The following is a 71716-nucleotide window of genomic DNA, read 5'->3' on the forward strand; positions in this document are numbered from 1 at the left end:
TTTATGATTTTTCAATTAAAAAATATGTTTTAATTCATTTCAGTGAGTAAGCGAAATCTGTGATGAGAAACAATCATTCATTGGCGGCCTCCTGCATGCCTCCCACTAGGGACTAATCTGGCAGCCAGGCAATGTGCCCTTACTGAGGAATGGAACTGTGATCTCCTTATTCATATGTCAAAGCTCAACCACTGAGCCATGCTGGTAGGGCAATTTAGTAATCTTTTGTTTATTCATTTTTATGATTGTTATTTTAAAGAATATTTTTAATGATTTCAGAGAGGGAGAGATAGGGAAAGAGAAAAACATCAATCATGAGAAAGAATCATTGATTGGCTGCCTTTGGCACGCCCCCTAATGGGGATAGAACCCACAACACAGGCTTGTGCCCCTGACTGAAATCAATCCCAGGACCCTTCAGTCTGCAGGCCAATGCCCTATCCACTGAGTCAAAACAGCTAGGACAATTTGGTAATCTTTCAAACAAGGATTCATCTTTCTTCCTCTGACAATAATGTTTTATATTTATTTTTTGTCTAATATATTAGGAAAGCTTTTGTTATACAACCATCTTGGTTTCATGTGTATCACAAAATTGTTTTTATGGAACAAGTGTACATGTTTAATGAAATTATAACTGTCACTAAAGGTCTTTCTATCTCCCATAATCACCAGAGTACACATAATGAAGATAGAAGTTATCAATGGATTGAACATTGGAAAAACATTAAGCTAGAGTCATATCTTAGTCATCGGACAAGTGAGCTGGCAGAGGAGCATCATAAAAGTGGAAAAGTCTTTGATCAAATGTCCAGTCTCAACATACATCAGGTTATTCCTATTGTGGAGAAGACACACAAAGGAAGTAAATGTGTCCAGTCTTTTCTGCAGGCTTCAAATGATGATGAACAAGAGAATATTCATACTAGGGAGCAAGCTCACAAATGGAATCCGTGTGGGAGAGTCTGCAGTCAATTATTCAATCTAAATAGATGCAAAAAAATCCATAGGGGAGAAGAACCTGATAAATGTAAAGATTTTGGTAAAACATCTTATTGGCCTTCAGGTTATACTCTAAATCAGAGAATTTATACTGGAGAGAAGCCTTACAAATGTAAAGCATGTGCCAAAGCCTTTAAATGTCATTCCTCTCTTATTGTACATAAGGGAATAATTCACACTAAAGCAAAATTTTACAAACTTAGGGAAAATGAAAAAGTCTTTAGTCAGTCCTCAATACATACTCAACATCATAGAAATCATAGGGAAGAAAAGTTTTGTAAATGTTCAGAATGTCACAAAATCTTTAGCCAGACCTCAACCCGTATTTTTCATCAGAGAATTCACACTGGAGAAAATCTTTATAAATGTAGAGAATGTGGCAAATCCTTTAAAAACCATGCAGTTCTTACTAATCATCAGAGTGTTCATACTGAAGATAGGCCTTATAAATGTAGAGAATGTGGTCAAGCATTCCTCCACGCCTCAAACATGATTCGACATAAGAAAGTTCATACTGGAGAGAAACCTCACAAATGTAGAGAATGTGGCAAAGCCTTTACCCGGTCCTCACACCTTACTTGTCATCAGAGAGTTCATTCTGGAGAGAAGCCTTATAAATGTAGAGAATGTGGCAAAGCCTTTAGCCAGTCCTCAGTCCTTACTTACCATCAGAGAGTTCATACTGGAGAGAAGCCTTATAAATGTAGAGAATGTGGCAAAGCCTTTAGATCTTCCTCCTCCCTTAAGGTACATCAGAGAGTTCATACTGGAGATAAGGTTTATAAATGTAGAACATGTGGCAAAGCCTTTGGCCGGTCCTCACACTTTACTTATCATCAGAGAGTTCACTGTGGAGAAAAGCCTTATAAATGTAAAGTGTGTGGCAAAACCTTTAGCTACTCCTCAGATTTTAATCGTCATCAGCTTATTCATACTGGAGAGAAGCCTTATAAATGTAGAGAATGTGGCAAAGCCTTTAGCCGGTTCTCATCCCTTACTAATCATCAGAGCATTCATACTGGAGAGAAGCCTTATAAATGTAGAGAATGTGGCAAAGCCTTTAGCAGGACCTCAAATCTTATTGCACATCAGAAAGTTCACACTGGAGAGAAACCATATAAATGTAGAGAATGTGGGAAAGCCTTTAGCAGGTCTTCAAATCTTATTGCACATCAGAGAATTCATTCAGGAGAGAAGCCTTATACATGTAGAGAATGTGGCAAAGCCTTTGTCAGCTCCTCAGATCTTACTAAGCACCAGAGAGTTCACACTGGAGAGAAGCCTTATAAATGTAGAGAATGTGGCAAATCGTTTGGCAGGTCTGCATCCCTTACTAAGCATCAGAGAGTTCACACTTGAGAGAAGCCTTATAAATGTAGAGGATATAACGGCCTTTCATCACTGTTTCTGCCTTATTGTACAGCAGAGTTCATACTTGAGAGAAGACTTACAGATGTGAGGAGTGTTGTAAGTCCTTTACCAGCTGTGAGAACTTAAAGAACATCACAGAATTGATACTGGCAAGAAGCCTTACGAATGTGAAAAATGTAGAAAAGGTTTTATAAGGCATTTATATCTTACTGTACCTGAGAGACTTTATACTAAAAAGAGAACATACAGATGTAGACAATGGGCTGGAGCCTTTACTCACAGCTCAAAATTCACTGCACATCGGAGATTTTACAGTGGAGGGAAACCTTACACTGTAGAAAATGTGAGAAAGCCTTTAACTTGTGGTCTAACCTGCTCAACATTTTAGGAATCATTCTAAAGCGAAACAGCAATAATATAAAGTTTTTATCTAAGGATTTAAGCTTCAAAGGTTGAAGCTACTTTGAGAGTGATAAATAAGGTCTTATAAATTATCAGGCATATGTTAAAGTGTATATCCTCATATCTCATACAACATTGTATGATTATTACTGGATCGAATTCCCGCAGATATAAAGAATGTGACGAAGCTTACCCATAATGTAAACTTTAACCGACATCAGAATTCATACTGGGGAGAAACAATACAAATGTAACCTCCTAAAGTCTTTAATCAGCATCCGAAGCTTAATTCTCACATTGGAATTCATTCTAGAGCAGTGGTTCTCAACCTGTGGGTCGCGACCCCCTTTGGGGCTCAAACAACCCTTTCACAGGGGTCACCTAAGACCATCAGAAAACACATATATAATTACATATTGTTTTTGTGATTAATAACTGCTTTAATTACGTTCAATTTGTAACAATGATACTGGGGGTCACCACAATATGAGGAACTGTATTAAAGGGTCGTGGCATTAGGAAGGTTGAGAACCACTGTTCTAGAGGGATACCTTAAATCTGAAGAATGTGGGAAATCATATACTTGGACCTACAGCCTCAGTCAGTATCAGGTATTTTAATTGGATACAAATTCTACATTCATGTAATCGGAGGAGGGACTTTTGTTCAAAATGTACAGTTTATAAAACTCCAAGGAATTTATGCCTCAAAGTGACTTTAAAGATGTAAAAACGTTATCTAAGTATATAATTGATTATGGATTTCAAAGTATGACTGAATTCACACTAGATAGACAGCCGAAGTGACTTTCAAGTATTGTTCAAAATTTGAATGTTTATTACACACTGTACTCTCCTGGGGTTCTTGCCTAGCATCAAGAAGGGTTCATGATGCCCTAACCGGTTTGACTCAGTGGATAGAGCGTCAGCCTGCGGACTGAAGGGTCCCGGCTTCTATTCCGGTCAAGGGCATGTACCTGGGTTGCGGGCACATCCCCAGTGGCAGCTGATCGATGTTTCTCTCTCATCGATGTTTCTAACTCTATATCTCCCTTCCTCTCTGTAAAAAATCAATAAAATATATATTTTTTAAAAAAAGTAGATCTTGATATGAACTTGACTGACTGATTGATCCTACAGCACAAGCTCTATAGGATTCAGCTTTAAATTTTGCAGCATCTTCTTTTAGTTCTCTAATTAGGGTTTCTCAATGCACCTGCCACATCTGTTACAGAGGCCTTCCAGGGGAAGAGGCGGTGTCTTGGAGGAAACCGGAGCTCATAGTGTCCCCTAGTGACCAGGTTTCAAATGCTGGGGTTCCAAAGGCAGCCTGACTGAAGCTGGCATGGATAAGCTGGTAGAAGGCATGGATACGCTGGTCTGCATTCCTGCAGTAAGTTGAACTGCATGGCCTTGAGGTAGCACTGTCCAAGTTTCCTCTTGGAGTAGTATTTCTCTTGCTGAGCAATAGTCTGTTCATCTGTTTCTCCAGAAGTTCGGTGCTAAGCTCTGCTAGCCTCTCCTTCATCCTGTGAAAATCAGTTAGCTTGTTTTCCAATAACTTTAGCAGGAAGGAGACTGTTAGTGGACCATGCAAGCGAAGGACCTGGGATTGAAGTCTGGAGGGACAGGAAATCATCTGTTTGTTTTGTTTTGGGAAATCATGTTTTGATCTTGTGAAAAAGTTGACAAATCTTTTGTCAATAGCACATGAAGCAGAACAACCACCTGGCCAACCCATAGACTCAGAAGAAATATTGGAAGTATTGTTGCATTAAGAGAATTTGTTTTTGACCTAGCCAGTTTGGCTCAGTGGATAGAGCGTTGGCCTGGGATCTGAAAAAGCACATGCCCAGGTTGTGAGCTTAATCCCCAGTGTGGGCTTGCAGGAGGAAGCCAATCAATGATTATCTCTCATCATTGATGTTTCTATCCCTCTTCCTTCCTCTCTGACATCAATAAAAATACGTTAAGAAAAAGAAAAAAAAGAATCCATTTTGGGATGGTTTTCTATAACAGATAATGCACTTGAGACTGTTGAGGACTGAAATGTGTCCCCTGAAAAATGGATATTTTGAAGCCCTAACCCCCAATATGTCTGTATTTGTAGATAGGGTGCTTAGGGAGGTCATTAAGATTATATGAGGTCACAAGAGGGGGTGTCCTCATCTGATAGAAGTGTGGTCCTTATGAAAGGAGATCAAATAACCTGTCTGTACATATTCTTGAATTTTTCTATAGATAATATTATCAGGAAAGGACAGTTCAATGTCTTTTTTAAAAAATATATTTTATTGATTTTTCACAGAGAGGAAGGGAGAAGGATAGAGAGTTAGAAACATCAATGAGAGAGAAACATCGATCAGCTGCCTCCTGCACGCCCCCCAGTGGGGATGTGCCTGCAACCAAGGTACATGCCCTTGACCAGAATCGAACCTGGGACCCTTGAGTCCGCAGGCCGACACTCTATCCACTGAGCCAAACTGGTTCGGCAATAAATAATCAATAAAATATAAAAAAATTATCTTTAAAAAAAATAAAAATGATTGCAAGAACACAAAGACTTCAAAGACCACAACTTAAAACCAGGAAATTTTTATCCCTTGAAAAATACATGAATTAAAATCTGTTTCCCACTATGTTGGATGGGACATTATGTCATCAGGTGCCCAACCATGAATGGATATCTGGGTCTGTCTCTGACACCCCCATCCACCTGCTTCCCTAAGTCAAGCTGCCTCTCCCTTCACATGGGGAGACAGGGAGGGTCTGAGAGAGCAGGCTGCCCTTCCCCTCCCCCCTCCTCACTGAGGGTTTAAGGATCCAGGCAAATCGCAGGCAGAAAGTTCTGGTTTCAAACCCAGTCTGCCCGCCTTTTGAGTTCCCTGTAACTTCACTGTGAGAATGTGCTCCGGCTTGTGAAGATCCTGGGAAAGACCCCTCCCTGGAACACCTGCAGCTGAAGGGCAGACCAGCCAGTAGCTCTAAGCACAGCCTCTGGGAGATGGGAAACTTCTGTGTGAATTCCAGGTTCCTCCTCCCTCTTCATGCTTTTGCCACAGCTGCCATTTACTCGCTAGCACCCTAATAAAGGAGCAGCCCCTCTATCTGGGGTGCCTTGTGCCATCAGAGGGCACCTGGCCCTTTCCTCCCTTTAAAGAAGTAAAATAAACGCCCTCCCTCTGCTCCTGTCTCTTCTCTCCCTTGTGAATGCTTTCGCAGCCGCGTCAACAGCCAAAACCCTGACAATGACGTGGGAAACTCCCCCAGGAAGGGCTGTCCCTGTGCGAGGTGGTGCGGGGACCCGGGGCTGCCCCCTCGCTCCTGCCCCGCCCTCCCTCCCTCTGTCCCTGCACAGGCCTGGCCGCCGGGCTCGGCCCCGCCCCCATCGCGGAGTCGCTCAGCTCAGGCTCTGGCCCCGCCCACCCCGCAGGGAGGCGCATGCGCAGTTCCTTGCACACGGAAGCGGCTGTGGAGGGGAAGGTGGCGGTTCCCCCTGAGGAGGGTGTTTGTCTTAAAAGCTGACGCTCCCCGTCCCCCTCCCCGCAGGGAAGGCTGAGGGCGCTGCCGGCGCTGAAGTCCTTGTTGGGGTCCCCGCCCCGGAGCCTCTCTCAGCGGTGAGTCCGCGTCCCGGGAGGCTGCGCGGTGCGGGCGCCACGTTCCTTTGGGAGGAAACGGAGGCCCCGGCCCGGGGTCTCTCCGCCTGTGGCTGTGGCCACCGCCTGCCGCGCGGTTTTCCCGCTGAAAACCGTTCCCGGGGCCGCCGGTGCTCCCCGCGGGGCTGAGAGTCTGGGTCAGGGGCTTCCCGCCCTTTGCGCATTTCCCCCCGCCCGGCGTTTTCCGCACAAAGAGCCCGGATGGCTCCCGGCCTGGGGGTCTGCACCCCCCTCCTAGGCCCACTCCCATTTAATAAGGGGTCTGCGTGCCCGGGGAGCACAGTGTCCATGGGGGGGATCCTCAGGGGGAAGGACGCGGTGTCCCCTGAAGAGGTGACCTGCCCGCAGGGAGGGGCTTTGTGGGCGCGGTGACTGCGGGGGGCGGGGGCCCAGGCCGGGGGGTCAGGAGAGGGAGAGAGAGACAGACACGTGGGCGGGAGAGAGGGCAGCGAGGGGTCCACAGAGAGGGGCCCATAGGGGTGTGGGGGGGGCTGGATGGCGACGGTAGGAGTGAGGGGGTCACTCAGGAAAGTGGCCTGAGGAGGAAGGAAGTGGAGACACAGGGAGGAGGGGAGCCCAGAGAGAGGAAGGGGGGCTGGGAGGGAGCGGGTCCTGGGGAGCAGAAGTGGGGTCCGCACAGGAGGAGGCACTTGAGACAGAGACACTGGTTCAGAGGAGAAGAGTTGGGGAGCGAGTGCAGGGACAGAAAGGGGGGCTCAGGGATGAGGGAGCAGAGGGAGCAGCCCTGAGTCCGCAGCTGTGGGAGCGGACAGACGGGAACAGGCAGCAGAGGGGCCACGGGCGTGGGGAGGGGAAGACTCAGACGTGTGTGGAGATGGAGCCTCAGAGACCAGGAGAAAGAGCCCCTGAAGGGAAGTAGGTTTCAGGAGTTTCATGGTCCAGGTGTAGGACAGACAGAGAGAAAAGAGGAGAGAGAGCAGGGCGGAGGAGGACACAGGAAAGGACCACAGTGGAGAGAAAGGGGGCAGGAGACAGACAGATCCACAGACAGAAATACATAGTAGTGGGAGGAGGGAACCCTGATCTGGGCAAGTGGTGAGCTGCTGGGATTTGGATGATTAAGTTGTGATATATCATCTTGTGGCACACACACATATAAATATTTGTAGATATAAATTTTAAAATATATTTTTGATATCAGTTTCACAGGGATAGGGAGATAGAGAAAATCATCAGTGAGAGACACAATCATTGATCAGCTGCCTCCTGCAGGCTCCTCACAAGGGATCAAACCTGAAACATTGGCATAAGCCCTGACTAGGAATCTAACCATAACCTCCTGGTTCATTAGTCCAATTGCAACCAGTGATCGTGCCGCCTAAGCATGGCTTTATATATTTAACGGCTGATTTTTTTTTTGTTATACAGATTGAATCAGACTTATAAATCTCCAGTTTATAAAGTTCTGGAATCCTATCTAATAAAAGAGAAACATGGTAATTGGCATACGACCACTACCCTTCCCATTGGCTAATCAGCGAGATATGCAAATTAACTGCCAGCCAAGATGGCAGCGGGCAGCCAGGCAGCTTGAAACTAACATGAGGCTTGCTTGCTTGCTTCAGTGATGGAGGACTCCAACCTTCCCCACAAGGTTCCCCGCCTGCCTTGCCGGCCTCTGAGCTTGCAGTTTAAGAAACATTGTCACAAATATAGAAGCTAAACAAAACCCCAGAAACCTGCTTTCAGCGAGCCCCGGATCTCAGAGCTGGAGTTATACATTGTTTCGATTATAGAACCGAAACAAACCAGATACCAGCTCAGAGCTAAAGCTGGCCCAGAATAAAAAAAGAAAAAAAGGAGCAGTTGGGAGCTTCAATCTGCCTGAAAACAGCCCTCAGCCCCTCACCCAGACTGGCCAGGCACCCCAGTGGGGACCCCCACCCTGATTCAGGACACCCCTCAGGGCAAACCAGCCAGCCCCACCCATGCACCAGGCCTCTATCCTATATAGTAAAAGGGTAATATGCCTCCCAGCACCGGGATCACCAGAGCCGAGAGGCCTCCCGGCAGCGGGATCAGCGTGACAGGGGGCAGGGCCCAAAGTCCCTGATTGCCCTGCAGCTCTGTGTGTGACAGGGGGCGGGGCCTCAACCTCCCTATCCACCCTGTTCTGTTCATGACAGGGGAAGGCACTCCAACCCCCTGATCAGCCCTGCTCTGTGCCTGATACGGGGGGAGCTCTCCAACCCCCTGATCGGCCCTGCTCTGTGGGTGATAGAGGGCGGCACCCCAACCCCCTGATCCATCCTGCCCTGAGTGTGACAGGGGGTGGTGCCCAACTCCCCTATCGGCCCTACTCTGTGGGGGAAGCTCCCCAACCCCCTGATAGACCCTGCTCTGTGCGTGACAGGGTACGGAGCCCCAACCCCCCGATGGGCCCTGCTCTGTGCGTGACACGGGGTGGTGCCACAACCTCCCCATTGACCCTGCCTTGAGTGTGACAGGGGGCGGTGCCGCAACCCGCCAATCGGCCCTACCCTGAGGGTGGCATCGCAACCTCCCAATCCGCCCTGCTCTGTTCATGACAGGGGAAGGCGCCCCAACTCCCCAATCGGCCCTGCTCTGAGCCCGACCAGGGGCTGCACCTAGGGATTGGGCCTGCCCTCTGCCACCCAGGAGCAGGCCTAAGCCAGCAGGTCGTTATCTCCTGAGGGGTCCCAGACTGCGAGAGGGCACAGGCCAGGCTGAGGGACCTCCCCTCCCCCCTGAGTGCACAAATTTTTGTGCACCGGGCCTCTAGTCTATACAAATAAAAGGGTAATATGCTAATTAGACCTGACATCTTCCGGAAGATCATCCGGACATCTTTTTTGACAAAGCCATGGTGGCAGGGCCTGAGGCAGAGGCGGTTACAGGGAACCAAGCTGGCAGGGGAGGGCAGTTACGGGCGACCAAACTGGTAGGGGAGAGCAGTTAGGGGGATCAGGCAGGCAGGTAAGGACTTAGGAGCCAGCGGTCCCAGATTGGGAGAAGATGTCCAACTGCTGGTTTATCTATACTATTAAAAGGATATGCTAAATTAGACAGGATATCTTCCGGACAACCATCCAGACGTCCTTCTGGACAAAGCCACAGTGGCGGGAGAATAGGCAAAGGTGGTTTGGGGCAACCAGATCGGCAGGGGAGGGCAGTTAGGGGCCACCCAGCTGGCAGGGGAGGGCAGTTAGGGGCAACCAGGCCGGTAGGGGAGGGCAGTTGGGATCAGACCTGCAAGGGAGAGCAGTTAGGGGCAACCAAGCTGGCAGGGGAGGGCAGTTCGAGGTGACTAGGCTGGCAGGGGAGGGCAGTTAGGGGTGAGCAGGCTGGTAGGGGAGGGCAGTTATAGGGATCAAGCCGATAGGGGTGGGCATTTAGGTGGATCAGGTCATCAGGGGAGGGCATTTAGGGGGACCAGGCTAGCAGAGGAGGGCAGTTAGGGGGATCAGTCTGGCAGGGAAGGGCAGTTACGGGGATCAGGCAGGCATCTTGTGTGTTTAGGACAGGCAGGCTTGTGAGCGGTTAGGAGCCAGAGTCTTAGATTGTGAGAGGGACGTCCGACTGCCGATTTATGTATATTAATAAAAGGGTAATATGCTGATTAGAACAGACATCTTCTAGACAACCACCTGGACATCATTCTGGACAAAGCCACAGTGGTGAGGGACGAGGCATGGGTGGTTAGGGGCAACCAGTCCAGTAGGGCAGGGCAGTTAAGGGTGACCAGTCCTGCAGGGGAGGGCATTTAAGAGGATCAGTGTGGCGGGGAGGGCAGTTAGGTGGATCAGGCAGATAGGCAGAGTGGTTAGGGCAGGCAGATGAACTATTAGGAGCCAGAGGTCCCAGATTGCGAGATGGATGTCCGACTGCCCGTTTATCTATTGTAATGAAAGTGTAATGTGGTAATTACACTGGACATCTTCCGGACAACCATTTGCATGTCCTTCCAGACAGTTACTGTGGCAAAGGCAGAGGTGTTTAGGGGTGACCAGGCCATCAGGGGAGGGTGGTTAGGGGGATCAGGCAGGTAGGGGACGGCAGTTAGGGTGATCAGACTGGCAGGCAAGGGCAGCTAGGGGGATCAGGCAGGCAGGCAGAGTGGTTAGGGCAGGCAGGCAGGTGAGGAGTTAGGAGCCAGAGGTCCCGGATTAGTGGTGGGATGTCCTACTGCCGGATTATCTCTACTAATAAAAGGGTAATGTGCTATTTAGACCGGCGATGAGGCCATCAGAGAGGGCATTTAGGGGTGACCAGGCCGTTAGGGAAGGACAGTTAGGGGTGACCAGGTCGGCAGGGGGGGACAGTTAGGATGGCAGTTAGGAGCAACAAGGCAGACAGGGGAGGACATTTAGGGGGATCAGGTTGGCTGGGGAGAGCAGTTAGAAGAATCAGGCCCCAGGAGAGGGTAGTTAGGGGCATCAGTCAGGTAAGGAAAGTGGTTAGGGCAGGCAGGGAGGTTTGCAGTTAGGAGACAGAGGTCACGGATTGCAGTAGGGATGTCCGACTGACAGTTTATCTATAGTAATAAAAGGTTAATATGCTAATTAGATTGGACATCTTTTGGACAACCATCTGGACGTCCTTCTGGACATATCCACTGTGGCAGGGACCTTGGCAGAAGCTGTTAGGGGCGACCAGTCTGCCAGGGGAGGGCATATCGGGGGATCAGGCAGGTCAGGGAGGGCAGTTAGAGGCAACCATGCTGGAAGGGGAGGGCAATTAGGTTGAACAGGCCAGCAGATGAGGGCATTTAGGGGGATCAGGCCATTAAGGGCGGGCAGTTAGGGGTGACGAGGGTGGCAGGAAATGGCAGGTAGGGACAACCAGGCCGTCAGGGGAGGGCAGTTAGGGGTGACCATGCCAGCAGGGGAGAGTAGTTACAGTCAATACGGCCCGGCAGGGGAGGGCAATTCTGGGGATCAGGCTGGCAGGCAAGGGCAGTTAAGGTGATCAGGCCAGCTGGGGAGGGCATTTAGGTGGATCAGGTCAGCAGGGAGGGCATTTAGGGAGATCAGGCCAACAGGGGAGGGCAGTTAGGGGGATCAGGCCAGCAGGGGAGGGCAGCTAGGGGGATCAGGCCATAAGGGGAGGGAAGTTACTGGTGAACAGGCCACCAGGGGAGGACATTTAGGGGTTGACTGGACCGGCAGGGGAGGACATTTAGGAGGATCAAGCTGGTCAGGGAGGGCTGTTATGGGGATCAGGCCAGCAGGGGAGGGCAGTTAGGGGCATCAGGCAGGTAAGGACAGTGGTTAGGGCAGGCATGCAGGTGTACAGTTAGGAGCCAGAGGTCCCGGCTTGCGAGAGGTATGTCCGACTACCCTTTTTAGGCCCGAATCCTATTGGACCAGCAGTCAGATATCCCCCAAGGGGTCCCGGATTGGAGAGGGTACAGGTCAGGCTTAGGGACCCCCTCCCCCACCCCCCGCACAAAATTTCATGCACCAGGCCTCTACTTTTATAATAATTTGCTTCCAATTGCAACTCTTATTCACTCAGAGGGGAGAGACTTGTCGGTTGCTCATGTGTCATTCCTCGGATGGCAACGAGGAGATGACCTGGGTTTGTCACCACTTGATGCCTTTTCACGGAATATTAGAAGGCTTAACTTTGTTGCTGTGGTGTTTTGTGTCTCTTTCTCTCTGTGTGTGCTGCTTCCATGGATTTACTTTTTCTATGTCTGACACCTAATTTATTATTTAAAAGCATCCTGAGATAAATCCTCTGAGTCTTCTCAGATCCCCTGAGGAACTTTTAGAAATGCTTTCAGGTGGGCTTTCCCCCATGGAGTTGGACAGCTGCTCTGGGTGGGGCATCATTGGTTACTGAGGGCCTCCAGGTGATGGAAGGTGAGGACAGGGATTAGCATGAGGGTTGCAGGATGCCTTTGTGTGAGTAGGGAGCAAGCTTTGTTCAAGGGAGTTAAGGGGGTGCTCTGTTTGGGGCATCGGGACAGCAGCTCACATTCTCATTTCTGTAGGAGTTAGTGGATGTCTTTGAGAGGAGAGACACATGAAGACACATTAAAAAATTCACAGTGTGTTCTCCTTGTAGGAGTTCCTTGTTCCTCACTCTCTCCTGTGACCAAGGACAGGAGGTGGTGTGCTTTTCCTCATTTCCAGGTCCTTCTGACTGTGAATGTGAGGTGAGCTGATTAACAGGCTGTGACTTCTCAACATAGTGTCACCTGAGCAAACATCCCAGATCCTGATCAGGACCAGGACCACATGGCTGCTTCTCAGGTAAAAGATGTGTCCTTGGTAAAAGGCTGTTTGCTTTTGTTTGAACATCTGTGTGTATATTTCTCTTTCCCTTCCCAAACCTGTGTCCCCTCTGCTGCCTGTTGCAGTCTGTCCTGCTTCCCACAGCTGGCTTTCTCAGTGCTGCTTCTCTCTCTGCTCCGTCATCCCTAAACCCCCCATTCTGTCCCTGCACTCCCTCCCCCAATTCTTCACCTTGAACCAGTCTCTCTACCTGAAGTGCCTCCTCTTTTTTGCCTCCACTTTTGTTCACCAAGACCCCTCTCCCTCTCAGTCCCCTTCCTCTCTCTCGGGCTCCTTCCTCTCTTCCATATTTCTCTACTTTGGATGTTCTTGACTTTCCAGGTGTTTTCCTTTCCTTATTTCTTTTATTTATTTATTTTTTTTTCTCAAATATATTTTATTGATTTTTTACGTAGAGGAAGGGAGACGGATAGAGAGTTAGAAACATCGATGGGAGAGAATCATCGATCAGCCGCCTCCTGCACATCTCCTACTGGGGATGTGCCCGCAACCCAGGTACATGCCCTTGACCGGAATCGAACCTGGGACCTTTCAGTCCGCAGGCCGACGCTCTATCCACTGAGCCAAACCAGTTTCAGCGAGGATTTACTTTTATTTCCTACGGATCATTGGCTTTTGCGTGGGAGCTTTAACTAATCAGGTTTGATTCTTTAAGTTTTCATTATATTCCATACTCCCACCATGGACCTACCCTATATGATCACTTTTTGTATTTTCTAGGAAGTTTCCAAGAGGGTATTATTAATGTATGTTTAATTTCATCAAATTTCTATGAAATAGCTCTCCACTAATGATACATAAAAATTTTGAAAGAGCCCTAACCGGTTTGGCTCAGTGGATAGAGCATCAGCCTGCAGACTGAAGGGTCCCAGGTTCGATTCTGGTCAAGGGCATGTACCTTGGTTGCAGGCACATCCCCAGTAGGGGGTGTGTAGGAGGCAGCTGATCAATGTTTCTCTTTCATTGATGTTTCTAACTCTCTATACCTCTCCCTTCCTCTCTGTAAAAAAATCAATAAAATATATTAAAAAAAATTTTTTTTTGAAAGAATTGTACTGATAAGAAAAATTAGTGGGGGGGGGGGGGGGTAAGAGATCAACTGAAGGCCTTATATGCTTGCATATAAGCATAACCAATGGACATAAGACACTGGGGGGTAGGAGAGGCCAGGGGATTGTCAAGGGCGGGGGGAAAAAGGAGACATATGTAATACCCTTTGTAATACTCTAAGCAATAAAATAAAAAGAAAGAAAAGAAAAATTAGTTCCCCGTGGCTGGTGTGAATTAGTGGTTGAGGTTTCAATTCTTTGTCCTGGGCAAGTAGTTCCTGGGAATCTGTGGTAGGCAGCCAATCCGTGTATCTCTGTGTCTCTTTCACATTGATATCTCTCTGTCTCTCTCTGTCTCTCTCTGTCCTTTTATACTCCCATCATGAACATACCCTATATGATCACTTTTTGTATTTTCTAGGAAGTTTCCAAGAATGATATTATTAATGTATGTTCAATTTCATTAAATTTCTATGAAATAGCTCTCCACTAATCTACACTAATAAAAGAGAAACATGGTAATTGGCGTACAACCGCTACCCTTCCCATTGGCTAATCAGGGCAATATGCAAATTAACTGTCAGCCAAGATGGCAGCTGGCAGCCAGGCAGCTTGAAACTAACATGAGGCTTGCTTGCTTCAGTGACAGAGGACTCCAATGTTCCCGCAGGCCGCTGCAGGCCTCTGAGCCTGCAGTTTCAAACATTGTAACAAATATAGATGCCCAGAAACCAGCTTTCAGCTGGCTGGGGTCTCAGAGCTGGAGTTGATACAGAGTTTCGAGAACCAAAACAAACCAGATACCTGCTTTCAGGAGTGGAGGCCTCAGAGCTGGAGCCTCAGAGCTAAAGCTGGCCCAGAATAAAAAAAAAGAAAAGAAAAAAAGGAGCAGTTGGGAGCTGCAGTCCCAGCCTGAAAACAGCCCTCAGCCCCTCACCCAGACTGGCCAGGTACCCCAGTGGGGACCCCCACCCTGATTCAGGACACCCTTCAGGGCAAACCAGCTGGCCCCCATCTGTGCCCCAGGCCTCTATTCTATATAGTAAAAGGGTAATATGCCTCCCAGCACTGGGATCAGCGGAGCTGAGAGGCCTCCGGCACCGGGATCAGCATGACGGGGCAGCGCCCAAACCCCCTGATCGCCCTGCGGCTCTGTGTGTGACAGGGGCCAGGGCCACAACCTCCCTATCGGCCCTGCTCTGTTCGTGACAGGTGAAGGCGCCCCAACCCCCTGATCGGCCCTGCTCTGTGGGTGATAGAAGGCGGCGCCCCACCCTCCCCTCCCCCCCACGGGCCCTGCTCTGTGTGTGATGGGGTAGAGGCATAACCTCCCCATTGGCCCTCCCCTGAGTGTGACAGTGGCGGCGCCCCAACCCCCTGATCCGCCTTGCTCTGTGTGTGACGGGGCGGTGTGCCAACTCCTCTATTGGCCCCACTCTGTAAGTGATAGGGGGGAGCTCCTCAACCCCCTGATGGGCCCTGCTCTGTGCGTGACAGGGGGGAGCTCCCCAACCCCCTGACCGGCCCTGCTCTGTGTGTGACATGGGGTGGCGCTGCAACCTCCATCGACTCTGCCTTGAGTGTGAAAGGGGGCAGTGCCCCAACCCCCCAATCGGCTCTACACTGAGCGTGACTGAGGGTGGCATCACAACCTCCCAATCCGCCCTGCTCTGTGCATGACAGGGGAAGGCGCCCCAACTCCCCAATCGGCCCTGCTCTGAGCCCGACCAGGGGCTGCACCTAGGGATTGGGCCTGCCCTCTGCCACCCAGGAGCAGGCCTAAGCCAGCAGGTCTTTATCTCCCAAGGGGTCCCAGACTGCGAGAGGGCACAGGCTGGGCTGAGGGACCCCTCCCTCCCCCCCTGAGTGCACAAATTTTGTGCACCGCGCCTCTTGTGATATATAAAAATTTTGAAGGAATTGTACTGATAAGAAAAATTATTTCCCCCAGGCTGGTGTGGATTAGGTTTCAATTCTTGGTCCTGGTCCTGGGCAAGTAGTTTCTGGGTATCTGTGGTAGGCAGTGAATACATGTATCTCTGTGTCTCTTTCACATTGATGTTTCTCTCTCTCTCTCTGTCTCTGTCTCTCTCTGTCCTTTTCACCCTCTACCTCCCTGCCTTTCACTCTCAAAAACTCAATGGAAAAAAATCTCCCCACGTGAGGGTTTACAACCACAAAAAGGAAACTAGGTTCAACTTGTTTTGTATCCTTATGTTTCTCTCCTTATCCTATATAATAAAGAGCTAATATTCAAATGGTCTTCACGCCCTCATGCCATCAGGCTGTGATGCCTTCATGCTGTCACAATCGATCACCAGGAGGTTGCATGCGTGTGAAGCCGTGGAGGTGGATCCCGATGTCGCGGCAAGGTTGGGGGTCCCCCTGAGGCCATGCCCCCTGCCCCAGCACCGGGATGGGAGGCTGGATCCCCCACCTGGCAGAGCTTGACTTGGGTGGGGCCGGCTGGGTCTAGGTGTTGCCCAATGGAGATGGGTCCAGCCGGACACTTCTGTTATAGAGAAAGGGCAAATAGCAATATTAAAATATTACCTCTAATTTCCTTTTAATGTGCACGAATTTCATGCACCGGGCCACTAAACCATCTTGATTTCATAGTTGTAAAATGTGTGTCTCTGTGCTTTACCTGTTAACATTATTTTTTCAGCTATTTTTTCTTTTCTTTCTCAAGTACATTTTTATCTATTTCAGAAATGAAGGTAGAGGTAGAGAGAGATAGAAATATCAATGATGAGAGAGCAATATTGATCAGCTGCCTCCTGCACACCCGACACTGGGGATTGAGCCCACAACCTGGTCATGTGCCCAGACCAGGAATGTAACCATTGACCTCCTGCACACCCCCTACTGGGGATCGAACAACAAGAGTTAATCCTGCGATTCTTCTTTTTTTACTAGTTTTTATGTTATTTTATTTTATTTATTAATCCTCATCCGATATTTTTCCATTGATTTTTAGGGAGAGTGGAAGAGAGAGGGAAATACAGATAGAAACATGGATATGAGAGAAACACATCAATTGGTTGCCTCTGACTAGAGCCAGGGCCCAAGGAGCCTGCAACAAAGGCAAGTGTCCTTTACCAGGATCGAACCCGGGACACTTTGGTCCGCAGGCCGACACTCCATCTACTGAGCCAAACCGGCTAGGGCAATCCTGGGACTCCTTTTTTTTAAAAAATATATTTTATTGATTTTTTCACCAAGAGGAAGGAAGAGGGATAGAGAGAAACATCAACAAGAGACTAACATCGATCAGCTGCCTCTTGCAGACCCCCCACTGGGGATTTGCCCGCAACCAAGGCACATGCCCTTGACCAGAATCGAACCTGGGACGCTTCAGTTCGCAGGCCGGGACTCTTTTTTTTTTTTTTTTTTAAATATATTTTATTGATTTTTCACAGAGAGGAAGGGAGAGAGATAGAAAGTTAGAAACATCGATGAGAGAGAAACATCGATCAGCTGCCTCCTGCACATCTCCCACTGGGGATGTGCCCGCAACCCAGGTACATGCCCTTGACCGGAATCGAACCTGGGACCTTTCAGTCCGCAGGCCGATGCTCTATCCACTGAGCCAAACCGGTTTCGGCCGCAGGCCGGGACTCTTAAGTGCCTAGTCCAACACTGTATCCACTGAGACAAACTAGCCAGGGCTTTACCTTAATTTTAAAGTTTTTTTTCCTGTAAACATAAATCTATATCTAGGATTTGTGGACATATGTCATCCTCATTTGTCAGTGTTCGAAATCATATCAAGGAAAGTTACTGGGGCAAAGTGATCTTATGGGTAATTCAGGATACTCCTGTAGGTCCCAACCTCTTCTCCTAAGACTGTTTTCATGTTGCATGACATTATGAACTCTTCTGGTGACCTCTTGGTAAATACTTATTTTCTTTCAGGGACCGTTGACCTTCAGGGATGTGGCCATACATTTCTCTCAGGAGGAGTGGAAATGCCTGGACCCAGCTCAGCGGAAATTGTACCTCGAGGTGATGGTGGAGAACTGCAGCAACCTGGCCTCCCTGGGTGAGGATGAGTCCTTCCCGAGTTCCTACTCCACCTGCAGGGTTTTCCTTTATTATTTTAACATCTCAAGGGGCTTCTGTTTTCTGTGTTAGATGCTTGCTGTCAAGGAACAAATTGAGCTCTAGCTCGTTTGGCTCAGTGGATAGAACACTGGTCTGCAGACTGAAAGGTTCTAGGTTTGATTCTGGGTAGGCCAATGCCAGGGTTGCTGGCTCTCTCCCCAGTGGGTGCGTGCAGGAGATATCCTATCAGTGATTCTCATCGTTGATGTTTCTCTTTCTCTCCCTCTCCATTGCCTCTGAAACCAATAAAAAAAGATATTTTTTAAAAAAGGAACAAATTGGGGGTCCTTGGGATATAAAAGAAAGGCTTTGTGATGTATGTGAATTAAGAACTCAGTGTTTGCACACATTACGTGTTGTCTACACTTATTAAGGTACTATCAGAAAAGAATATTTTAGAAAATCATTTTCTATAGTATTGTAATATTCTACCACGTCTTCTGGCCAGATGACAGTCTGGATTGGAAATGGGAAAGCCTCTATAAAAATTCACACTCCATGTTATTTTCTTTTTTGATTTTTTAAGATTTTATTGAATTCAGGGAGGAAGGGCGAGTTAGAGAGAGATAGAAACTTCAGCTGGGCATTAATTGATTTTTTTATATGTGCCCTGACCATATGTGTTCTCTATATAAATGGCCAGATATGGAATCACTGGTTTCCTGGTAACTTTAGTAAATATTGGAAAATCATTGTGTTTTCTTACTGGCTGTATCAGTGTGTTCATAATCTTGCTGACAGTGCATCAATGTTCTCATTTCTCCACTTAATTGGTAATACTTGTCATTTTTTATTGATTTATGGATGATTGACATCCTGTTAGGTGTTTGGTGGTGTATGATGGTGGTGCCCATTTACATTTCTCTGATGATGAATGAGTTGAACATCACTTAATATTTCTATTGGAAATCTTTATATCCTGTTTGCAAAATGTCTATTCATCAGGTCCTCTGCACATTTTTCCATCATATTGTCTTTTTGCTGTTAAGTTGTGTGAGTTCCTTAGATATTTTGCATCTTTAGCTTTTGAGGATGTAACATGGCTTTTGTTGTTGCTGTTTCTCGGTGGTTTCTTTGGTATACCAAACTTATTCTTTTGTAGTCTCATTTCTTTATTTTTTAGCTTTTTTGTTATGCCTGAAAAGGTACGTACAAACCAATATTTTTCAGAGTGATGGTAAAGTTCATTAACTATGATTTCTTCCAATGTTTTCATTGGCTTCAGGTCTCAAATTTTAGATGTTAATCCATTCTAATTTCATTATGGTTCATGGCCTGTGAACACAGTCTAGTTTTATAATTTTTGCATGTATCTCTTCCGTTTTTGTTACACTACTTCGTGAAGAATCTGTCTTTCCCTATTGTGTGTTCTTGCTTTCTATCTTACACATTAGTTAACCATATAGCTTTGGACATTTTAAAAGTTGTGTTACTTCTTTTTTCATGTTGACTTGTAAAAGGTCTGTATATATTATAGATATTAACTACTTATCAGATAATAGGCTTTGGAGACCTTTTTTCCCATTTCCCTGCTTGTATTTTGAACGCACTGACAATTTCCTTTAATGTAAAGTTATTTTTACATGAGGTTTAATGCCTTTTGACTATTATGCTTTGTTTACCTTTCCTCTTAGTGCTAGAATAAAAAATCAAATATCATAAAAACTTTTCTTCATGGCCTAGCCAGATGGCCTCAGTGGATAGAGTGTCAGCCTGTGGACAGAAGAGTCCTGGATTGGAATCTGATGAAGGGCACATGAGCAGGTTGCAGGCTCCATCTCCAGTAGGGGCCATGCAGGAGGCAGCCATTCAGTGAATATCTTAATGTTTCTATCTCTCTTTCCTTCTCCCTTCCTCTCTGAAATCAATAAAAATATATTTGAAAACAAAACCATTTCTGTAACTTGTCATTTAATAGATTGACTTATTAGCTTTATGTCTCAATCTTTAATACATTTTGGTTTAATATTTGTATGTGGTGTTTAATTACAGTCCAACTTCACTCATTCTTTTACACGTAGACATCTAAGTATGTCAACACTATTCGTATGTGTGAGAATCTGCTTTACTTTTTTGGTGGTACAAGTACCCTTGTAGAAGATTATTTTACCTCATGGGTGAGAAGTTGTACGTAGGCTCTTTATTCTACAGTGCTTCTTTTTTGTAGTTGTTGTTAATCCTCACTTGAGGACATTTTTTCCATTGCTTTTCAGAGAGAGTGGAAGGGTGGGAGCAAGGAGTGGGGAGAGAGAGGGAAACATTCATGTGAGAGAGACACATCGACTGGCCCCCTTCTACTCAAGACTCAACCCAGGTTGGGTGACAGTTTGTAGCCAAGGTATGTGCCCTTTAAGGGGATTTGAACCTGCCACCCTTATGTGCACAGGATGATGCTCTAACCCTGAGCCACACTGGTCAGGGCCTACTGTGCTCCTTTATTTACCTGTGTCTTAAAGTGTAGATGATAACTTTTGGATCACACCAGTTTTGAAATATTTTTTTAAAATAATGAAGCATGATGCCTTTAAGGTTATACTGTGTCTCTCATGTTAGTTTTGGTTCCCTGGTGTCCTGTGTCATTTCATACCCATTTTAGGATGAGGTTTGGTAATTTTGTGAAAAGTGATATTGAGACGTGGATAGTGACTGCTTTGAATGTTTATGTCAACCTTGGGTACTGGTGACAGCTTATTCTGTTAACATTCCAGTTTAAGGTTGCATGTGTAGTTCATTTATTGAGTTCTTTAAAGACACTCAGCACTACTGTATACTTAATTTCTATTGGTTTTAGAGGAAGAGAGCCGTGGGGCGAGAGTGGGCGGATGTCCGGGGGAGAGGGAGAGAGAGAGAGAGACATACATTTACTTCCCTATTAGTTATGCATTCATTGGTTACTTTTTAATGTGCCCTGAGTACAGATCAAAACTGCAATGTTTTGGTATGAGGGCCACACTCTAAACAACTGAGTTATTGGGGTACGGAAAGAATATCCTTTTCTTATCTGTGGTTTAGGCACCCTAGGTGAAGATCTTAAGACCTTTCCAGGAGCATGTCTATGTAGGCCTTTTATTCTACCTTGCTTCATTATTTCTCTTAATGTCTGTATTACAGGTTTTTTATTTCTTCGTTTATATATTTTTTTTATTAATTTCAGAGAGGAAGGTAGAGGGAAAGTTAGAAACATCAATGATGAGAGAGAATCATTGATAGGTTGCCTTCTACACGTTTCCTAGTGGGGCTGAAGCTGGCAACCCTGGCATCTGCCCTTGACCGTAATCGAACCTGGGAACCTTCAGTTCACAGGCTGGTGCTCTATCTTCTGAACCAAACTGGCTAAAGCTGTATTAGAGTGTTTTTTTTGATAACAGAAGCATTGAAGTATGTTTTAAAATCAGGAAGCCTGAAGCCTTTAATTTCATACATTCTTTTCACTATTGACTTGGTTACATTGAGCCCTGTGATATTCACATGAATTGTAGAAAGAGCTTTTCTATTTCCACCAAAAGTGTCATTGGGACTTTGATAGGGATTGCTTTGAATGTTTAGGTTACTTTGGGTACTAATGACAGCTGATACTGTTAGCATTTCAGAGTAGGGTCATGGAATGTGTTTTCCAACTTAGTGATTTGTTCTTTAATTACAGCCGTCAATGTGTGTGTATATGCTTTCTTTTGTTAATCTTCAAGCTTTGTTTTTTTTTTTTTCCATTGAGTTTTAAAGAGAGGGAGAGGGCGATAGAGATAGAAATAGAAATAGGGAATGAAATATCAATGGTGAGAGAGACACATTGTTTCACTTCTCACATGTCCCAAACGGGGTTGAAATTGAACCTGCAACCATTTGGTGGTGGCCCCATGCTCTAACGAAGGAGACACACTGCAGAGGGCAGCTACTAGTATTTTATACTTTACAGCATAGAAGTCATGCACCTTCTTAGGAAGTAAATTGTTAATATTTTATTTTCCATTATGCTGGTAATCATGCAAATACATAATTAATTTGTTATTCTGTATTAAGTTCTGTTCCTGTATAGAGACACAGCTAACTTCATTGTTTGGTTCTATATACCATGTTTTGAGAAATCATTTTTAGAAATGTGGAGTCTGTGATTTGCAATACAGAATTGTGTTACGTATTAGCAGAGATCATTTTATTTATTTCCTATTTTTTGTTTTGACCATGGGAATTACTTAAAATACCTTAAGGTTATAACAGTGTACCTTAAACTCATAGTGTCAACTGCATACAAATCTCTGCTGATTGCCAATTCTATCCATGTACCCACGTAAGTTGATATCACATTGTCTTTAATGTTGTTTGTTTTACAGAAGAGATTTAAGATTATATTCTTTTATTTTTTTAAAAATACTTTTTAAAATTTTATTTTAGAGACGATGGAGATGGGGAGAGAGATAGACACATCATGATGAGAGAGAATCATTGATTGGCCACCTCCTGCACACCCCACACTGGGGAATGAGCTGAAACACAGGCATGAGCCCTGACCGGGACTCAACCTGTGACCTCCTGGTTCATAGATAGATGCTTAACTACTGAGCCACTCAATTCTGCCAATTCCTTCTATTTTCTAAAGTTACACAGGAGAAATCAAAGTAATATATGTTTCTTTATTACAACACCACAAATTTTTATAGTTCTGTATATTGTTCCGCACACAAGGCATCTTTATGTGTTCATATGTTAGTGTTGTGTAGAATTTTTAAATTACCTCAGACGGATTTGTTATAGGGCAGGTCTAATCATGAGAAGGTCTAATAATGAGAAAGTTTTAAAGCTGGAGCAGTTGTTTCCTCTCCATTGTTTATCATCTATTCTGTCAATATTCTTGTTGGATGGTTTTTGTTCATTTATCAGTTCGATGTTTTATCTCGTGCCCTATCCCCCCAATAGTTTTCTGCTTAGAAACCCCCTAATGATCTTAGAGGAGCTGTCTTTTCCATGAGGAATTATTTTTTTATATGTTTTTAGGTAGTATTCTGGTACTCGTGATATTTTCATTGTTTTTATCTGTTCTCATGTTATACTCATTCCACTTAGAATTCAGTGAGCTGCTTGCATTTGTATGTCTCTTTTTCCAATTGTCAGGATCTTAAACAATTAATTTTTTATATAAGCTACCTATTCCTTTTCATTATTCTCTCTCTATGGGGTTGCCTTGGTGGTCAATTTGTTAGTGTCTTAGGAGTTCCTTAAATCTCTTCACATTTTCACATGTTTGTTGGCGTCTCTGGATTAAAATGTTAATGAATTAAAATTTTAATGATTTATGTACAAATTCTTTGATTAGTTACTATTGTTTTATTTTTATTTTTAAAAAAATATATTTTATTGACTTTTTTACAGAGAAGAAGGGAGAGGAAATAGAGAGTTAGAAACATCGATAGAGAGAGAAACATCGATCAGCTGCCTCCTGCACATCCCCTACTGGGAATGTGCCCGCAACCAAGGTACATTCCCTTGACTGGAACTGAACCTGGGACCCCTCAGTCCACGGGCTGATGCTCTATCCACTGAGCCAAACTGGTCAGGGCTATTTACTATTTTTATTTTTAAATGTATCTTTCTTTTTTTAAATCAAATCTTTATTGTTCAGATTATTACAATTGTTCCTCTTTTCCCCCCCATAGCTCCCCTCCACCCGTTTCCACCCCCACCCTCCACCCTCACCCCCCCTCCGCCCTCACCCCCCTCCCCGTCCTCATCCATAGGTGCACGATTTTTGTTCAGTCGCTTCCCGCATCCCCCACACCCCTTTCCCCCCCAAGAATAGTCAGTCCACTCCCTTTCTATGCCCCTGATTCTATTATAATCAACAGTTAATATGTTCATCCGATTATTTATTCACTTGATTTTTAGATTTACTTGTTGATAGATGTGTATTTGTTGTTCATAGTTTGTATCTTTTTTTTTTTAAATATATTTTATTGATTTTTTACAGAGAGGAAGGAAGAGAGATAGAGAGCCAGAAACATCGATGAGAGAGAAACATCCATCAGCCGCCTCCCGCACATCCCCCACTAGGGATGTGCTCGCAACCCAGGTACATGCCCCTGACCAGAATCGAACCTGGGACCCCCCAGTCCGCAGGCCGACGCTCTATCCACTGAGCCAAACCGGTTTCGGCATATAGTTTGTATCTTTACCTTTTTCTTCTTCTTCCTCTTCTTAAAGGATACCTTTCAGCATTTCATATAATACCTGTTTAGTGGTGATGAACTCCTTTAGCTTTTTCTTATCTGTGCAGCTCTTTATCTGACCTTCAATTCTGAATGATAGCTTTGCTGGATAAAGTAATCTTGGTTGTAGGTTCTTGCTATTCATCACTTTGAATATTTCTTGCCACTCCCTTCTGGCCTGCAAAGTTTCTGTTGAGAAATCAGCTGACAGTCAGTCGTATGGGTACTCTCTTGTAGGTAACTGACTATCTTTCTCTTGCTGCTTTTAGGATTCTCTCTGTCTTTTGCTCTTGCATTTTAATTATGATGTGTCTTGGTGTGGTCCTCTTTGGATTCCTTTTGTTTGGGTTTCTCTGTGCTTCCTGGACTTGTAAGTCTATTTCTTTCACCAGGTAGGGGAAGTTTTCTGTCATTATTTTTTCAAATACGTTTTCAGTATCTTGCCCTCTCTCTTCTTCTGGCACCCCTATAATTCTGATGTTGGTACGCTTGAAGCTGTCCCAGAGTCTCCTTACACTATCTTCGTATTTTTGGATTCTTTTTTCATTTTGTTTTTCCAGTTGTGTGTGTTTTGCTTCTTCATATTTCAAATCTTTTACTTGATTCTTGCGATCCTCTGGTCTGCTGTTGGGAGTCTGTATAATATTCTTTATTTCAGTCAGTGTATGCTTAATAATTTCTAGTTGGTCCTTTATCACAACCTCGAGGGTCTCATTAGATTTCTTGAGGGTCTCATTAAGTTTATCGGCGGTTTCTAGAAAATTCTTGAAAAACCTTAAAAGTGTGGTTTTGAATTCTATATCCAATCATTTGCTTTCCTCCATTTCTGTCATTTGTGTCCTGTTTCTTTGTCTCCGCATTTTTTATGCTTCCCTGTGTTGGTAGAGTGGCTTTGTGTGCTAGGTGTCCTATAGGGCCCAGTGGCTCAGCCTCCCCAATTACCTGAGGTAGACACTCTTGGTGCACCCCCTTGTGGGCTTTGTGCACAGTCTTGTTGTAGTTAAGCCTTGATTGTCGTAGGTAACACTGGGAGGGATTGACCTCCAGGCCACTTGGCTGTGAGAATCAGCTGTGTCTGCAGTGGGAGAACTTCTGTGCTGGAGACACCCCTCCGGGTCAAGACTTGCTTCAATGGGGCTTTGGTGCTCACTGAGTCTACCCCTTGAGTGTGTCCTTTATGGATCTGAGGAGCTGCAGTCTGGATGGTCCCACTCTGACGACTGGGCACACCCACACCAGCTCCTGGATCTCTAAGGAGGTGCTAATATAGCCTTTTCCTGAGGCTACCCAGCAGGAGCCAGCTGTGAAGCAATACAAGTTGCCCTGGAGCCTTGGGCCAGCTGCAGTTTGTTAGGTAATTATCAGATTGCAAAGGGCCAGGCCTTTCATATGCAAAAGCCTCCGACATAGCTTGGGCGGGGTGGGGTCCCAGGGGATCAACAGGGCGGAGCAAGCAGTTATGGCTGCTCTCAGTCATGCCCTCAGAGGTCCTACTTCTCAGTGTCCGGGCAATCGCTGCAAGCACTTCCGAGAGAAAGCTATCCTCGAGTTCCGACTGATGCCAGACAGTCCAGTTTGGCATCCCCAGAGACTCGCCCGGAACTGGAGCTTAGAGCTTGAGACTCCCTCCCGATTGAAAAACACAACTGTGTCCTCAGCCGCCAGCCCTCTCCGCATGCGCCTCTGCACCTCTGTATTTTACTCCCACACTGCACCTCCTCTGAGTCTCGGTATGCTTTTCTCTTTCCTTCTAGTTGTAGAATTTTCACTCAGCCAGCCTTCCTGTGGTTCTGGATGATGTCCGTTCCGTCTTTTAGTTGTATTTTTGAAGTTGTTGTGGGAGGCAGCAATTTACAGTGTTTAACTATGCCGGCATCTTGGTTTCTCCTAAATCTTAAATGTATCTTTATTGATTTCAGAGAGGAAACGAGAGGGGGAGTAATAGAAACATTAGTGAAGAGAGAGAATCATTGATCGCATGCCTCCTGTACATTGGGGGAATTGATCCTTCAACCCAGGCCTGTTCTCTTATGTGGGACCAAACTGTGACCTCCTTGTTCATAGGTAGAATCTCTACCACGGAGCCACCACTCTCAGGCAAATTCTTTGATCTTTTGAGTTGATCACATCATTCATTCATGATTCTACTCTATTTTTTAATTCGTATTTTATGTATTTCAATTTCCTCTTTTGGTGTGATGTCTGTAAAATACTTTCTCATTGTATTTTTATTTTGATTAAATAATATTTTTGTGATATTATATAGTTGTCTTTTTTCCTTCTTTACAGCATTAAGATGTTTATTTTCCGTTCTTTTTGAGATATTTAATATATTTTCATTAATGTAGTGCCAGTTTGAATATATTTATTTTGTTTTCCTGATGGTACACTTTTTCTGTGTTGTTTTTTTTTTTCAAGACTTGATATCTTTTGTTCAGATTTCTGAATTGTAAAGTAGCAGGCTTTTGAACATGCTTTCTATAGGAAGTAACAAATAATAACCTCTGGAACAAATTCTCCTTTCGGTCAACACTATTTTCAGGATCTCTGTTCTTGGTTCGGTTGTCTTTTTAATTTCCCAGTTGCAAATGTTCTCTGTTTCCTTCTAAGACACACGGTGTTTTTTCAGGTTTCATATACATGTTCAGTACCACAGTCTTTATGGTGCTCGAACAATTTCTCATTTGTAGCAGCCATTACAGGGCACTCACCGTGCACTGCCGTTCTGTTCACACTCTATGTCATACACAACTGACACTTGTTCAAGGGGCTTCAAAACAGGGAGATCATTGAACATGCACTTCCCTCATACCTCATTCTCTCCAGGGAAGAAACTGGTAATTAGAAGTGTTTTTATAACATTACCATTGCATGCGAGGAGGTTTACGCAGGTATCATTTGCAAATGTAGGCAACTCTTTGTCCCTCTTTGATGTGAGTTTTCCTCATTGTACCTACCTTGAGCTTTGTTGAATACTTCATTGGGTCTTGGAGTACCCAAAACTGTCATTGGCCTATAGTTGCTGGTAACTTCAGCACTCACCACCTGATTGTCAAACTTGAAAATTTAATTTCTTTCAGGTATGTCATCGGAAGATGACCAGGCCTTTATTCCAAAGCCTGGAATACAAGATTTATTCTCTGAAATAATACTGGTAAGATATAAAAGGTGTCGCTTTGATAATGTACACTTAATGAAAGCCTTGGCTGAAACCAGTTTGGCTCAGTGGATAGAGCATCGGCCTGCGGACTGAAAGGTCCCAGGTTCGATTCCGGTCAAGGGCATGTACCTGGGTTGCGGGCACATCCCCAGTAGGAGATGTGCAGAAGGCAGCTGATTGATGTTTCTCTCTCATCAATGTTTCTAACTCTCTATCTCTCTCCCTTCCTCTCTGTAAAAAATCAATAAAATATATTTAAAAAAAAAAGAAAAGAAAGCCTTGGAAGAGTGTGATGAGAAGAGACTGAATTAAGTCTACCAGACCTGAGGCACTGAACCTAGGCAAAGTACTGAAAATTAGGTACAGCGGTATAGTGGCAGATTCAGAAATTACCAAAAATTCGGTACAGCGGTCTGGTAGGGTTAATATAAACAGAACTAATCTGGAATAGTTATCATAACAGAATTGTTGTTACCTCTACAGGTCAAGTGTATAATACTTTTGTGAAACCTTCGATATTAGAGTCAGTTCCATTGGCAAATCAGTGTGTTTCTGCAGGTGAAAGTCAAAAACAACTTTTTACTGTTATGCATTCTTGGAAAGGGAATCTGGAAAAACTAGGAATTATAGTATGTAGTGTAAATAATCCTTTGAATTGCTTAAAATGTGGGGTGGGATTATATTTTCATGCAATCATTTCTAAAATGTAGAGATTTATAATGTATTTATAAAATTTAAATATATTCATATTGGAAATCTTATGTATATTATATATATTATTATATTATATATATGTAATATATATTATATATATATTATATATATATATATATATTGTATTGATTTTTTTTACAGAGAGGAAGGGAAAGGGCTAGAGAGTAAGAAACATCGATGAGAGAGAAAGATCAATCAGCTACCTCCTGCACACTTCCTGTCTGCAACCAAGGTACATGCCCTGACTGGATTCAAACCTGGGATCCCCCAGTCCACAGGCCGACGCTCTTTCGTCTGAAGCAAACCGGCCAGGGCTTATTATTACTTTCAAATATATTTTTATTAAACTCAGAGAAGTACTGAGAGGGAGAGAGTGAGAGAAACATCATTGATAAGAAACAATCACTGATCAGCTGCCTCCAGCGTGCTCCCCATGAGGATTAAACCCGAAACCTGAGCATGTGCCCTTGACTGAAATTGAACCTGGGTCCCTTCAGTCCTCAGGGTAATGCTCTATTCACTGAGCCAATTAGGCTAGGTATTTCATTATTTTTTTTGTAAGAAAAAATATTTTTATTGATTTTTGATAGGAACATAGATAAAGAGAGAAAGGCAAACATCAATGATGAGAGATAATCACACTCTTTGTGATTATTATATCTTGGCTGCCTCCTGCATTCCTCACACAGGGGACTGATTCCAAACCCGGGGCTTGTGCCCTCACCTGGAATGGAACCATGACCATCTTGCGCATACCTTGAAGCTCAAGCAGTGAGCCATGCTTGCTGGGCAATTTGGCAGTCTTTTATTTATTTATTTATTTTAAAATATATTATTGATTATTTACAGGGAGGAAGGGAGGAGGATAAAGAGGTAGAAACATTGATCAGCTGCCTACTGCACACTCCCCACTGGGGACATGCCCACAACCAAGGTACATGCCCTTGACCGGAATCGAATCTGGACCCTTCAGTCCGCAGGCCAACGCACTATCAACTGAACCAAACCAGCTAGGGCAATTTGGCAGTCTCTCTTTTTTTTTTTTAATATATTTTATTGATTTTAAAGAGAGGAAGGGAGAGAGACAGAGAGCCAGAAACATCGATGAGAGAGAAACATTGATCAGCTGCCCCCCGCACACTCCCCACTGGGGATGTGCCCACAACCAAGGCACATGTCCTTGACTGGAACCGAACCTGGGACCCTTGAGTCCGCAGGCCAACGCTCTATCCACTGAGCCAAACCGGCCACGGCAATTTGTCAGTCTCTTAAACAGGAATTCATTCTTCCTTCTCTGACAATGTTTTGTATTTATTTTTTGTCTATAATTTTAATAAATTAGGAAAGCTTTTTCTATAAAACGCACTTGGTTTAATGAGTATCACATAATGGTTCTTATGGAACAAGTGTACAAGTTTAATGAAGTTATAACTGTCATTAAAGGACTTTCTATCTCTCATTGTCACCAGAGTACATATAATGGAGAGAGCAGTTATCAATGGATTGAACGTTGGAAAAATTTTAAGCAAGAGTCATATCTTAATCATCAGTGGAGAAGAGAACTTGCAGAGGACCATTATAAAAGTGGAAAAGTCATTGACCAAATGTCCAATCCCAATACACATCAGGTTATTCTTATTGTGGAGAAGACACACAAAGGAAGTAAATGTGTCCAGTCTTTTCAGCAGTCTTCAAATTACCATGAACAAGAGAATATTCATTCAGGGGAGGAGGCTGACAAATGGAATCCTTGTGGTAGACTTTCCAGTCAAATATTCAGTCTAACTAAAATGAAAAAGTTCCATAATAGAGAAAAACCTTATAAATGTAAAGATTCTGGTAAAATATCTAATTGGCCTTCAGTTTATACTCTAAGTCAGAAAATTCATACTGGAGAGAAGCCTTACAAATGTAAAGCATGTGGCAAAACCTTTAAGTGTCATTCATCTCTTACTGTACATGAGGGAAGAATTCATACTCTTGCAAAATTTTACAAACCCCGAGAAGATGGACAATGCTTTAGTCAGTCCTCAGGTCATACTCAACCTCATAGAAATTATCCAGGAGTAAAGTCTTATAAATGTTCAGAATGTGACAAAGACTTTAGCCGGTGCTGTACCCTTAGTACTCATCTGAGAATTCACACTGGAGAGAAACCTTATGACTGTAGAGATTGTGGCAAAGCCTTTGGCAGCTCCTCAGACCTTAGGAAGCATCAGAGAATTCATACTGGAGAGAAGCCTTATAAATGTAGAGAATGTGGTAAAGCCTTTAGATGGTCCTCACATCTTAATACGCATCAGAGAGTTCATACGGAAGAGAAGCCTTACAAATGTAGAGAATGTGGCGAAGCCTTTAGATGTTACTCCCAGCTTACTAGACATCAGAAAGTTCATACTGGAGAGAAGCCTAATAAATGTAGAGAATGTGGCAAAGCCTTTAGATGGTCCTCACACCTTGCTAGACATCAGAAAGTTCATACTGGAGAGAAGCCTTATAAATGTGGAGAATGTGACAAAGTCTTTAGATGGTCCACAGACCTTACTAGGCATCACCGATTTCATACTGGAGAGAAGCCTTATAAATGTGGAGAATGTGGCAAAGCCTTTACAACGTCCTCAAACCTTACTATGCATCAAACAGTTCATAATGGAGCGAAGCCTTATAAATGTGGAGAATGTGGCAAAGCCTATATATGGTATTCACGCCTTACTAGGCATCAGAGAGTTCATACTGGAGAGAAGCCTTATAAATGTAGAGAATGTGGTAAAGCCTTTAGATGGTCCTCATATTTTAATACTCATCAGAGAGTTCATACTGGAGAGAAACCTTATAAATGTGGAGAATGTGTTAAATCGTATAGATCGTACTCACACCTTACTAGGCATCAGAGAGTTCATACTGGAGAGAAGCCTTATAAATGTAGAGAATGTGGAAAAGCCTTTACAAGGTCCTCACACCTTACTACGCATCAGAGTGTTCATACTGGAGAGAAACTTTATAAATGTGGAGAATATGGCAAAGTCTAGATGCTCCTCAGAACTTAGTCCGCATACCAGAGTTCATACTGGAGAGAAGCCTTGTAAGTATAGAGTAAGTGGCAAAACCTTTAGAAGGTCCTCAGAAGTCTTATACCATATATGTAGAGAATGTGGGAAAACCTTCAGTGTAGCATCATACCTAAAGTAGAGAGATCATACTGGAGAGAAGCCTTTTAAATATAGAAAGTATGACAAAGATTTTATTTACTGTTTCTGCCATACTAGACAGCATAGATTTCATAGTTGAGAGAAGTCTTAGAGATGTGCAGAGTTTCGTGAGTCCTTGACCAGCAGTGAGAACTTACTGAACATCACAGAATTCACTCTGGACAGAAGCGTAATGAATGTGAAAAATGTAAAAAAGCTTTGAAAAGTCATTCAGGTATTACTGTACTTGAGAGACTTCCTAACAGAGAGAGTCCTTACAAATGTAAAGAATAGGCTGGAGCCTTTACCCACAGCTCAAAATTTACTAAACATCAGAGATTTCATACTGGAGGAAACCTTACACTGTAGAAAATGTGAGAAAGCACTGGCTGGCATGACTCAGTGGCTTACCTTCGACCACGCACCACAATGTCAGGGTGCAATTCCTGGTCAGGGCAGTGGCCCTGGTTGCGGAAGCGATCTCCAGTGTGGGGCTGGTAGGAGCAAGCTGGTCCACGATTCCCTCTTATACATATTTCCTATCACACACTCTTCTTTCCTCTCTGAAATCAATAAAAATATATTTTGAAAGAAAAAAAAATAGGAAACCTTTCGTCGGTGTGTATTCTTTCCTGTACATCAAAGAGTTTATACTGGAGAGAAACATTGCAAATGTGATGAGTGATATAATCTTTTTATATCAATGGAGTCTCTTAAAATCAGAGAATTCATTGTGAAGTAAAGCCTTACAAAGGTGAAGAATGAGGCACAACTTTTAATTATCCTTGTCTTACTCAATACAAGAGAACTCGTACTGGAGGGAACACCTATAAATGTACTATGTGAGAATTTGATCAGCAGTGGGGTTGCCTGCATTGTGAAGCTTCATTGTAGAGCGTGGACCCATGAAGCAGGAAGTCAGCGTTCATTTCCCGATTGAGTCTCATACCCTGTTTGTGGACTATATATCCAGTAGTTTTCATGCAAGAGGCAGCTTATAGATGATTCTCTGTTATCATTGCTGTTTCTATCTCTCTCCCTCTCCCTTCTCTCTCAAATCCTATACCAGTGATGTAGTACAATGTAGGAGATGTTTCATACCCAGGATGCAGAATTGCTATGAACTCTGCATTGGAGAGAGGACACCTGTTTCCAAGCTGCAGTCCTAGCTGAACCCAGAAAATTAAGTTTATTTCTTTCATTTCCTATTTCATATTCTCTGTGTTATGTTTTTCTTTTCTCATTTTTCTACTCAGCTGATACTCTTTTCTGCAGTGCTTTAACAATGCCATCTAAACCTCTTCCCCTCCCACAAGAGCCCTCTGGCCCCTGTAGCTTCTGTTCTGCAATTTAGAATTTTACTATTGCAATAACTGACTTCAGAATTTGGCAATATCTTGCTCTATATTCATGTAGTAGAAAGGTGACCATTGATGTTTCCATGCTGGATTCTAGATTTTGAATATGAATGTTAATTTTTGGATTATAATAAATTGGCTTCTGTGTGCTTTATAACTGGAATGATTTTTCTTATCCTGATTTTCATTGTTTTCCTTAAGAATTTCTCAGTGTTACCTCATTCCCTTCTTTCTTGGGATGAACTCAGCCCTTGTTAAACAGATTTTATTGTCAATTACTTAAATGTTGCTGGATGTTGGTCATTCTTCCAAGAGGAATCCCAGAGACCAATGCAGATTTTTGGTTGAAAAATTTTCTTTTTCATCAGAAGTTATTTTGTATATTGACAGCATGACCACAGTTATGTTCATAGGCGCGTTAGTTGTCCCCGCATTGTTTTTCTACCGTCACTGTAAGTCCCAGGGACGGCAGGATAGCAGTGATTGAAATGAAAGCGCCACATACATTCCTTCCTTGTAAAATTCCTTGTAAATTTGTACAAGCTGGTAATATCAGATGCTTTGCATGGGCCAACCCAAAGGATCACACAATGATTAAAGAAGGTAGATATTGGGTACCCTTCTACTCCCTTACATTTCCATGGAGCATTTATATGTATAAGAATCTCCTGATATTTTGTGACTAGGTCTCTATCTGGACCAGGGGCTTTATAGTTTTGTTCAGGACAAAACTATTGGATCCAGATCATTGATAGGAATTCGATGTCTCCTAGACAAGAGTTCCATTTTTCTGGTACTGTAGTGAGTAATATTGAGGGTGTGTATTAATGGAAAAGATACAAAAGATTTGTTTTTCACTTGGTCATTAGGAAAATAGATGAAGCAGACATTGTTTCTAGGTTCAGAGGGCCTTCTGTCTTCATTTTGTTCAGAATGCATTTTCTGCTTTGGGGTGAAAAGCTCGTAGAGACTTCAATATGTTTTATCTCATGGCACAAATGTAGTAATTACTGAAATTCAGAGGTCTACCAAAATATGTATTTTGCCAACCTGTCAAAAAAATGTTTGACTTTGACTCATGCACGCCACACAGCTATTACTGTGTTGGCCTTTGTCACATTTTATTTGACAATCTATGGGTAATGTAGTCTGTTCTATTGACTACATAGCCAGGTTTTTATTCTACTAATAATTCACGCAGCACACCAGTTTGCCAGTGTGACACTCTGCTTGATAATCTCTGCTATAAACTTATCAAATCCATCTTGTCTAATGAGTCATTTAAGACCAATTTTTCCTATTGACTTTTTTTTTTTTCTGGCAGATCTATCCATTGATGTCAATGGGAAGCTAAAGTCCCTAGCTAGGACTGTGTTAATTAATTTAAAAATGCCAATAACTACATACCTATCAATAATCACTTACAATATAAATGAGTTAACTGCTTCAACCAGAAAACACAGGGTAGCTAAATGGATATGAGAGCAATATCCATAATTATGCTGTGTAAATGAGACCCATATCAGATGAAAGTAAAGGGTTGGAAAAAATTTATTTCATCTCTACCTTTGGGCCCCAAAGAAACTACTCTGCAGAGAATTTTGCTCTGGTGAGAGCTCTAATCTTGGACAGTGTACATATAATAGGCATGAGGATAACCGTGCTCAGAGTTAGCTGACCCATGTGGAAGCTCTGCCTTTTAGTGAAGTCAGCACGTAAATAGTTTTTCATTCCCCAGAAATTTGTTTTGGAAGGAAAAGTAGAAATAGACTTTCTGTATTATTATCAATGGCCCATTAGTGAGATTACAGAGACTACTAAATTAATAACATTCATTTGACAATGTACTCACAGAACACACAGACCTCAAAGATCACAACTTACTATCAATACATTCTGTTGAAAAATACATTATTAAAATTTCTCCGAAAAAAAAATTTCTCTCCCACAGTGTTGGAAGGTATCTTTTGTTATCAGGTGCCTACCCATGGATGGACATCTGTGTCTGTTTCTGACACTTCCGTCATCTACAATAGAAATTAGACTTCAAAAATGAACAGTCAAAACATATGTAGACAGCCATCCGAAAACACTGGTGTGGCCTATCAAATGAATGTTGCTGCTAATAGTAGCAGTAATTAATAATAACAATAGGATTCTGTCAAGCTTACATATATGTATCACAGCTATTAATATTACTGAAAGTATATGCCCTTAAACTATAAGAAGATATACTAAACACAGTATATAATAAGTAAAACAAAACCTGAATCATAATAACAAATTTAATCTCTTGTGCCGTACCAATGTTGCTCAGTTATTGAGCATAGACTCAGGAACTGTGAAGTGAGGGTTCCATTCCAGGTTGGTACACATGCCAGGGTTGTGGGCTCCATCCCCAGGGAGGGGCATGCAGGATACAGCTGATCCAACTCTCCCTCTTCTTTCCTCTCTGAAATCAATAAAAAATCTATTTTAAAAAATTGCTTGTTATACTTAATAGAGGCCCATAAGACTTGACTGCCTTCCATTGACAGTATTTTCACTTTACAAAAAAAGAAAACTGTCCCTGACTGCCATCCAAGGTTACAGTCTCCAACCCTAATGGTCCATTATTTATGAAGAAAAACTAAGACTGAGCCTTCCCAGTATCAGGGCACCTCATTATCCTACAAAAAGTTGGCTCCTCAGTACTTCCTTTGGGTTGATTTATATCTCAAAGGGAATGTGTGCATGAAAAGGGGACACATGCTACCTTAAGCTCATTGAAGGCCTGCATGTCAGTCTTTCAAAGTCAGAGACCTAAAGTAACTAGAAAGGATGGTCTGAAATGAAAATCGTTTTAAAAGCAGTTTATAGCAGGTAGTCAGGTCCTAGACAAGAATCTTCCTTAACAAGAAGGAATCCTTATCTAAGCCTGTTAATTTTCTTTTGCAGCCAGGATAACATTTCCTTTGAAATATCAGTAACTTCCCCTTTTACAGAGCCCTCAGGACACAACCAGTGCACCAGGGGGAAAATGTAAACACTCTCATTGTTATTACGTTAATTGTTCACTGTTAATTAACGTGTGTACACTTATATAAAAGACTAGTAGCCCGGTGCACAAAAATTTGTGCACTGTGCACTGGGGGAGCGGGGGACTCAGTTATTAAACATCGGCACAACACTGTTGTTGGTGGTGGTCTTGTCAGAATGTGTTTTATTATGCAGATGAAAATCTATTTAAACAGATTTGATGTAGATATTTTCAAAGATGGAAGAATTGTCCCTGTCAACTATTTTAGTTTATTCATATCTTCACTAATTGTCATCATTTCAGTTTTCAGTCCCCATATGGATTGCTGGATATAATAGGTCATGCCCTGTCCCTGTCCTTTGTAGCCTTTGTTACCTGAAGGACTCTAGTTTTCCATTTATATGTTTAAGTACCAACCTTACCGGCTTAAAAATGTAAGCTTGTAACACTGCTCTCTCTGTTACATATCTTTCCGATGAAAAGTGGAGTTGGGTTGCAGCACAGGAGAGAAATTTGGAAGGGGAATATTGAAGTAATGAGTGCAGTAGGAGAAGAGGGAACCTATTTCCCTGGCCACAGGCGCTGGCGCCCTGGACCACAGGGCTGGCAGCTTCTCCGGGTGGTTGCAGCCTGGGGCCTCGGGCGGGTGGCTTGTCCGTCTCCTGGGCTGCAGCCAGCCGCAGGCGCTGGCGCCTGGACCAAAGGTGGGCGGCTTTTTCTTCTGGCGGCTTCTGTGCTTCCAGGGAGGGCAGTCAGTTATGTGTATATGTGTGTGCATGCAAACATAGGCATGTGCACGTGTGTATGTGGAAATCTGCTGGGAAAGTGAAAACCATAGAAGAATTGCCCCCATCTCTTGAATCTTCCAGAGATATCCCCCACTTTTTTATTCTATCACTACTGAAGAGTCAGTATTTGCAGCCATCCAGCCAGTAACTCTCTGTGTCTATTTCTGACTTCTTCTTTCCCTGTCTGTCTTCCAACCCCTAATCATATTTCCACCTGGATGCATCATTTTTACTCCCAATATGCTGTATAGAGGAGTCAGGATGTTGTCTTCCTATGAATAGTACTCAGTAAAAAACCAATTGCATTTTAGTTGGGCAATGCCCCTACCCACCCTTCAAATCCCTTCCACCATTGATTTCTGTTTCCCTATTTGTTTGTTGGATTGTTCTGCTGCTCCTTTTTCTCTCCCCACCACCCTTGGATCGTAATGTAAAATTCTTTTACCATGTCAAGAAATTATTAAAAATACAGTTACTTTGAAAAAAAAAATACAGGTACTTCTCTGATCACTGGCCAGGCGGGGCAGGGAAGAGGTGGCTGCTGGTGGCCGCCTCTTCCCTGGGCCGCCTTTACCCTGCCAATCGGCTCTCGCCTGCCGCCTGGGTTTCCGATCACCATCAGCGGCAGGCGGCTTCTTCCGTCCTTCCCCTTTCGCCTCCCAGCATTGCGCCTACGTATGCAAATTAACCAGAATCTTTGTAGGCAGTTAATTTGCATATCACCCTGATTAGCTGTTGGGAAGCGTAGCAAAGGTACAGTCAATTACCATGTTTGTCTATTATTAGATAGGATATGTATCAGTCATTTTACTTTTCATCCACTCCCAGAGATTTCCTCACTCGGCTCTCCCCCACCTCCCTAATCAATCACCAATCGATTTCATATAACTCACTTCTATCTTCTCTCTCTGTCTTTTTTTTTATATTTTATAAGGGGTGGCAGATGAGTTGTTGATATTTTGTGGCAGTGAAAGTGGGAGGGAAAGCTAGAATGGACTATCCAAGGGAAAAGAAAAAGGGAAGGCAAGGAGCAGTTGCGGTTAGGGGCCTGGATGGTTGAATAAGAAGTAAGTCGCTATACTCCTGATAATTACTCGCCAGAGATGGCTGACTTCCTTAATTCAAGCTGCCTCTCCTTCAATGTCGAGACACAGGGGCTGAGAGAGCAGGCTGCCCTTCCCCGCTCCCCTCCTCAATGAGGTTTTAATGACTCTGGGGAAATTGGAGTCAGGAAGTTTCTGGTTTCAAACTCAATCTGCCCCAGTTTTGAATTCTTTGTAACTTCACTGTAACAATGTGTTCCAGGCTTGAGAAGATCCTGGGAAAGACACCTCCCTGGGACACCTGCAGCTGAAGGGCAGACAAGCCATAGCTCTAAGCACAGCCTCTGGGATCTGGGAAACTTGTGTGAATTCCCCTGATTCCCTCCTGTTCGGTGCCACTTACAGAGCCAGGCCCAGAGCCATGTTGAGACTTTAGGGAATTGCATTGCATTCATTCACCGCGGCCTGAGACCAGAGTGTTAGTGTCAGCCCTGAGGGGGTGCTTAGGTTTCCTTTAGGATATAAGTATGCACTATAGGGTCAGGGTGCGGTGCAGGCATTGGTCAAGAGGCGAGGAGGCAGGATTTGTTTAAGGGAGTCCAGGGAGGAGATTTTACCACTGGGTTAGGGGAAGGGCAGTTCTGAGGTTGCCTCTGGGGGCTTCTGACCTCAGCCGCCAGCTGTGCATGAGCTGTGCAGACGAAGAAAGTCTAGGGCTCTAGGCTGCCCTCTAGCTCGTCCCCCTCTCTCCCTCCCTCTGTCCCTGCAAGGGCCTCGCCCCACAAGAGAAATCAAAGTGATGCGTGTTTCTTTAATAGACCACCACAAATAGAAGATGCACAAATGCACTTCCCTCATCTCTCTCTCCAGTAAAGAAACGGAATTGGGAGTGTTTTTATAATATTGCCATTGTGTGCCAGGGGGTTTGAGCTAGTATCATTGGCAAATGTAAGCAACTCTTTGTCCCTCTTTGATGTGAGTTTTCCTCGTTGTACCTACCTTGAGCTTTTGTTGAATCCTACACTGGTTCTTGGAGTACTCCAAAATGTCATTTGGTCAGTACTTACTGATAAGTTCTAAGTGCACTCACCTGATTGTCAAAATGGAAAATTTGTTTCTTTCAGCTATGTCACCCAAAGATAACCAGGCCTTTATGCCAAAGCACGGAATACAAGATTTATTCTGTGAAATAATACTGCTAATATATAAAAGGTGTCGCAAAAAAATAAATAAATAAATAAATAAATAAAATAAAAGGTGTCGCTTTGATAATGTACACTTAATGAAAGCCTTGAAATTTGAGGAAGAGTGTGATGACAACAGAGGATATTAATATAAACAACTAATCTGGAAAAATTATCATAATAAATTTCTTTTTACCTAAAGAGGTCAGGTATATTATGAATTTGGGAAACCTCCCAATTTAAAGTCAATTTCATTGGCAGATCAGTGTGTTTGTGCACATGAAGGTTGAAAACAAGTTTTTACTGTTATGCATTCTTGGAAAGGAAATCTGGAAAAACTAGGAATTCGCATAGTCTGTAGTGTAAATAATTTGCGTTGTTTAAAATGCAGGGTGAGATTAAACTTCGTCAATTATTTCTAAAATATTTAGATTTATAATGCACCTATAAAATTAAAATGTGCTCAATTTGACAATGTTTTATGATTTTTTAATTAAAAAATATATTTTAATTGATTTCAGAGAGTAAGAGAAAGGAAGAGGGAGAGGAAAACATCAATGATGAGAGACAATCATTCATTGGCGGCCTCCTGCATACCTCCCACTGGGGTCTGATCCAGCAGCCAGGCCATGTGCCTTTACTGGGAATGGAACCGTGATCTCCTTATTCATATGTCAAAGCTGAACCACTGAGCCATGCCAGCAGGCAATTTGGTAATCTTTTATTTATTCATTTTTATGATTATCATTTTAAAAAATATACTCCTTTAATATTTTACTGATTTTTTACAGAGAGGAAGGGAGAGCTATAGAGAGTTAGAAACATCGATGAGAGAGAAACATTGACCAGCCGCCTCCTGCACGCCCCCCACTGGGGATGTGCTCACAACCAAGGTACATGCCCCTGACCAGAATCAAACCTGGGACCCCCCCAGTCCACAGGCCGACGCTCTATCCACTGAGCCAAACCGATCAGGGCTTAAAAAATATTTTTAATGATTTCAGAGAGGGACAGAGAGAAACATCAATCATGAGAAAGAATCATTGATCGGCTGCCTTTGGCACACTCCCTACGGGGGATAGAACCCACAATCCAGGCTTGTGCCCTTTACTGAAATCGAACCCAGGACCCGTCAGTCTGCAGGCCCCCGCTCTATCTGCTGAGCCAAACCAGGTAGGACAATTTGGTAATCTTTCAAACAAGGATTCATCCTACTTCCTCTGACAATAATTTTTTGTATTTATTTTTTGTCTAATATATTAGGACAGCTTTTGTTATACAACCATCTTGTTTTAATGTGTATCACAAAATTGTTTTTATGGAACAAGTCACATGTTTAATGAAATTATAACTGTTACTAAAGGTCTTTCTATCTCCCATAATCACCAGAGTACACATAATGGAGATAGAAGTTATCAATGGATTGAACATTGGAAAAACATTAAGCTAGAGTCATATTTTAATCATTGGACAAGTGAGCTGGCATAGGAGCATCATAAAAGAGGAAAAGTCTTTGACCAAATGTCCAATCACAATATACGTCAGGTTATTCCTGTGAGGCTGAGACGGCCCCTGTGAGGCTGAGACGGTCCCTGTGAGGTTGAGACTGCCCCTGCGAGGCTGTGACGGCCCCTGTCAAGCCAGCCGAACCGCGCGAGCCTCCCAGACGGCTTCGTAGATGGCCCTTGAATCAGCGCGCAGCCCCAAGCACAACTATCACCCGAAGGGTGAGAGGGGCGAGAGCAGTTGTAGTGTTGCTTTCTCCTCACTTTTGGTAGCGAAATCCTCATTTTAAACATAAGAGGACACATTATTTTAAAAAACCGTTATGTGTCCCTGTACCCTTTCTGAGTAGAGTAAGAACAAGTCTTGAGAGACCTTTCCGAACACAGGGACACGTCGTGGATGGAAATAGCTACATTTTCCATGTGTATGACCTTTGACCCGGCAACAAAAAGCATACACGTATGGGTGAGGACAGTGGGGGTGGGGGTAAGGGCAGAGGGTTGGGTGGGAACTGGGTGGTGGGGAGCTATGGGGGGAAAAGGGAACAACTAATCTGAACAATAAAGATTTTTTTTAAAAAAAAGATTTATTCTCTGAAATAATACTGCTAATATATAAAAGGTGTTGCTTTGATAATGTACACTTAATGAAAGCCTTGAAATTTGAGGAAGAGTGTGATGATAACAGAGGATATTAATATAAACAACTAATCTGGAAAAATTATCATAATAAATTTCTTTTTACCTAAGAGGTCAGGTATATTATGAATTTGGGAAACCTCCCAATTTAAAGTCAATTATATTGCCAGATCAGTGTGTTTGTGCATGTGAAGGTTGAAAACAAATTTTTACTGTTATGCATTCTTGGAAAGGAAATCTGGAAAAACTAGGAATTCGCATAGTCTGTAGTGTAAATAATTTGCGTTGTTTAAAATGCAGGGTGGGATTAAACTTTGTCAATTATTTCTTTTTTCCTGGCATAAGCTTTTTTTTAAAAAAATTAAATATTGTTCAGATTATTACAGTTCCTCTTTTTTCCCCCCATAGCTCCTCTCCACCCGGTTCCCACCCCACCCTCTGCCCTTACTGCCCCCCCCTCTGCCCTTACTGCCCCCCCCCCCCACTGTCCTCATCCATAGGTGTAAGATTTTTGTCCAGTCTCTTCCCGCGCTCCCCCCCCACCTAGAATAGTCAGTCCACTCTCTTTCTATGCCCCTGATTCTATTATATTCACCTTTCAGTCCGCAGGCTGATGCTCTATCCACTGAGCCAAACTGGTTAGGGCTCCATTGTCAGTTTTAAGGAGGAAATTCACTAGAATGTGGAAAGTTGGAGATCACTTTTATCACATTTCTGGAGGTTGCATTTGCCCCTGTGGATTGTATCCTCTCCCACAGAGAAGGCTCCTGTTTAATGCAGGTGAGACTTCATCAGGGTTTATGTCGGGGCATTCCCCTCCGTTCCATTGGTGTATGGATCTGTGTTAATACAGTATCACACCTCCTTGCTTACTCTTGCTTTGTAAAATGTTGTTCAATGTAAAAAAGCGAATCTTCCAACTTATCTAAATCGAAGTACTTAGCCTCTCCCGAATCTCCTTTGCTTAAATTACAGCCAAAATCGCCTTGGAATTTCTATATGTAATCAACTTACTGTGTAGAACACTTGGACATATTAAGGAATATCTTTCAGTTTATTTGTGTCTGCTTTCTTTAGGATTGTTTTGTCATTTTCAGTGTTACTTTCACCGTCTTTGTACAATGGATTGTTTTTGTGTTTATGTATTTATTATATGTGGTGTGTTATCTGGCATTGGTTGGCAATACTAAGGGGTGATAATTTATTGGCCTAAAGCAATTAATTACTTACATAGGTAAAACATAATCCTCTGTTCTGACTTATTGTAAATTAGAGGTTTCTAAATAGGTCATATCTTTGAAATAAATAAAGATTTATAAAGCTCAAAGGAATAACTATATTCATAAAAATACTGGAAAATAATCAAAATTTTAAAAATGGTGATGGGACGAAGTAAACTGATAATAGTTATGATTCTTATAAATCTGTTTAAAATATTGTTGATTTTTAAATGTTTTGTTTCCCAAATATAAGGAAAAGTAACAGGAGACATTCTATATTTATATCAATGTCCCATTAACTAGGTCAGTGATGGCGAACCTTTTGAGCTCGGCATGTCAGCATTTTGAAAAACCCTAACTTAACTCTGGTGCCGTGTCACATATAGAAATTTTTTGATATTTGCAATCATAGTAAAACAAAGACTTCTATTTTTGATATTTATTTTATATATTTAAAGGCCATTTAACAAAGAAAAATCAACCAAAAAAATGAGTTTCTGTGTCACCTCTGACACCCGTGGCATAGGTTCGCCATCACTGAACTAGGTTATAGGGACTACTAAAGCAAAAATATTCATTTAACAATGCATTGAAAGCCCTAACTGGTTTGGCTCAGTGGATAGACCCTGGGCCTGAAGGGCATGTACATTGGTTGCCGGCACATCCCCCGTAAAGGGTGTGTGTGTGTGTGGGGCGGGGGGGGGGGGGGGGGGGTCAGCTGATTGATGTTTCTCTCTCATCGATGTTTCTGACTATCCCTCTGTAAAAAATCAATAAGATATAAAAAAATTATCTTTAAAAAAAATGCATTACAGGAACACAAAGACTTCAAAGACCGCAACTTACAACCAGGAAATGTTTATCCCTTGAAAAATACATGAATTAAAATCTGTTTCCTACACTGTTGGATGGGATCTCATCTCATCAGGTGCCCGAACATGAATGGATAGTATCTGGGTCTGTCTCTGACACCCCCATCCACCTGCTTCCCTAAGTCAAGCTGCCTCTCCCTTCAGTTGGGGAGACAGGGAGAGGCTGAGAGAGCAGGCTGCCCTTCCCCTCCCCCCTCCTCACTGAGGGTTTAAGGATCCAGGCAAATCGCAGGCAGAAAGTTTCTGGTTTCAAACCCAACCAGCCCGACTGTTGAGTTCCCTGTAACTTCACTGTAAGAATGTGCTCCCGGCTTGTGAAGATCCTGGGAAAGACCCCTCCCTGGGACACCTGCAGCTGAAGGGCAGACCAGCCAGTAGCTCTAAGCACAGCCTCTGGGAGCTGGGAAACTTCTGTGTGAATTCCAGGTTCCTCCTCCCTCTTTATGCTTTTGCCACAGCTGCCATTTACTCGCTAGCACCCTAATAAAGGAGCAGCCCCTCTATCTGGGGTGCCTTGTGCCATCAGAGGGCACCTGGCCCTTTCCTCCCTTTAAAGAAGTAAAAGAAACGCCCTCTCTCTGCTCCTGTCTCTTCTCTCCCTTGTGAAGCCTTTCGCAGCCGCGTCAACAGCCAAAACCCTGACAATGACGTGGGAAACTCCCCCAGGAAGGGCTGTCCCTGTGGGAGGAGGTGCGGGGACCCGGGGCTGCCCCCTCGCTCCTGCCCCGCCCTCCCTCCCTCTGTCCCTGCACAGGCCTGGCCGCCGGGCTCGGCCCCGCCCCCATCGCGGAGTCGCTCAGCTCAGGCTCTGGCCCCGCCCACCCGCGGGGAGGCGCATGTGCAGTTCCTTGCAGACGCGGAAGCGACTGTGGAGGGGAAGGTGGCGGTTCCCCCTGAGGAGGGTGTTTGTCTTTAAACCTGACGTTCCCGTCCCCCTCCCCGCAGGGAAGGCTGAGGGCGCTGCCGGCGCTGGAGTCCTTGTTGGGGTCCCCGCCCCGGAGCCTCTCTCAGCGGTGAGTCCGCGTCCCCGGAGGCTGCGCGGTGCGGGCGCCACGTTCCTTTGGAAGGAAACGGAGGCCCCGGCCCGGGGTCTGTCCGCCTGTGGCTGTGGCCACCGCCTGCCGCGCGGTTTTCCCGCTGAAAACCGTTCCCGGGGCCGCCGGTCCTCCCCGCGGGGCTGAGAGTCTGGGTCAGGGGGTTCCCGCCCTTTGCGCCCCTCCCCCCGCCCGGCGCTTTCCGCCCCCGAAGAGCCCGGATGGCTCCCGGCCTGGGAGTCTGCACCCCCCTCCTAGGCCCACCCCCATTTAATAAGGGGTCTGCCTGCCCGGGGAGCACAGTGTCCATGGGGGGGACTTAGGGGGGAGGACGCGGTGTCCCCTGAAGAGGCGACCTGCCCGCAGGGAGGCGCTTTGTGGGCGCGGTGACTGCGGGGGGCGGGGGCCCAGGCTGGGGGGTCAGGAGAGGGAGAGAGAGACAGACACGTGGGCGGGAGGAAGGACAGCGAGGGGTCCACAGAGAGGGGCCCATTGGGGGTGTGGGGGGGACTGGACGGCGACGGTAGGAGTGAGGTGGTCACTCGGGAAAGTGGCCTGAGGAGGAAGGAAGTGGAGGAACAGGGATGAGGGGGGGAGGAAGCAGAGGCGGTTACAGGCCACCAGGCCGGCAGGGGAGGGCAGCTACGGGGATCAGGCAGGCAGGTTGTGAGCGGTTAGGAGTCAGAGAGTCTTGGATTGTGAGAGGGATGTCCGACTGCCGATTTATGTATAATAATAAAAGGGTAATATGCTGATTAGACCAGACATCTTCCAGACAACCATCTGGACATCCTTCTGGACAAAGCCACAGTGGTGGGGGCTGAGGCATGTGTGGTTGGGGGCAACCAGTCTGGCAGGAGAGGGCAGTTAGGATGGCAGTTAGGGGCCACAAGGCAGACAGTTGAGGGCAGTTAGGGGGGGACCAGGCCAGCAGGAGGGGGCTGTTAGGGGGATCAGGCCAGCAAGGGAGGGCATTTAGGTGGATCAGGCCAGCAGGGGAGGGCAGTTAGGGGGATCAGGCCAGCAGGAGGGGGTAGTTAGGGGGATCAGGCCAGCAAGGGAGGGCATTTAGGTGGATCAGGCCAGCAGGGGAGGGCAGTTAGGGGGATCAGGCCAGCAAGGGAGGGTCGTTAGGGTCAACCAGGCCAGCAGGGGAGTGCAGTTGGGGGTGACTGGGCAGGCAGGGGAGGACATTTAGGGGGATCAAGCTGGCCGAGGAGAGCAGTTAGGGGGATCAGGCCTGCAGGGGATGGCAGTTAGAGGGATCAGGCAGGTAAGGACAATGGTTAGGGCATGCATGCAGGTGTTCAGGTAGGAGCCAGAGGTCCCGCATTACGAGGGGAAAGTCTGACTGCCCATTTAGGCCCGAATCATATGGGATTGGGTCTAAACTGTCAGTCAGATATCCCCCAAGGGGTCCCGGATTGGAGAGGGTACAGGTCAGGCTTAGGGACCCCCTCCCCCACCCCCCGCACAAAATTTCATGCACCAGGCCTCTACTTTTATAATAATTTGCTTCCAATTGCAACTCTTATTCACTCAGAGGGGAGAGACTTGTCGGTTGCTCATGTGCCATTCCTCGGATGGCAACGAGGAGGTGACCTGGGTTTGTCACCACTTGATGCCTTTTCACGGAATATTAGAAACCTTAGCTTTTTTGCTGTGGTGTTTGTGTCTCTCTCTGTGTGTGCTGCTTCCATGGATTTACTTTTTCTATGTCTGACACCTAATTTATCATTTAAAAGCATCCTGAGATAAATTCTCTGGGTTTTCCCAGACCCCCTTAGGAGCATCTAGAAATGCCCTCAGGTGGGCTTTCCCCCATGGAGTTGGACAGCTGCTCTGGGTGGGGCATCATTGGTTACTGAGGGCCTCCAGGTGATGGAAGGTGAGGACAGGGATTAGCATGAGGGTTGCAGGATGCCTTTGTGAGAGTGGGGAGCAAGCTTTGTTCAAGGGAGTTAAGGGGGTGCTCTGTTTGGGGCATCGGGACAGCAGCTCACATTCTCATTTCTGTAGGAGGTTGTGGAAGTCTTTGAAAGGAGAGACACATGAAGACACACATTCAAAATTTCACAGTGTGGTCTCCATGTAGGAACTCATTGTTCCTCACTCTCTCCTGTGACCAAGGACAGGAGAGAAAAGGACAGCCTTTTCCTCATTTCCAGGTCCTTCTGACTGTGAATGTGAAGTGAGCTGATTAACAGTCTGTGACTCCTCAACATAGTGTCACCTGAGGAAACATCCCAAACCCCGATCAGGACCACGATCAAATGGCTGCTTCTCAGGTAAAAGATGTGTCCTTGGTAACAGGCTGTTTGCTTTTCTTTGAACATCTGTGTGTATATTTCTCTTTCCCTTCCCACACCTGTGTCCCCTCTGCTGCCTGTTACAATCTGTCTTGTTACCCACAGTGGGCTGACGCAGTGCTGCTTCTCCCTCTGCTCCGTCATCCCTAAACCCCACATTCTGTCCCTGCACTCCCTCCCCCAATTCTTCACCCTGAACCAGTCTCTCTACCTGAAGTGCCTCCCCTTTTTTGCCTCCACTTCTGTTCACCAGGACCCCTCTCCCTCTCACTCCCCTTCATCTCTCTGGGGCTCCTTCCTCTGTTCCATATTTCTCTACTTTTGGTGTTCTTGCCTTTCCAGTTTTTTTTCCTTTATTTGTTTCCTTTTTAATTTTTTTTCCAAATATATTTTTATTGATTTTTTACAGAAAGGAAGGGAGAGGGATAGTTGTTAGAAACAGCCTTGAGAGAGAAACATTGATCAGCTGCCTCCTGCACACCTCCTATTGGGGATGTGCCCACAACCAAGGTATATGTCCCTGGCGAGAATCAAACCCGGGATCCTTCAGTCCGCAGGCCGACACTCTGTCCATTGAGCCAAACCGTTCAATGCCTTTTTCCTTTTTTCTTATCATAGTCAGTGTCTGCAGTTTCTATATTTCCCTCTGTCTTTTTTAATGTATGTTTTTATTGATTTCAGAATGTAAGGAATAGGGAGAGAGAGAGAGAGAGAGAGAGAGAAACATCAATGAGCAGAGACAATCATTCATCAACTGCCTACTGCATTCCCTCCACTGGGTATCCAGTCTGAAACCTTGAGTGTGCCCTGACCAGGAATGGAAACCTGCCCTCCTGGTTCAGGGGTCAACACTCTATCTCTGAGCCTCACTGGCCAGGCCCTATTTCTCCTTTTTCCCAGAGCCTTCTCTGCCTTTATTTTATGCAGCCTCCCCAAGATCAGGAAGCATTCCCTCCTTTAATTAACAACTTTCAACTATTCAGAACATCCCTTTAGTGATAGATCCACCTGGGAAGGCGGCCATATATAACATCCCTGTTGGGATGGGGTCAGAGGCTCTTGTGTCTTGAGGAAGGGAAATGTAGGTTTTAGATTCAAGTGGCTGCCTCATCAGTTCTTGGTCAGGGGTAAGAAAATGCACATTTTACTGCTCAGGATATGTCAGAAAGTTCAGAAAGAAGAGTAAATAGTAAGTAGAAGTGCCTTGCTCACTAGATTAGCATGAAATACTTAGCAGGTAAATATTCTATTAGCTTACAGAACATGAGAGGTATCTGTGGATTTACAGTTGCAAAAATTAATGTTTATTTGTGATCATCTCCACATAATTCCTTCTTTATTTATTTATTTTTTTAAATATATTTTATTGATTTTTTACAGAGAGGAAGGGAGAGAAATAGAGAGCCAGAAACATCGATGAGAGAGAAACATCGATCAGTTGCCTCCTGCACATCTCCTACTGGGGATGTGCCCGCAACCCAGGTACATGCCCTTGACCGGAATCGAACCTGGGACCTTTCAGTCCGCAGGCCGACGCTCTATCCACTGAGCCAAACCGGTTCCGGCAATTCCTTCTTTATTGAGGTATATTTGGGAGTAATGTCACAGCAGTGGTGACCTGACGTTCTCAGGAACAAGGGCATAGTAGCAATTTAATGAAATTTGTGCAAAAACCATCACTTCACATCTGGAAATGTCCCTCTTCTTAGTTTGCGTTTCCTTTGGAAAATGAAGGACTTACTTTTATTTCCTACAGATCATTGGCTTTTGCATGGGAGCTTTAATCAGGTTTGATTCTTTAAATTTTCATTATATTCTATACTTCCATCATGAACATACCCTATATGATCACTTTTTGTATTTTCTAGGAAGTTTCCAAGAATGATATTATTAATGTATGTTCAATTTCACTAAATTTCTACAAAATAGCTCTCCACTAATGACATATAAAAATGTTGAAGGAATTGTACTGATAAGAAAAATTAGTTCCCCCAGGCTGGTGTGGATTGGGTTTCAATTCTTGGTCCTGGTCCTGGGCAAGTAATTTCTGGGTATCTGTGGTAGGCAGTGAATACATGTATCTCTGTGTCTCTTTCAAATTGATGTTTCTCTCTATCTCTCTCGGTCTCTCTCTGTCTCTGTCTCTGTCTCTCTCTGTCCTTTTCACCCTCTACCTCCCTGCCTTCCACTCTCAAAAACTCAATGGAAAAAAATCTCCCCACGTGAGGATTTACAACCACAAAAAGGAAACTAGGTTCAACTTGTTTTGTATCCTTATGTTTCTCTCCTTATCCTATATAATAAAGAGCTAATATTCAAATGGTCTTCACGCCCTCATGCCATCAGGCTGTGATGCCTTCACGCTGTCACAATCCATCACCAGGAGGTTGCATGCGTGTGGAGCCATGGAGGCGGATCCCGATGTCGCGGCAAGGTTGGGGGTCCCCCTGAGGCTGCGCCTCCTGCCCCAGCACCGGGATGGGAGGCTGGATCCCCCACCTGGCAGAGCTTGACTTGGGTGTGGCTGGCTGGGTCTAGGTGTTGCCCAATGGAGATGGGTCCAGCTGGACACTTCTGTTATAGAGAAAGGGCAAATAGCAATATTAAAATATTACCTCTAATTTCCTTTTAATGTGCATGAATTTCATGCACCGGGCTACTAGTTTGTTTATAAAACACAAAGAGGAGGGAGAACCAAGATGGCGGCATAGGTTAACGCCGGAGTTTGCTGCTTTGATCAACTACTTCAAAAGTGAAACCAAAAAATGGAAGGGACATCACCCAGAACCACAGGAACGCTGGCTGAGTGGAAGCCCTACAACTAGGAGGAAAGAGAAATGCATACGGACACTCAGAGGAGGCGCAGTGCTGAAGTCAAATTCTGAGGTTCGGAGTGCGTGGAGCGGGCTGGCGGCGGAGGGCGCGGTTGGCGTTTTCAATCGGGAGGGAGTCGCAGACTCTGAGCTCCAGATACAGGCGAGTCCTTAGGGACCCAGACTCAAACGGGAGAAGTGGGACTGTCTGGCTTCGGACAGAGCGAGTGCAGCTTTCTCTCCGAGGTTTGCAGCCGTTGCTGGGACTCAGAGAGGCAGAGCCCCTGGGGACAGGATTGAGAGCCGCCATACTGCTCTCTCCGGCCCTTCCTGTTGATCCTGTGCGACCCGCCCCGCCCAAGCCCTGCACAGAGGCACTTGCCGGATAGCCTCAGGCAAAGGCTAGATTAGCACCTCCCTAGAGGACAGAAGTTCTCTCATTGCAGACACAGCTGATTCTCATAGCCACTTGGCCTGGAGGTCAAACCCTCCCTGGTATTAGCTACAACAATCAAGGTTTAACTATAAGACTGCGCACAAAGACCACTAGGGGGTGCACCAAGGAAGCATAACAAAATGCGGAGACAAAGAAACAGGACAAAATTGTCAATGGAAGATATAGAGTTCAGAACCACACTTTTAAGGTCTCTCAAGAACTGTTTAGAAGCCGCCGATAAACTTAATGAGATCTACAAGAAAACTAATGAGACCCTCGATCTTATATTGGGGAACCAACTAGAAATTAAGCATACACGGACTGAAATAACGAATATTATACGGACTCCCGACAGCAGACCAGAGGAGCGCAAGAATTAAGTCAATGATTTGAAATGCGAGGAAGCAAAAAACACCCAACCGGAAAAGCAAAATGAAAAAAGAATCCAAAAATGCGAGGATAGTGTAAGGAGCCTCTGGGACAGCTTCAAGCGTACCAACATCAGAATTATAGGGATGCCAGAAGATGAGAGAGAGCAAGATATTGAAAACCTATTTGAAGAAATAATGACAGAAAACTTCCCCCACCTGGTGAAAGAAATGGACTTACAAGTCCAAGAAGCGCGGAGAACCCCAAACAAAAGGAATCCAAAGAGGACCACACCAAGACACATCATAATTAAAATGCCAAGAGCAAAAGACAAAGAGGGAATCCTAAAAGCAGCAAGAGAAAGATAGTCAGTTACCTACAAGAGAGTACCCATACGACTGACTGTCAGCTGATTTCTCAACAGAAACTTTGCAGGCCAGAAGGGAGTGGCAAGAAATATTCAAAGTGATGAATGCCAAGAACCTACAACCAAGATTACTTTATCCAGCAAAGCTATCATTCAGAATTGAAGGTCAGATAAAGAGCTTCACAGATAAGGAAAAGCTAAAGGAGTTCATCACCACCAAACCAGGATTATATGAAATGCTGAAAGGTATCCTTTAAGAAGAGGAAGAGGAAGAAAAAGGTAAAGATACAAATTATGAACAACAAATATGCATCTATCAACAAGTGAATCTAAGAATCAAGTGAATAAATAATCTGATGAACAGAATGAACTGGTGATTATAATAGAATCAGGGACATAGAAAGGGAATGGACTGACTATTCTTGGGGGGGAAAGGGGTGTGGGAGATGCGGAAAGAGACTGGACAAAAATCGTGCACCTATGGATGAGGACAGTGGGTGGGGAGTGAGGGCGGAGGGTGGGGCGGGAACTGGGAGGAGGGGAGTTATGGGGGGGAAAAAAGAGGAACAAATGTAATAATCTGAACAATAAAGATTTAATTAAAAAAAAATAAAACACAAAGGATCATACACAAATAGATTCATGAGATTTACAGAATCACTAAACCATCTTGATTTCATAGTTGTAAAATGTGTGTCTCTGTGCTTTAATTGTTAACATTATTTTTTCAGCTATTTTTTCGTTTTTTTTTCTCAAGAACATATTTATCTACTTCAGAAATGAAGGTAGAGGTAGAGAGAGATAGAAATATCAATGATGAGAGAGCAATATTGATCGGCTGCCTCCTGCACACCCCACACTGAGGATTGAGCCCATAACCTGGTCATGTGCCACGACCAGGAATCTAATCATTGACCTCTTGGTGCATGGTTCAGTGCTCAACCACTGAGCAACACCAGCTGGACCAAGCAGAATAATCTTGTTCTAAGATTATTCATAGTGTATTTCTAAATAGGATTGTAGTTCCTATGTGTCCTATTTCACGAGAACTGAATTTTATTAACAAACCTTTTTAGTTCAAAGTTCCATATGAATTTTTTCTTGTGTTTTCTTTTTCTGAGTATTCAAATGTATGGCACATGATGCAGAAACATTGGCATCACAGGTAAAAAGTGATCTTGTGACACATGTGGAAAACACAGGCACCATCTCAGAACCTGGATCAGAATCTGTGTCTCTAAAGAAGTTCATTTCTTTGTGGTCTACTTCACACTTGAGAAGTCCTTGTACTTCCAAGCGAGCATGACATTTCCAGCTGAAAATGACATACACCACTGACCCTGAGCAATGCAAACACAGCATTCAGAAATCTATATGCCTGTGTCCATACCTTTATTTTATTATTTATTTATTTTAAAATATATTTTTATTAATTTTTGAGTATAAAGGAGAGAGAGAGAGAAACATCAATGATGAGAGAGAATTATTGATCGGCTGCCTCCTGCTCACCCCCTACTGGGGATCGAGCGTGCAACCAGAATTAATCCCGTGACTTTTTTTTACTATTTTTTATTTTATTTTGTTTTGTTTTATTTTATTTATCCTCATCTGATATTTTTCCATTGATTTTTAGGGAGATTGGAAAAGAGTGGGAAACACAGATAGAATCATCGATGTGAGAGAAACACATTGATTGGTTGCCTCCGACTAAAGCACGTGCCCTGACCAGGATCTAACCCAGGACCCTTTGGTCCGCAGGCTGGCGCTCCATCCACTGAGCCAAACCAGCGCTAGGGCAATCCCGGGACTCTTAAGTGCCTAGTCTGACACTGTATCCACTGAGCCAAACTAGCCAGGGCTTTACCTTAATTTTAAAGTTTTTTTCCTGTAAACGTAAATCTATATCTGGAATTTGTTGACATATGTCATCCTCATTTGTCAGTGTTCGAAATCATATCAAGGAAAGTTACTGGGGCAAAGTGATCTTATGGGTGATTCAGGATACTCCCGTAGGTCCCAACCTCTTTTCCTAAGACTGTTTTCATGTTGCGTGACATTATGAACTCTACTGGTGACCTCTTGGTAAATATTTATTTTCTTTCAGGGACCGTTGAACTTCAGGGATGTGGCCATACATTTCTCTCAGGAGGAGTGGGAATATCTGGACCCAGCTCAGCGGAAATTGTACCTGGAGGTGATGGTGGAGAACTGCAGCAACCTGGCCTCCCTGGGTGAGGATGACTTCCTTCCTTAGTTCCTACTCCACCTGCAGGGTTTTCCTTTATTATTTTAACATCTCTAGGTGCTTTTGCTTTTTCTTTTAAATTCTTGTTCTCAAGGGACAAATTGAGCCCTAACTCCTTTGGCTCAGTGGATAGAGCACTGGTCTGCAGACCGAAAAGTCCTAGGTTTGATTCTAGTCACGGGTGATTTCAGGGTTGCTGGCTTGCTCCCTAGTGGGGGGCGTGCAGGAGATATCCTATCAGTGATTCTCATCGTTGATGTTTCTCTTTCTCTCCCTCTCCATTGCCTTTGAAACCAATAAAAAAATATATTTTTTTAAAAAGGAACAAATTGGGGGTCCTTAGGATATAAAAGAAAGGCTTTTTGATGTATGTGAATTAAGAACTCAGTGTTTGCACACATTACGTGTTGTCTACACTTATTAAGGTACTATCAGAAAAGAATATTTTAGAAAATCATTTTCTAGAATATTGTAATATTCTACCACGTCTTCTGGCCAGATGACAGTCTGGATTGCAAATGGGAAAGCCTCTATAAAAATTCACACTCCATTTTCTTTTATTGTTTGATTTTTTTTATTAATACATTTTATTGATTTTCTACAGAGAGGAAGGGAGAGGGACAGAGAGCCAGAAACATCGATGAGAGAGAAACATCGATCAGCCGCCTCCCGCACGCCCCCCACTGGGAATGTGCCCGCAACCAAGGTACATGCCCCTGTCCGGAATCGAACCTGGGACCCTTCAGTCCGCAGGCCGACGCTCCATCCACTGAGCCAAACCGGTTCTGGCTATTGTTTGATTTTTTAAGATTTTGTTGAATTCAGGTAGGAAGGACGAGTTAGGAGAGATAGAAACTTCAGCTGGGCATTAATTGATTTTTTATTAAAAATATATTTTATTGATTTTTTACAGAGAGGAAGGGAGAGAGATAGGGAGCTAGAAACATCGATGAGAGAGAAACATCGATCAGCTGCCTCCTGCACACCCCCCACTGGGGATGTGCCCACAACCCAGGTACATGCCCTTGACCGGAATCGAACCTGGGACCCTTCAGTCCACAAGCTGACGCTTTATCCACTGAGCCAAACCGGTTTCAGCAATTGATTTTTTTTATATGTGCCCTGACCATATGTGTTCTCTGTATAAATGGCCAGATATGGAATCACTGGTTTCCTGGTATCTTTAGTAAGTATTGGAAAATCATTGTGTTTTGTTAGTGGCTGCACTAATGTATTTATAATGTTGCTGACAGTACATCACTGTTCTCATTTCTCCACTTAATTGGTAATACTTGTCATTTTTTATTGATTTATGGATGATTGGCATCCTGTTAGGCGTTCAGTGGTATTTCAGGTGGTGTCCATTTACATTTCTCTGATGAAGAATGAGTTGAACAGTTTAACATCTTTTAATATGTCCATTGGGAATCTTTATATCCTGTTTGGGAAATGTCTATTCAGGTCCTCTGCCCATTTTTCCATCATATTGTCTTTTTGCTGTTAAGTTGTGTGAGTTCCTTAGATATTTTGCATCTTTAGCTTTTGAGGATGTAACATGGCTTTTGTTGTTGCTGTTTCTCGGTGGTTTCTTTGGTATGCCAAACTTATTCTTTTGTAGTCTCATTTCTTTATTTTTTAGCCTTTTTGTTATGCTTGAAAAGATAAATACAAACCAGTATGTAAAAAAAAACAAAAACAAAAAAAACAAACCAATATTTTTCAGAGTGATGGTAAAGTTCATTGACTATGATTTCTTCCAATGTTTTCATTGGCTTCAGATCTCAAATTTTAGATGTTAATCCATTCTGATTTCATTTTGGTTAGTGACCTATTAATGGAGTCTAGCTTTATAAGTTTTTTTTAAAATATATTTTATTGATTTTTTTTACAGAGAGGAAGGGAGAGGGATAGAGAGTTAGAAACATCAATGAGAGAGCAACTTGATCAGCTGCCTCCTGCACACCCCCTACTGGGGCTGTGCCCGCAACCCAGGTACATGCCCTTGACCGGAATCGAACCTGGGACCCTTCAGTCCGCAGGCCGATGCTCCATCCACTGAGCCAAACCAGCTTCGGCAAGGGTTTAATGCCTTTTTAAATAAATTCTTTATTACTTAAGGTATTACAAATGTGTCCTCATCCCCCCCATTAACCTCCATCCTACCCACCCCGCCCTCACTCATGCTCTCATCCCCCTGTTGTCCATGTTCATTGGTTTGGCTTATATGCATGCATACAAGTCCTTTGGTTGATCTCTTCCCCTTACCCCCTCCCTCCCTTACTTTCCTTTTGGGGATTGATAGTCTGATCGCTGTTTCTCTGTCTTTGGATCTGTCCCTGTTCATCAGTCTATGTTGTTCTCTATATTCCACAAATGATTGAGATCATGTGGTATTAATCTTTATCTGACTGGCTTATTTCACTTAGCATAATGCTCTCCAGTTCCATCCATGCTGTTGCAAAAGGCAAGAGTTCCTTCTTTTTTACAGCAGCATAGTATTCCATTGTGTAGATGTACTACAGTTTTTTAATCCACTCATCTGCTGATGGGCACTTAGGCTGTTTCCAAATCTTAGCTATGGTGAATTGTGCTGCTATGAACATAGGGGTGCATATATCCTTTCTGATTGGTGTTTCTGGTTTCTTGGGATATATTCCTGGAAGTGGGATCACTGGGTCAAATGGGTGTTCCATTTTTAGTTTTTTGAGGAAGATCCATACTGTTCTCCACAGTGGCTGCACCAGTCTGCATTCCCACCAGCAGTGCATGAATGTTCCTTTTTCTCCACATCCTCTCCAGCACTTGTTGTTTGTTGATTTGTTGATGATAGCCATTCTGACAGGTGTGAGATGATACCGCATTGTCGTTTTGATTTGCATCTCTCATATAATTAGTGACTTTGAGCATGTTTTCATATGTCTTTCAGCCTTCTGTATGTCCTCTTTCGAAAAGTGTCTATCTAGGTCCGTTGCCCATTTTTTTATTGGATTGTTTATCTTCCTATTGTTAAGTTTCATGAGTTCCCTGTAAATGTTGGAGATTAAACTCTTATTGATGATATCATTGGCAAATATGTTCTCCATGTAGTGGGTCTTCTTGTTGTTTTGTTGATGGTTTCCTTTGCTGTGCAAAAGCTTTTTATTATGATGTAGTCCCATTTGTTTATTTTCTCTTTAGTTTCCATTGCCCTAGGAGCATTATCAGAGAAGAAATTCCTTCGGCATATGTTTGCGATTTTGCTGCCTGTGGATTCCTCTAGTATTTTCATGGTTTTCCCGTCTTACTTTTAAGTCTTTTATCCATTTTGAGTTTATTTTTGTGTATGATGTGAGTTGATGTTCTAGTTTCATCTCTTTGCATGTATCTGTCCAATTTTCCCAACACCATTTATTGAAGAGACTGTCTTGACTCCATTGTATGCTCTTGCCTCCTTTGTTGAATATTAATTGGGCATAGTGGTTTGGGTCGATTTCTGGGGCCTCTATTCTATTCCATTGATATATATGTCTGTTCTTGTGCCAGTACCAAGCTGTTTTAAGAAAAGTGGCTTTGTAATATACAGTTTGATATCTGGTATTGAGATCCCACCTACTTTGTTCTTCTTTCTCAGGGTTGCTGCAGCTATTCGAGGTCTTTTTTTGTTCCAGATGAATTTTTGGAACGTTCGTTCTAGATCGGTGAAATATGCCATTGGTAATTTAATGGGGATTGCATTGAATCTCTAGATTGCTTTGGGTAGTATGGACATTTTGATGATGTTGATTCTACCAATCCATGAACACGGTATGTTCTTCCAACTGTTTATGTCTTCCTCTATCTCTTTTTTCAGTGTCCTGTAGTTTTTCACATATAAGTCTTTTACCTCTTTAGTTAAGTTTATTCCTAGGTATCTTAATTTTTTTGGTGCGATGGTAAATGAGATTGCTTTTTTAGTCTCACTTTCTGTAAGTTCACTATTGGTGTAAAGAAATGCCTTAGATTTCTTGGCATTAATTTTGTATCCAGCTACATTGCCACATTCATTTATTAAGTCTAATAATTTTTTTGATGGAGTCTTTAGGGTTTTCTATGTACAGTATCAGGTCATCTGCAAATAAGGACAGTTTTACTTCTTTTTCAATTTGGATGCCTTTTCTTTCTTCTTCTTGTCTAATTGCAATGGCTAACACTGCTAGTACTGTGTTGAACAGAAGTGGTGAGAGTGGGCATCCCTGTCTTGTTCCTGTTCTTAGAGGAAATGGTTTTAGTTTTTGCCCATTGATTATGATGTTGGCTGTGGGTTTGTCATAGATGGCTTTTATTATGTTGAGGTATGATCCTTCTATTCCTACCTTGCTGAGAGTTTTTATCAAGAAAGGGTGTTGAATTTTGTCGAAAGTTTTTTCTGCATCAGTTGATATGACTGTGGTTTTTATCTCTCAATTTGTTTATGTGATGAATGACATTTATTGATTTGCGGATATTGTACCATCCTTGCATCCCTGGGATGAATCCTACTTGGTCATGGTGTATGATCTTTCTGATGTACTGCTGGATCCGATTTGCTAAGATTTTGTTGAGGATTTTGGCATCTATGTTCATGAGGGATATTGGTCTGTAATTCTCTTTCATTGTGTTGTTTTTATCTGGTTTTGGTATTAGGGTGATGCTGGCTTCATAGAATGAGCTTGGAAGTGTTCCTTCCTCTTGAATTTTTTGGAATAATCTGAGGAGGATAGGTTTTAGTTCTTCCTTGAATGTTTGGTAAAACTCCCCTGTGAAGCCGTCTGGTCCTGGGCTTTTGTTTGCTGGAGGTTTTTTGATGGCTGCTTCAATTTCTTCCATAGTTATTGGCCTATTGAGATTTTTATATTCTTCCTGATTAAGTTTTGGAAGGTTATATTTTTCTAGGAATATGTCCATTTCCTCCAAGTTGTCTAGTTTGTTGGAGTAGAGTTGTTCATAGTATTTTCTAACAATCCTTTATATTTCTGTGGAGTCTGTTGTTATTTCTCCTCTTTCATTTCTGATTTTGTTTATTTGGATCCTCTCTCTTTGTTTCTTGGTGAGGCAGGCTAGAGGTGTATCAATCTTGTTTATCCTTTCAAAGAACCAGCTCTTGGTTTTGTTGATCTTTTGTATTGTTTTTTTGGTCTCTGAGTCGTTTATCTCCACTCTGATCTTTATTATTTCCTTCCTTCTGGTTACACTGGGCTTTTCTTGTTGCTCTCTTTCTAACTCTTTGAGATGTAGGGTTAGGTAATTTATTCTCATTGTTTCTTGTTTCTTGCAGTAGACTTGTAGAGGTATGAACTTCCCTCTCAAGACTGCTTTCGCTGTGTCCCATACGTTTTGGATTGTTGTGTTTTCATTGTCGTTTGTTGCCATGATGTTTTTTATTTCTTCTTTGATCTCTCTGGTAACCCAGTCATTGTTTAATAGCGTGCTGTTTAATCTCCAAGTGTTTGGTTTTTTTGGATTGTTTTTATTGTAGTGGATTTCCAGTTTTATGCCATTGTGATCTGAGAAGATGCTTGATATGATTTCAATCTTCTTGTATTTGAAGAGACTTTGCCTGTGACCCGATATATGGCCTATCTTTGAAAATTACCCATGTGCACTTGAGAAGAATGTATATTCTGTAGCTTTGGGGTGAAATGTTTTGAAGATGTCAATTCCATCTGATCTAGTGAGTCATTTAGGATTGATGTTCCTTTGCTGATTTTTTGTTTAGAGGATTTGTTGAATAGTGAAAATGGGGTGTTAAAGTCCCCTACTATGATTGTATTGCTGTCAATCTCTCCCATGATCTCCTACAGAAAATTTCTTATGTATTTGGGTGCTCCTATATTGGGTGTGTATATGTTTACCAAAGTTATTTCCTCTTGTTGGATTACTCCCTTTAGTGTTATGAAGTGGCCTTCCTTATCTCTTTTTATGTCCTTCACTCTGAGATCTAATTTTTCAGATATAAGTATTGCTACTCTGGCTTTTTTCCGCTTCCATTCGCCTGAAAAACCTTTTTCCATCCCTTCACCATCAGTCTGTGTGCGTCTTTTTTTCTGAGGTGGGTTTCCTGTAGACGGCAGATATATGGGTCATGTTTTCTTATCTACTCACTTACCCTATGTCTTTTGATTGGGGCATTTAATCCATTTACATTTAAAGTTATTATTGCCCTGATCTGTTTGGCTCAGTGGATAGAGCGTCAGCCTGCAGACTGAAGGGTCCCAGGTTCGATTCCGGTCTAGGGCATGTACCTTGGTTGCGAGCGCATCCCCAGTAGGGGGTGTGCAGGAGGTAGCTGGTCGATGTTTCTCTCTCATCGATGTTTCTAACTCTCTATCCCTCTCCCTTCCTCTCTGTAAAAAATCAATAAAAATATATTTTAAAAAATAAAGTTATTATTGATAGATACTTGTTTGTCGCCATTTTTATTCTTTACTCCTGTGTTCCTTATTCATTTCCTATTTTTTCTTTTTATAGCAGACCCTTTAGCATTTCTTGCATTGCTGGTTTGGTGGTAATAAACTCTCATAGTCCTTTTTTGTCTGTGAAGCTCCTGATTTCACCCTCAATTTTGATTGATAGCCTTGCTGAGTACAGTATTCTTGGATTCAGACCCTTCCTTTGCATGGCTTTGTATATTTTATTCCATTCCCTTCTTGCCTGATGTGTTTCTGTTGATAAATTCGTCGCTAGTCTGATGGGGGATCCTCTGTAGTTAACTTTCTGTCTCTCTCTGGCTGCTTTTAAGATTCTTGCTGCCCTGACTGGTTTGGCTCAGTGGATAGAGCTTCGGCCTGCGGACTGAAGGGTCCCAGGTTTGATTCTGGCCAAGGGCATATACCTTGGTTGCGGGCACATCCCCGGTGGGAAGTGTGTAGGAGGCAGCTGATCGATGTTTCTAGTTCTCTATCCCTCTCCCTTCCTCTCTGTAAAAAAATCAATAAAATATATTAAAAAAAAAAAAGATTCTTGCTTTGCCCTGACCTGTTTGGCTCAGTGGATAGAGCGTCGCCCTGCGGGCTGAAGGGTCCAGGTTCGATTCCGGCCAAGGGCATGTACCTTGGTTGCGGGCACATCCCCAGTCGGGGGTATTCAAGAGGCAGCTGATGGATGTTTCTCTCTCATCAATGCTTCTAACTCTCTATCCCCTTCCCTTCCTCTCTGTGAAAAAAAAATCAATAAAACCTATTTTAAAAAAAGAAAAAAAAAGATTCTTGCTTTGTCGTTGGTGTTTGCCAATTTAATTATAATGTGCCTTGACGTCCGTCTTTTGGGGTTCATTTTGTTTGGGACTCTGTGATCTTCTTGGATTTGTGTGTGTTTTTTCTTCCCTATATCAGGGAAGTTTTCTGTCATTTTTTCAAACAGGTTTTCTATTCCTTGCTCCATTTCCTCTCCTTCTGGCACCCCTATTTTTCGGATGTTGTTTCGTTTTGTGTTGTCCCAGAGTTCTCTTAGGCTCTTTTCCTGCTTTTTAGTTTTGTGTTTTTTCTAGAAGCTGCTCTGCTTGGGTATTTTTTCCTACCTTGTCTTCTAGCTCACTGATGCAGTCCTCTGCTTCTTCTAGTCTACTCTTGATGCTTTCTATTGAGTTCTTTATAGCAGTGATGTCATTTTTCATTTCTTCTTGGTTTTTCTTCATTTCCTCTTCGTTCTTACTCATATTGTTGAATTTGTCTTCCATTCTTTTCATCCACTTTATAGCCATTTCTCTGAATTCTTTCTCTTACAGGTTGCTTGCCTCCATTGCCTCCATTTCGTTTACTTTTTCTGGTTATGCCTGTTTTTCTTTCATATGTGGGCTGGTTCTTTGTCTCATCATGATCTCTCATCCAGGTGTTTGGTTATGTAGTTCTCTCTCTGCTGCGTTGATTTAAAGGCACAAAATACAACACAAGGCACAACATACAAGGCACTGAACACAGATGTATTCACGATATTAATAACCCCAAATAAAGGTGCCCACCCAAGCAAAGAGAATTAGGAGATAAGGAAGAAAGAAGAGAAAAAGATAAAAGAGAAAAAGAAAAAAAAAGTGCAAAAATGAAATTGGGAAAAGGGAGAAAAAGAAAAAAAAGTAAGAGAGAAAAGAGAGAGAATGAAATAGAAGAGGGGAAGAGACTATTTATATGGGGAGAAAACTCCAAAAGAACCACCACTAATCCCAACAGATTTTAGCAACAGATCCGTGGAGATGAATGCAAACTACAAACAACCACTAATATCAAGCGAGGCGAGGGAAAACAGAAGCACAAAAATAACTGGGGCGGGGGGGGGGGGGAACAATAGGAAAATAAAAAGAAAAAACAAAAAAAATATCACAAACAAGCATAAAAAACCCCAATATACTCAACAATCAAGCAAACAATAACAAAACGACAGAAAAAAAATTTGGATAGTGAAGAAAGAGAGAGGTGTATATGGATTTAGAGCAGGGGATTGGAAATTAGATATATAAGTAGCGTGAAAATTAGGGGGCAAAAAGAAGGAATAGGGAAAATCTAAAGCAGGAATAGGGTAGGAGAAACAGGACAACAAAAGGGGAAAAGTGAGGAAGAGAGTTTTGGCATAAAGGTAAAGTTGAGGTAGAGAAAAATGATGCTAAAGGAACGATGAAAATAGAATATAGAACAGTAATCCCAAAATAAAATAAGGAGAAAGTAAAATGACACTTTAAAAAGTGGTAAAATGGTAATAGTAGTAATACTGGTTAAAAATAAAAATGTAGTAATTAAAAAGGTAAAATCAGGTGATGAAAAAAGAAAAAAAAGTAGTTTCTTAATTAAAAGGTGAAAAAAGAATTTTAAAAAATGTATAGTAGTGAAGGTGCTTCAGTTCCTCTACTCTTCTTTTTTTTTTTTTTAAATATATTTTATTGATTTTTTTACAGAGAGGAAGGGAGAGAGATAGAGAGCTAGGAACATTGATGAGAGAGAAACATCGATCCGTTGCCTCCTGCACATCTCCCACTGGGGATGTGCCTGCAACCCTTGACCGGAATCGAACCTGGGACCTTTCAGTCCACAGGCCGACGCTCTATCCACTGAGCCAAACCGGTTTCGGCCCTCTACTCTTCTTTTTGGCAAGCCTTAGTCCTGCCAGGTATTCAGAAGATTGTTGAATTCCCCTGCAATACACTCTTCCTCCGTATTGTAAACCAGTCCTGATTTTAAGGCAGGCCGTGTTTGTTTCCCAGACTGCCTTTATTTGTGCTTACAGAAGAGTCAGTTCGTGGATCAGCCCCTGGGTGGCAGTGTTTCTGGATTGACCTCCAAGGCTAGTCCTCTCTATCCAGCAGTTAGGGTTTATTTTTTCTGTCGCACTTAAAACTGGTTTGGGAGAGTCGATTGCCCTAAAGCCTGTTCTTTAATCGTTACTTCCCACTCTGTTTCACAGGTTCCCCGAAAACAACTTTCCCCTGCAGTCTCTGCGAGTGACCTCAACTGGGCAATCCCATGCACTGGGTTTAATAATCAAATGCAAATAGTTAATGGGAAGAGAAAAAACAAGAGCCTGAGTAGTTGTGCGAATTTGCAACCCTCCACCTTCCAGCTCTGTGCGCAGTCTCTTCCGCGTTGCCTCTCCCCCCTGGCACTAATCACTCAGTACACTGGCAAAATCAGAGGCTGCTTTTTTGCATCCAGTCCAGCTATGGGCTTATTTTTAGCGTTCCCTTTTGCCAGCAGCCCTGTGGGAGCCCTTCCACACTCGGGGATCATGCTGGCCCCAACAGCCGCGGACTTTGTGGGGCGCAGATTTCCCCCTCACGTGTTCCTTTCTCCAAACTGAATTGCAAACCACACCTTTAGGTGAAATCTTACCTTTCCGTGATGAGAAGCAGGGCTCTTCTGAGTCCACATAGTCGCGATGCTTGAGATCTGTTGTTTCCAGGTTAGTAGCCAATCTCTGGATGTCGTGGATGCCGTGTCTTTGGATGTATATGCTTCCAATAACAGCCACTCAAGATGGCATGGTCTCCATGGCTGAGCTGGTGCTCCAGGAGAGATTTCAGCTGCAGTCTCCAACCGTCCCCTTTCTCCGGGAGTCCTCTGTCTTTCCCGGCTGCAAACTGTCTCCCAGCTGAATAGCTTCTGCTTATTCGGGCTGTATGATACCCGTTTCAGCTGCTCACCCTTATCTGCTCCGGGACAAGGCACGGGACACATTGTCTATACCTCCCTCATTTTCCTGTCGGGGTTCAATGCCTTTTGACTATTATGCTTTGTTTACCTTTCCTCTTAGTGCTAGAATAAAAAATCAAATATCATAAAAACTTTTCTTCATGGCCTAGCCAGATGGCCTCAGTGGATAGAGTGTCAGCCTGTGGACAGAAGAGTCCTGGATTGGAATCTGATGAAGGGCACATGAGCAGGTTGCAGGCTCCATCTCCAGTAGGGGCCATGCAGGAGGCAGCCATTCAGTGAATATCTTAATGTTTCTATCTCTCTTTCCCTCTCCCTTCCTCTCTGAAATCAATAAAAATGTATTTGTAAACAAAAACAAAAATGTTTCTGTAACTTGTCATTTAATAGATTGACTTATTATGAGATTTATGTTTCAATCTTTTATCCACTTTGGTTTAATATTTGTATATGGTGTTTAGTAACAGTCCAACTTTACTCCTTCTTTTACATGTAGACATCTAAGTATCTCAACACTATTCGTATATGTGTGAACTGCTTGTATTTGTGTCTCTTTCTCCAATTTTCAGGATCTTAAATGATTAATTTTTTATATAAGCTACCTATTCCTTTTCACAATTCTCTCTCTATGGGGTTGCCTTGGTGGTTGATTTGTTACTGTCATGAGTTCCTTAAATTCTCTTCACATTTCCAGATATTTGTTGGCTTCTCTTGATAAAAATGTTAATGAATTAAAATTTTAATGATTTATATACAAATTCTTTGATTATTTACTATTTTTTAAAAAATGTATCTTTACTGATATCAGAGAGGAAAGGAGAGGGAGAGACTAATAGAAACATTAGTGAAGAGAGAGAATCATTGATCGCCTGCCTCCTATACATTGGGGAATCGATCCTTCAACCCAGGCCTGTGCTCTTATGTGGGACCAAACTGTGACCTCCTTGTTCATAGGTAGAAGCTCTACCACTGAGCCACCGTCAGGCAAATTCTTTGATGTTTTGAGTTGATCACATCTTTCATTCATGATTCTACGCTATTTTTTTTTAAATATATTTTTATTGATTAAGATATTACATATGTGTCCTTGTCCCCACGTTACCCTCTACACCCCCCCCCCCCGTTGTCCGTGTCCATTGGTTAGGCCTATGTGCCTGCATGTAAGTCCTTTGGTTGATCTTTCCCCCTTACCTCTACCCTCCCTCCAAAGCCCGACAGTCCAATCAATGCCTCTCCATCTCTGGATCAGTCCTTGTTCATCAGTTTATGTTGTTCATTATATTCCACAAATGAGTGAGATCATGTGGTATTTATCCGCTCTCCCATTCCATCCATGCTGTGGCAAATGGTAAGAGTTCCTTTTTCTTCTTCCTCTTCTTAAAGAATACCTTTCAGCATTTCATATAATGCTGGTTTGGTGGTGATGAACTCCTTTAGCTTTTTCTTATCCGTGAAGCTCTTTCTCTGACCTTCTATTCTGAATGATAGCTTTGCTGGATAAAGTAATCTTGGTTGCAGGTTCATGCTATTCATCACTTTGAATATTTCTTGCCACTCCCTTCTGGCCTGCAAAGTTTCTGTTGAGAAATCAGCTGACAGTCGTATGGGTATTCCCTTGTAGGTAACTGAGTTTCTTTCTCTTGCTGTTTTTACTTTCTCATTGTATTTTTATTTTGATTATATAATATTTTCGTGATATTATATCGTCTTTTTTCCGCTTCTTTACAACATTAAGATACTTATTTTCCAGTTTTTTGAGATAATTAATGTATTTTCATTAATGTAATTCCAGTTTTTATATATTTATTTTGTTTTCCTGATGGTACACTTTTTCTGTTTTTGATTTTTTTCAAGACTTGTTATCTTTTGTTCAGATTCCTGAATTGTAAAGTAGCAGGCTTTTGAATATGCTTTCTGTGGAAGAAACAAATAATAACCTCTGGAAGAAATTCTCCTTTCGGTCTACACTGTTTTCAGGATATGTGTTCTTGGTTCGGTTGTCTGTTTAATTTCCCAGTTGGAAATGTTCTGTTTCCTTCTCAGACACACGGTGTCTTTTCAGGCTTCATATACATGTTCAGTACCGCAGTTTTTATGGTGCTCGAACAATTTCTCATTTGTAGCATCCAATACAGGGCACTTACCGTGCACTGCCATTCTGTTCACACTCTATGTCATACACAACAGGCACTTGTTCAAGAGGCTTCAAAAGAGGGAGATCATTGAACATGGACTTCCCTCATACCTCATTCTCTCCAGGGAAGAAACTGGTAATTAAGAGTGTTTCAATAATATTGCCATTGTGTGCCAGGGGGTTTGAGCAGGTATCATTTGCAAATGTAGGCAGCTCTTTGTCCCTCCCTGATGTGAGTTTTCCACATTGTACCTATCTTGAGCTTTGTTGAATCCTTCAGTGGGTCTTGGAGTACTCAAAACTGTCATTTGGCCTTTAGTTCCTGGTAACTTCAAAGTGCACTCACCACCTGGTTGTCAAACTTGAAAATTTGTTTTCTTTCAGGTATGTCATCAGAAGATGATCAGGCCTTTATTCCAAAGCCTGGAATAGAAGATTTATTCTCTGAAATAATACTGGTAAGATATAAAAGGTGTTGCTTTGATAATGTACACTTAATGAAAGCGTTGGAAGAGTGTGATGAGAATAAAGGGAATTAATATAAACAGATCTAATCTGGAATAGTTATCATAACAAAATTGTTGTTACCTATACAGGTCAAGTGTATTATGCTTTTGGGAAACCTCCCATATTAAAGTCAGTTCCATTGGCAGATCAGTGTGTTTCTGCAGGTGAAAGTCGAAAACAACTTTTTATTGTTATGTATTCTTGGAAAGGAAATCTGGAAAAACTAGGAATTATAGTCTGTAGTATAAATAATCCTTTGAATTGCTTAAAATACAGGGTGGGATTATACTTGCATGCAATCATGTCTAAAATGTAGAGATTTATAATGTACCTATAATATTTAAATGTATTCAAATTGGAAATCTTATTAATTTTTATATACACACACACACACACACACACACACACATATATATGTGCATAGATATATATTTTTCACAGAGAGGATGGGAGAGGGCTAGATAGTTACGAACATCGATGAGAGAGAAACATCGATCAGCTGCCTTCTGCACGCTCCGTACTGGGAATGTGTCTGCAAACCAAGGTACTTGTCCTGACCGGAATCGAACCTGAGATCCCCCAGTCCGCAGGCCGACGCTCTTATCGTCTGAACCAAACCATCCAGGGCTTATTATTACTTTTAAATATATTTTTATTAAACTCAAGTAGTGAGAGGGAGAGAGCGAGAGAAACATTATTGAGCTGACTCCTGCATGCCCCCCATGAGGATTAAACCGGAAACCAGAGCATGTGCCCTTGACTGAAATTGAACCTGGGTTCCTGCAGTCCTCAGGGTAATGCTCTATCCACTGAGCCAATTAGGCTAGGTATTTTATTATTTTTTTATTAGAAAATATATTTTTATTGATTTTAGATAGGAACATAGAGGAAGAGAGAAAGGCACACATCAATGATGAGAAAGAATCATTTCTTGGCTGCCTCCTGCATTCCTCATACAGGGGACCGATTCCAAACCCAGGGCTTGTGTCCTCACCCAGAATGGAACCATGACCATCTTGATCATACATTGAAGCTCAACCAATGAGCCATGCTTGCTGGGCAATTTGGCAGTCTTTTATTTTATTTACTAGAGGCCCCCTGCACAAAATTTTGTGCACTAGGGTGGTGGGGTCCCTCAGCCCGTGCTGTACCCTCTCGCAGACTGGGACCCCTCGGGGGATGACCACCTGCTGGCTTAGGCCTGTTCCTCGGGGGATTGGCCCTAAGCTGGCAATCAGACATCCTTGTGGCAGCCCGGCAGCCCTCGGGGGATGTTCACTTGCCAGCAGGGAGCAGGCCTAAGCTGCAGTTGGACTTCCTTAGCACTGCTGAGGAGGCAGGAGAGGCTCCCACCACCACCACTGTACTGGCAGCCATCAGCCTGGCTTGTGACTGCACGGAGCTCCTCCATGTGGGAGCTCACTGACCACCAGAGGGCAGCTCCTGCATTGAACATCTGCTCCCTGGGGGTCAGTGTGTGTCATAGTGACCAGTCATTCCCAGTCTTTCTGCTGTTAGGGTCAGTTTGCATATTACCCTTTTACTATAAAGGATAGAGGCCTGGTGCACAGGTGGAGGCCAGCTAGTTTGCCCTGAAGTGTGTCCCAGACAGGGTGGGGGTCCCGCTTGGGTGCCTAGCCAGTCTGGGTGAGGGGCTGATGGCTGTTTGCAGCTGGTCACACCCCCTTCAGAGTGGCTGGCCAAGACAGCGATGGAAGTTCCCAGCCTCTCCTTTTTTTCTTTTTTTTCTTTTTTTATGCAGGGATTTATTTACCTTCTATAATTGAAACTTTGTTGCCGCTCCAGCTCTGAGGCCAGGGCCTGCTGAAAGCAGGTATCTGGGATTCGTTTAGCTTCTAAAATCAAAATTTTGCTTTCAGAGCTTAGAGCTGGGCCGTGGCAGGTGGGGAACCTTGGCTTCCTCCATCACTGGAGCAAGCAAGCCTCCTGCTCGCTTCAGCTGCATAGCTGCCGGCTGCCATCTTGGTTAGGTTAATTTGCATATTCTGCTGATTAGCCAATGGGAAGTGTAGCAGAGGTATGGTCAATTACCATGTTTGTCAATTATTAGATTAGATTTATTTATTTATTTGTTTGTTTTTAAATATATTAATGATTTTTTTACAGGGAGGAAGGGAGAAGGATAAAGAGCTAGAAACACTGATCAGTTGCCTCCTGCACACTCCCCATTGTGGACATGCCCACAACCAAGGTACATGCCCTTGACCAGAATCGAACCCGGGACCCTTCAGTCTGCAAGCCAACGCTCTATCCACTGAACCAAAACAGCTAGGGCAATTTGGCAGTCTTTTAAACAGGGATTCATTCTTCCTTCTCCGACAATGTTTTGTATTTATTTTTTGTTTATAATTTTAATAAATTAGGAAAGGTTTTTCTATACAACCCTCTTGGTTTAAAGAATATCACATTATGTTTCTTATGGAACGAGTGTACAAGTTTAATGAAGTTATAACTGTCACTAAAGGCCTTTCTATCTCCCATTGTCACTAGAGTACATATAATGGAGAGAGCAGTTATCAATGGATTGAACATTGGAAAAATTTTAAGCAAGAATCATATCTTAATCATCAGTGGAGAAGGGTGCTTGCAGAGGACCATTATAAAAGTGGAAAAGTCATTGACCAAACGTCCAATCCCAATACACATCAGGTTATTCTTATTGTGGAGAAGACACACAAAGGAAGTAAATGTGGCCAGTCTTTTCAGCAGTATTCAAATTACACTGAAGAAGAGAATATTCATACCACGGAGGAGGCTGACAACTGGAATCCTTGTGCTAGAATGTCCAGTCAAATATTCAATCTAAGTAAAATGGAAAAAATCCGTAATGGAGAAAAACCTTATAAATATAAAGATTCTGGTAAAATATCTAATTGGTCTTCAGGTTGTATTCCAAATCAGAAAATTCATACTGGAAAGAAGTCTTATAAATGTGTAGAATGTGACCAAGTCTTTAGATGGTCCTCAGAACTTACTCTGCATAAGAGAGTTCATACTGGAGAGAAGCCTTATAAATGTAGAGAATGGGGCAAAGCCTTTACAAGATCTTCACACCTTACTATACATCAGAGAGTTCATATTGGAGAGAAGCCTTTTAAATGTGGAGAATGTGGCAAAGCCTATAGATGGTCCTCACAGCTTACTACGCATCAGAGAGTTCATACTGGAAAGAAGCCTTATAAATGTGGAGAATGTGGCAAAGTCTTTAGAAGGTCCTCAGAACTTACTCTGCATAGGAGAGTTCATACTGGAGAGAAGCCTTATAAATGTAGAGAATGTGGCAAAGCCTTTACAAGGTCTTCACACCTTACTAGGCATCAGAGAGTTCATACTGGAGAGGAGGCTCAAAAATGTGGAGAATGTGGCAAAGCCTATAGATCGTACTCACACCTCACTATGCATCAGAGAGTTCATACTGTTGAGAAGCCTTATAAGTGTGGAGAATGTGGCAAAGCCTATAGATGGTACTCACACCTCACTACACATCAGAGAGTTCATACTGGAGAGAAGCCTTATAAATGTGGAGAATGTGGCAAAGTCTTTAGAAGGTCCTCAGAACTTACTGCACATAAGAGAGTTCATACTGGAGAGAAGCCTTTTAAATGCAGAGAATGTGGCAAAGCCTTTACAACGTCCTCACACCGTACTAGGCATCAAAGAGTTCATACTGGAGGGAATCCTTATAAATGTGGAGAATGTGGCAAAGCCTTTAGAATACCCTCAGAACTTACTACACATCAGAAAGTTCATACTGGAGAGAAGCTTTATAAATGTGGAGAATATGGCAAAGTCTAGATGCTCCCCAGAACTTAGTCCGCATAACAGAGTTCATACTGGAGAGAAGCCGAGGATATGAAAAAGGACCAACTAGAAATTAAGCATACACTGACTGAAATAAAGAATAATATACAGAGATCCAACAGCAGACAAGAGGATCCCAAGAATCAAGTCAAAGAGTTGAAATGTGAAGAAGCAAAAAACAAAAAAACAAAAAAAAAAAAACCCAACCGGAAAAGCAAAAAGAAAAAAGAATCCAAAAATATCAAGATAGTGTAAGGAGACTCTGCTACAACTTCAAGCGTACCAATATCCGAATTATAGGGGTACTAGAAGAAGAGAGAGTGCAAGATATTGAAAACCTATTTGAAGAAATAATGACAGAAAACTTCTCCTACCTGGTGAAAGAAATAGACTTACAAGCCCAGGAAGCGCAGAGAATCCCAAACAAAAGGAATCCAAAGAGGACCACACCAAGACACATCATAATTAAAATGCCAAGAGCAAGAGACAATCTTAAAAGCAGCAAGAGAAAAAAGTCAGTTACCTGCAAGGGAGTACCCATACGACTTCCAGCTGATTTCGCAACAGAAAGTATGCAGGCCAGAAGGGAGTGGCAAGAAATATTCAAAGTGATGAATACCAAGAACCTACAACCAAGATTACTTTATCCAGCAAAGCTATCATTCAGAATTGAAGGTCAGATAAAGAGCTTCACTGATAAGAAAAAACTAAAGGAGTTCATCACCACCAAACCAGTATTATATGACATGCTGAAAGGTATTCTTTAAGAAGAGGAAGAAGAAAAAAGGTAAAGATAAAAATTATGAACAACAATTACATATCAACAAGTGAATCTCAAAATCAAGTGGATAAAAAATCTCAGGAACATAGTAAACTGGTGAATATAATAGAATCAGGGACATAGAAAGGGAGTGCACTGACAATTCTCAGGAGGAAAGGGATGTGGGGGCTGGGGAAAGAGACTGGACAAAAATCGTACACCTATGGATGAGGACAGTGGGGGTGGGTAAGGGCAGAGGGTGGGGTGGTAACTGGGTAGAGGGGAGTTATGGGGGGGAAAAAGAGGAACAACTTTAATGTTCTGAACAATAAAGATTTATTTTTAAAAAAGAATTTCTCAGTGTTACCTCATTACTTTCTTTCTTGGGATGGATTCAGCCCTTGTTAAACGGATTTTGTTGTCAATTACTTAAATGTTGCTGGATATTGGTCATTCTTCCAAGAGAATCCCAGAGACCATGGCAGATTTGAGGTTGAAAAAATTTTTTTTCATCAGAAGTTTTTTGTATACTGACAGCATGTCCACAGTTATATTCATAGAAGCGTTAGTTGTCCCCGCAGTGATTTCCTAGCCATGACTGTAAGTCCCAGGGACGGCAGGTTAGCAATGATTGAAATGAAAGCGCCACATGCATTCCTTCTCCAGTGTCTTGTGAATTTGTACAAGCTGGTAATATCAGATGCTTTGCATGGGCCAACCCAAAGGATCACACAATGATTAAAGAAACTGGATATTGGATACTCTTCTCTACTTCCTGACATTCCCATGGAGCATTAATACGTATAAGAATCTCCTGTCATGTTGTCTTTAGGTCTCTATCTGGACTGGGGGCTTTATAGTTTTGTTTGGGACAAACTGTTGGATCCAGATCATTGATAGGAACTTGATGTCACCTAGACAAGAGTTCCATTTTCTGGTACTGTAGTGAGTAATATTGAGGGTGTGTATTGATGGAAAAGATACAAAAGATTTGTATTTCACATGGTCATTAGGAAAATAGATGAAGCAGACATTGTTTCTAGGTTAAGAGGGCCTTCTGTCTTCATTTTGTCCAGAATGCATATTCTGCTTTGGGGTGAAAGGCTCTGAGTGAGAGATTTCAACATGTTTTAATCTCTTGGCACAAATGGAGTAATTACTGAAATTCAGAGGTCCACCAAAATATGTATTTTGCCAACCTGTCAAAAAAATGTCTGATTTTGACTCATGCACACCACACATCTATTACTGTGCATGACTTTGTCACATTTTATTTGACAATCTATCGGAAATGTAGTTTGTGCTGTTGACTACATAGCCAGGTGTTTCTTGTTCTAAAAATTCTCGCAGCACACCAGTTTGCCAGTGTGACACTCTGCTTGATAATTTCTGCTATAAACTTATCAAATCCATCTTGTCTAATGAGTCATTTTAGACCAATTTTTTGTATTGACTTTTTTTCTGGCAGATCTATCCATTGATGTCAATGGGAAGCTAAAGTCTCCAGCTCGGACTGTGTTAATTAATTTAAAAATGCCAATAACTATATACCTATAGTTAATAATCACTTACAATATAAATGAGTTAACTGCTTCAACCAGAAAACACAGGGTAGCTGAATGGATATGAGAACGATACCCATACTTATGCTCTCTAAATGAGACCCATATCAGATGAAAGTAAAGGGTTGGAAAAAACCTTTTTCATCTCTACCTTTGGGCCCCAAATATATTACTCTTCAGAGAATTTTGCTCTGGTGAGAGCACTAATCTTGGACAGTGTACATATAATAGGCATGAGGATAACTGTGTTCAGAGTTAGCTGACCCATGTGGAAGTTCTGCCTTTTAGTGAAGTTACCATGTAAATAGTTTATCATTCCCCAGAAATTTGTTTTCGAAGAAAAAGTAGAAGGAGAAATTCTACATTATTATTATCTAGAGGCCTGGTGCACAAAAAATTTGTGCACTCAGAGAGGAGGGTCCCTCAGCCCGGCCTGCTCCCATTCACAGTCCAGGACCCCTTGGGGGATGT

The 71716-nt window shown here is 43.1% G+C and overlaps 2 protein-coding genes across 4 annotated transcripts; both read left to right on the forward strand.

The window, feature by feature from the left end:
- Positions 1-6229: 6229 nt before the first annotated feature.
- LOC308530456 (uncharacterized protein) lies at positions 6230-32634 on the forward strand. 3 transcript variants are annotated; one of them, XM_081107121.1, is made up of 6 exons: positions 6230-6391; positions 12485-12672; positions 16048-16135; positions 17682-17808; positions 27148-27221; positions 29411-32634. In XM_081107121.1, the coding sequence occupies exons 4-6, from the start codon at positions 17775-17777 to the stop codon at positions 30968-30970; spliced, it is 1668 nt and encodes a 555-aa protein (XP_080963247.1). In that variant the 5' UTR covers positions 6230-6391; positions 12485-12672; positions 16048-16135; positions 17682-17774; the 3' UTR covers positions 30971-32634. The 3 variants fall into 3 exon arrangements, 2 of the variants coding, with proteins under 2 accessions (XP_080963247.1, XP_080963246.1); XM_081107120.1 differs by lacking the exon at positions 16048-16135; XR_013996852.1 differs by lacking the exons at positions 6230-6391; positions 12485-12672; positions 16048-16135; positions 27148-27221; positions 29411-32634 and adding an exon at positions 19505-19626 and having other exon boundaries at positions 17737-17808.
- Positions 32635-43607: 10973 nt separating this feature from the next.
- On the forward strand, positions 43608-69722 carry LOC308530457 (uncharacterized protein). The gene is made up of 5 exons (XM_081107122.1): positions 43608-43770; positions 45960-46079; positions 52190-52316; positions 64979-65052; positions 67613-69722. The coding sequence occupies exons 2-5, from the start codon at positions 46065-46067 to the stop codon at positions 68915-68917; spliced, it is 1521 nt and encodes a 506-aa protein (XP_080963248.1). The 5' UTR covers positions 43608-43770; positions 45960-46064; the 3' UTR covers positions 68918-69722.
- Positions 69723-71716: the final 1994 nt, after the last annotated feature.

Source organism: Myotis nattereri, assembly GCF_964212035.1.
Source record: "Myotis nattereri genome assembly, chromosome: 15".
NCBI classification, from domain to species: Eukaryota; Metazoa; Chordata; class Mammalia; order Chiroptera; family Vespertilionidae; genus Myotis; species Myotis nattereri.

What these genes read in the sequence shown, in the direction of transcription:
- LOC308530457 (XM_081107122.1), top strand. An exon ending in CAGCAACCTGGCCTCCCTGG is followed by an intron (nt 52,317 to 64,978) that starts GTGAGGATGACT and finishes GTTTTCTTTCAG; the next exon opens with GTATGTCATCAGAAGATGAT. An exon ending in TATTCTCTGAAATAATACTG is followed by an intron (nt 65,053 to 67,612) that starts GTAAGATATAAA and finishes CATTGTCACTAG; the next exon opens with AGTACATATAATGGAGAGAG.
- LOC308530456 (XM_081107120.1), top strand. An exon ending in CAGCAACCTGGCCTCCCTGG is followed by an intron (nt 17,809 to 27,147) that starts GTGAGGATGAGT and finishes AATTTCTTTCAG; the next exon opens with GTATGTCATCGGAAGATGAC. An exon ending in TATTCTCTGAAATAATACTG is followed by an intron (nt 27,222 to 29,410) that starts GTAAGATATAAA and finishes CATTGTCACCAG; the next exon opens with AGTACATATAATGGAGAGAG.